This window comes from Aquarana catesbeiana, linkage group LG02, assembly GCF_042186555.1.
Source record: "Aquarana catesbeiana isolate 2022-GZ linkage group LG02, ASM4218655v1, whole genome shotgun sequence".
NCBI classification, from domain to species: domain Eukaryota; kingdom Metazoa; phylum Chordata; class Amphibia; order Anura; family Ranidae; genus Aquarana; species Aquarana catesbeiana.
The window spans coordinates 770,170,317-770,240,639 of NC_133325.1; the positions used below are offsets into that span (position 1 = coordinate 770,170,317).

A 70,323-nucleotide genomic window follows, 5' to 3' on the forward strand; every position below is an offset into this window, starting at 1 on the left:
AGGAACATTCTTCTCACTGACATCCAATGTATAGAAACATTCTTCTCACTGACCACCAATGTAAGGAACATTCTTCCCACTGACCACCAATGTAAGGAACATTCTTCCCACTGACCACCAATGTAAGGAACATTCTTCCCACTGACCACCAATGTATAGAAACATTCTTCTCACTGACCACCAATGTAAGGAACATTCTTCTCACTGACCACCAATGTAAGGAACATTCTTCTCACTGACCTCCAATGTATAGAAACATTCTTCTCACTGACCACCAATGTAAGGAACATTCTTCCCACTGACCACCAATGTAAGGAACATTCTTCCCACTGACCACCAATGTAAGGAACGTTCTTCCCACTGACCACCAATGTAAGGAACATTCTTCCCACTGACCACCAATGTAAGGAACGTTCTTCCCACTGACCACCAATGTATAGAAACATTCTTCTCACTGACCACCAATGTAAGGAACATTCTTCCCACTGACCACCAATGTAAGGAACATTCTTCCCACTGACCACCAATGTAAGGAACATTCTTCCCACTGACCACCAATGTATAGAAACATTCTTCTCACTGACATCCAATGTAAGGAACATTCTTCCCACTGATCACCAATGGAAGGAACGTTCTTCCCAATATTTATTTAATCCATATTGAGCACTATATTTGATTGGCTGCTTCTGCTTGGCACACACGCACAATCACAATCACGCACATGATGATGAAGTCATCATCATGTGCGATTGTGCGTGTTTGCCAGGCCCAAGCAGAAGCAAACAGCCAATCAAATATAGTGCTCAATATGGATTCAATAAATATGCATAGCCATAGATATCATAAATGACTACAGGAGATAACCAGAGACTGCGAATGCGACAACAGGAGATAACCAGAGACTGCAAATGCGACAACAAGAGATAACCGGAGACTGCGAATGCAACTACAGGAAATAACCAGACTGCGAATGCGACTACAGGAGATAACTAGAGACTAGGGATGCGACTACAGGAGATAACCAGACTGCGAATGCAACTACAGAAAATAACCAGACTGCGAATGCGACTACAGGAAATAACCAGAGGCTGCAAATGCGACTACAGGAAATAACCAGAGGCTGCGAATGCGACTACAGGAAATAACCAGACCGGGGATGCGACTACAGGAAATAACCAGAGACTGCGAATGCGACTACAGGAAATAACCAGAGACTGGGGATGCAACTACAGGAAATAACCAGAGACTGCGAATGCAACTACAGGAAATAACCAGACTGCGAATGCGACTACAGGAAATAACCAGACTGCGAATGCGACTACAGGAGATAACCAGAGACTGGGGATGCGACTACAGGAGATGACCAGAGACTGGGGATGCGACTACAGGAGATAACCAGACTGCAAATGCGACTACAGGAAATAACCAGACTGCAAATGCGACTACAGGAGATAACCAGAGACTAGGGATGCGACTACAGGAGATAACCAGACTGGGGATGCGACTACAGGAGATAACCAGACTGGGGATGCGACTACAGGAGATAACCAGACTGCGAATGCAACTACAGAAAATAACCAGACTGCGAATGCAACTACAGAAAATAACCAGACTGCGAATGCGACTACAGGAAATAACCAGAGGCTGCGAATGCGACTACAGGAAATAACCAGACTGCGAATGCGACTACAGGAAATAACCAGAGACTGCGAATGCGACTACAGGAGATGACCAGACACTGGGGATGCGACTACAGGAAATAACCAGAGACTGCGAATGCGACTACAGGAGATGACCAGAGACTGCGAATGCAACTACAGGAAATAACCAGAGACTGCGAATGCAACTACAGGAAATAACCAGACTGCGAATGCGACTACAGGAGATAACCAGAGACTGGGGATGCGACTACAGGAGATGACCAGAGACTGCGAATGCAACTACAGGAAATAACCAGACTGCGAATGCGACTACAGGAGATAACCAGACTGGGGATGCGACTACAGGAAATAACCAGACTGCGAATGCGACTACAGGAGATAACCAGACTGCGAATGCGACTACAGGAAATAACCAGACTGCGAATGCGACTACAGGAAGTAACCAGACTGCGAATGCGACTACAAGAAATAACCAGAGACTGCGAATGCGACTACAGGAAATAACCAGACTGCGAATGCGAGTACAGGAAGTAACCAGACTGCGAATGCGACTACAGGAAATAACCAGAGACTGCGAATGCGACTACATTAAATAACCAGAGACTGCGAATGCAACTACAGGAAATAACCAGAGACTGCGAATGTGACTACAGGAGATAACCATAGACTGCGAATGCGACTACAGGAAATGACCAGACTGCGAATGCGACTACAGGAAATGACCAGACTGCGAATGCGACTACAGGAGATAACCAGAGACTGTGAATGCGACTACAGGAGATAACCAGAGACTGCGAATGCGACAACAGGAGATAACCAGACTGCGAATGCGACTACAGGAAGTAACCAGACTGCGAATGCGACTATAGGAGATAACCAGACTGAGGATGCGACTACAGGAGATGACCAAGTAGCCAGTTTTAAAATTCAAACTTTCAGCAATGCACAGCTATACAGGGGGATAAACAACAGAGACTGCGAATGCGACTACAAGAAATAACCAGAGACTGCGAATGCGACTACAGGAAATAACCAGACTGCGAATGCGACTACAGGAAATAACCAGACTGCGACTACAGGAAATAACCAGACTGCGAATGCGACTACAGGAAGTAACCAGACTGCGAATGCGACTACAAGAAATAACCAGAGACTGCGAATGCGACAACAGGAGATAACCAGACTGCGAATGCGACTACAGGAAGTAACCAGACTGAGAATGCGACTATAGGAGATAACCAGACTGAGGATGCGACTACAGGAGATGACCAAGTAGCCAGTTTTAAAATTCAAACTTTCAGCAATGCACAGCTATACAGGGGGATAAACAACATTTCCAGGGATGCTTTAGCAAAAAAAAAGGGGTCTACAGGCCGGGTATCTACGGTAGGCAGAAGGACCTACCTGACCAGTCGGGCTCACCTCCCGCTCTCAGAGGTCCGGGGGCGGGGCTTTCGTCGGTAGGGGGCGGGGCTTTCGTCGGTAGGGGGCGGGGCTTTCGTCGGTAGGGGCGGGGATTTTTGTGGTCCAGAGCGGAGCTCTCAAAAGTGCAGGAGAGACGCTCTATACAGACTCAGACTACATGAGGAGGGGCGGGGCAGGGCAGGGTCAGAGCGTCAGTGGAGCTCCCTGCCCCGCCCCTCCCTGCTGACAGAGCCTCTCTCATCCTAAGCCGAGGTCTGCTCTGGCAGCGGGCTGGCCGCGGCGACCGGGAGGACGGGGTTTTCGTGCGGTGCGGCGGGCGGCTTTTTTCCGCTGCTGATTGAGCAGCTCATGGGGCCCCTCCTGACGTCGGGCCCTCGGTCGGCGACCGAGTGACCGAATGGTCAGTCCGCCCCTGCGCAGCGTTCAACGTCTGGTAAACATGTGTAAGTTTGGTCAAAGGTAAGTAAAACCAAATTTTCTTCTGTTTTATGCAACCATGGTAAACTGAAATGAAACTGGCACAAAACTATTTCGTTTAGGTTGTAAACTCTTTCAAAAAAAAAAAAAACCTGCAAGACAAAGGCATAATGAGCTAGTATGCATCGCATACTAGTTCATTATGAAATACTTACCTTAGAACAAAGCTCTCTCAGTGGCGCCCGCACACCGCTGAGACGGCTGACATTTTCCCCGGAGTTTCTGCTGGGTTTGAGGGCTCCAGTGCTGTGATTGGTCAGATCTGCAATGACGTCACAGTTCACAGCACAGGGCTCGGAAGGCACTGCACCCATGGCCTTTCCTTCAGAGCACATTCGCCAGTGATGCCACTGGCTGCATGTAATGTAAATATCTCCTAAATGGTACATGTTTAGGAAATATTTACACTACCGATAGGTAAGCCTTATTATAGGCTTACCTATAGGTAAATGTCTGGGGAAGAATTTTACTTCCTCTTTACACGTGTATATCAGAGCAAGAAAAAAAAAACATTCAGTATATCCCTCCATATACTCCACGTTCTATCTCTTTAAAAATGCTGTACAGATAAATACCTGTTAACCGCTTGCCGACCAGCCACCGTCATTATACGGCGGCAGGTTGGCACAACCCCGCGAACAGTTGTAGCTGTACGTCTGCTCATTTAAGCGGGATAGCAGGCACGCGCACGCGCGCGCTGCACTGCGGGGGTGCCGATGCTCTTGGCTGACGGTCGCGATGACCGCTGGCCACGATTATTATTATAGCAAAAAGTAAAAGATAATGGGGGTTATTTACGAAAGGCAAATCCACCTTGCACTATAAGTGCACTGCAAGTGCACTTGAAAGTGCACTGAAAGTGCACTTGGAAGTGCAGTCACTGTAGGTCTGAGGGGGACATGCAAGGAAAATAAAAAACAGCATTTTAGCTTGCACTTGATTGGAAGATAAAATCAGCAGATCTTCCCATTAGATTCACAGCGACTGCACTTCCAAGTACACTTTCAGTTCACGTTCAAGTGCTCTTGCCTTTCGTAAATAACCCCCATTGCATTTTTTTTCCAAAATTGTCGCTATTCTTACCACCAAAAGGAAGCTCTATTTGCGGGAAAAAAGGCACGTCACTTTTGTTTGGGTACAGCGTCGCACGACCGCGCAATTGTCAGTTAAAGCAACGCAGTGGCGTATCGCAAAAAATGGCCTGGTCATTGAGCAGCCAAATCTTCCGGGGCTGAAGTGGTTAATACATTCATTCTTTTCCCTTAGGATTTTACATGCAACATTCCTGCACCTGGGCTTCTCCTTTATGATAAAACGCATACAAGGAAATCCATAAAGAGATGATAGGCAGATCTGGGAGCTCAAGGAGAAAGCTCTTTCTTTTCTAATAGAAAAATAATAGCTGAAGAAAAAGCCCCTAAATGTGGTCACTGAATACAAGAAACATTTTTTCTCACAAAAGCAGGAAGTAACAAGTCCTACTCAGATGATATTTTTGTGCTGTATTGTATTTAAGTGTCTTGACCACCAACAGTCACTAATCAAACCCCAGAGCCCCTAACCGGACCTCATCGGCCTTCTGCCAGGAGACCATTCCCTCATGACTTCTTATATTGGCATATGGAAGGCTTGTGTGGTTCTTTTTGTAATATCTGATCATGTCGGTAAGTTAAATTCTTTAGCTATGCTCTAACATATTTTAGATTTAATCAATCAACAGTTATTCTTAAGTGTTGTAAACCATAGAAGCTAAGTAGAATCCATCTTCTACGAGTCTGTTAGGAGACCATCTCTCACCTAACTTCTTATATCGGCATATGGAAGGCTTGTGTGGTCCTCTTGGTAATATCTGATCATGTTGTTGGTAAGTTGAATGCTTTACCAATGCTCTAACATCTTTTAGATTTAGTCAATCAATAGTTATTCTTAAATGCTGTAGACCACAGCCAATAATGAGAATCCATCTTCTACGTCGAGTTGCACCTCAGCAGAGTCACTCTTTGGGGATTGATTTACTAAAACTGGAGAGTGCAAAATCTGGTCCAGCTCTGCGTAGAAACCAATCAGCTTCCAGGTTTTCGCACTTGTTCACACTGAACACGGCTTTGAAATCGCGCAAGTTCATCTGAACTCGCACGATTTCAAAGCCGCATTTCAGTCCGACTTTGGGGGCCACTTGAAAGACATCAGTGCGGGTTCATGCACAAATATGTCTATTGAAATTGCCTCTGAAGTCACCAAAAGTAGTACAGAAACTACTTTTGAAAATCGGCTTCGGCGCCACACTGATTGGGATCCTGTTTCCGGCTATAGGTTCTGATTGGACATGCGATTTGACTTGACAAATCGCATGTCAAATTGCACCAATGTGAATGGGAGCTTCTTGTCAAAGTTTAATTGAACAAACTGACGTTAGAAGCTGATTGGCTACCATTATTGGAATCCAGAGTTTGCATTCTCCATTTTTAACCACTTCCGGACCGACGCACGTCGATATACGTCCTATCTTTGAAGAGGGATATCTTTGTTATGGCAGCAGCTAGCTGCCATAACCCCGGTATCGTCTTCTTCAGCGGGCGGTCTGGTTTCTGATAATAGTGGTCTCTGCAGAGGATTCGGCGCTCTCCAGTGCCCTCTGCCGCTTACCGGAGCCATCGGTAGTGGCAGAGGCGATTCGATCCTTCTCCTTCCTGGGTATGGAGACGAGTGAGAGGAAGATGGCCCCCACCTGTCTCAATACCATTGCAGGGCGGAAGTGACGTCAAAATGTCACTTCCACCCATAGTTCTTAAAGGGCCATTGTATTTTAGTGTAAATATGAGATCTGAGATCTTTTTGACCCCTGATCTCATATTTAAGAGGTCCTGTCATGCTTTTTTTCTATTACAAGGGATGTTTACATTCCTTGTAATAGGAATAAAAGTGACACAATATTTTTTTAAAAATAACAGTGTAAAAATATAAAACAAAAGGTAAAATAAATAAGAAAAAAATATAAATAAAATTTTAAATGCGCCCCGTCCTGCCGAGCTTGTGTTTAGAAGCGAACGCATATGTGAGTAGCACTCGTATATGAAAACGGTGTTCAAACCACACATGTGAGGTATCGCCGCGATCAGTAGAGCGAGAGCAATAATTCTAGCCCTAGACCTTCTCTGTGATTCAAAACATGCAACCTGTAGAATTTTTTAAACGTCGCCTATGGAGATTTTTAAGGGTAAAAATTTGTCGCCATTCCACGAGCGGGCGCAATTTTGACACGTGACGTGTTGGGTATCAATTTATTCAGCTTAACATTATCTTTCACAATATGAAAAAAATTTGGGCTAACTTTACTGCTGTCTTATTTTTTAATGCAAAAAAGTGTATTATTTCCAAAAAAAGTGCGCTTGTAAGACCGCTGTGCAAATACGGTGTGACAGAAAGTATTGCAACGACCGCCATTTTATTCTGTGGAGTGTTAGAAAAAAAAAGTATGATGTTCGGGGGTTCTAAGTAATTTTCTAGCAAAAAAAAATGTTTTAAACTTGTAAACAGCAAATCTCAGAAAGAGGCTCGGTCCTTAAGTGGTTAATAAGTCAACCCTCTGTTGTCTTGTATATTGTATTGTATAACGGGTCGGGACTACCTTGGAGATTTGAGTGTTTTTGGTTGTTGCTACTACAGCTACTCCTGTTGCGTTCTCCATAATTTATGATGTCTACAAAATCCAGCGGTGATGGTGGGAGACACACAGCAAGTGTGCAGTTCCATGAACTCAGCACAGATATCTCATTTACAAAGTCCCAGAGAGATAGAAGAAATTTTTAGGTGGCAAAACTATACACATTCCACCAAAAACTAAAAATGCCAGATTGGTATTTTATATTTCAATATTTTTATTGAGAAAGAAACAAAGTCTGGTATAAACAGATGCATTAATGTAACAATTACATTTTCGGATTGTCAGCATAGCAATACAAAAACATTTTGAAGTATAATTAGAACAGTTATTTGTCATCTGTCATCACATCAGAAAGCAAAAGGTTTAGCATATATCTGAGTACTAATGGTACTGAACAGTTACTTCCCAGTTATGATCAGGGATGCCACCATGTATGGTGCAGAGTGGAGAGCCGGGGTAGAGGTATGATATAGGGAAAAAAAGGGGGGGGTGATGGTTGGGAAGTCATGGAGAAATCCTGGCCGCGATCCCTGAGGTTATCCCAGGGCTCGCTTCTGTGTAAGGTCCCAAAAGCTATTAACTGAATCATATATGTAAATACCAGGGAGAAAAAACAAAAAACAAAAAAACATAAGTAATAGGGAAAAGGAAGGAGAGAGAGGAAGAAGAAGAGAAGAAGAAAAAATGGAAGAAGAAGGAGGAGAGGCTCAACACGGAGTACCCCCCGGAATTGAGATATAGCTAATCCATGCGTCCCATATCTTGTCAAATTTTTTGGAGTTATTGCAAAGTATATGAGTGAGCTTATCATTAATCATGATCCAAATTAGCTTATTTTTAACATGATCAAGAGGAATTACCAGCTGTTTCCAATGCCTAGCAATTGTAATTCTCGCTGCCAGCAATATATAAAAGTGATCAATTTTACTGATTTTCTGGGTACTTCATCAGGCAGTTTGTGAAAAAGAGCGGTTTCTGGAGATCTACGGATATTTACGCCCATTACCGAATTTATTAAATTGAATATCCTAATCCAGAACCTAGTTACGAGGGGGCATTGCCACCAAATATGGTACATTGTCCCCAGCTGGCCGCATCGTTGGAAACAATTTGGCGAGGTAGAAGGATGCATTTTAGCTACCCTAGTCGGGACCAGGTACCAACGTAGGAGTGTTTTATAATTGGCCTCTATAAGGGTAGTATTGATGGAAATTTTAGATAGTAGACATGTGCACAGACAAAAAATTCGTTCATTTTCGTTTTCGTTTCATTAGTTTATTATTTTTTTCGTTTTTCGGGTCATTCGTTATGATCGCGATTCGTAAATTCGTTCATTCGTAAATTCGTAAATGCGTTCATTCGTACATTCGTAAATTCGAACATTCGTTCATTCGTACATTCGTTCATTCGTACATTCGTTCATTCGTACATTCGTACATTTTTGCATTTGTACATTTGTAAATTCGTACATTCGTAAATTCGTAAAATCGTACATTTGTAAATTAGAAAATTCGGAAATTTGTAAATTCGAAGTTTGAAAATCCAAAAACCCGAAAATTCAAAAATTTGAAATAGTAACTAACTATTAAATTATAGGTATTGTAATTTCCTTTCAAATTTGACTGTCAGTGAACGTAACAAATACGAATTTATCCGAAGTTACGAATTATCCAAAACGAATGCTGCATCTAAATAGATGGAACGGAACAAATTAATAATAAATAATAATAATAAAACGTTGTTATTATTATTATTGTTATTTATTATTATTAATTCATTACGTTCCATTCCGTTTTTTCGGATCATTCATAACTTCGGATAAATTTGTATGTTTTACATTCACTAACAGCCAAATTTGAAAGGAAATTACAATACCTATCATTTAAAAGTTACTAGTAATTACTAATAGTTAAGTTATTATTAGTTAACTATTATTTCAGATTTCCGAATTTTCGAATTTACAAATTTACGAATTCACTAATTTACTAATGTACGAATGTACGAATGTACATTCGTAAATTGCGAATGTACGAATGTACGAATGCCCGAATTTACGAATGTCCAATTTTATCGAATTTACGAATATTCGGAAAAAATTCGTTAAACGGGTTTTCGTTAATTCGGATATTCCCGAATTAACGAATTTGTCGAAATTCGTTAAAAAACGAATTCGGAATGGAACGAATTGCACATGCCTATTAGATAGGTTATAAGCTATGTCCTGCCAATCAGTCAGATCAAAGGTAAGATTCAGGTCCCTTTCCCACTGGTCCATATATGCAAGTTTTGAATCTGGCTCAGTGATAGAAGCATATACTATTGATACTTGTCCCCTCTGAAAGCCCCTGGCTTGGCATGATAGTTCAAATGTTGTGAGCGTAAGGGGTCAGGCAGGTGCAGGCAGGGCAGATGAAAAACAGAATGCGAGGTCAGATAGACATAGATGGCAGGCAAGGAATCGTCAGGGTACATGAAGGAGGTGGCAAAACGAGATTAGGCAGATAAGCAGAAGGCAGAGCAAAGTCCAGAGGCAAGCCAAGGTCAAGGTCAAGCGAAGTCAGGAACAAGCCACATCAAACATAGAAGTCAGAAGAATCAGATACAGGAACATGGGTACAGCTGCAGATCAGACAGCAATGGACTAGTGCAGCTGCTGCACTTATATAGGCCACTTGGTGGCAATGGCTAATGCGCGCACGCATGTGCATAAGTGTGGGCGTTCACATGCGCATATGTGTTCACATAAGCACAGTAAAATGGGCACCAACAGGCCCGCGCCTGTGCATATGCATGCGCCTCAGAGCTTGAGCTGCGCTATGGCCAGCACGTTCCTGACAGTGAGAGCATATCTGGTGTTGAGCACAAAGGTGATGGAAAGTGGATTTGAGCACTACAATGAAATTGGATGCACTAAAAATAGTGTGAAATAATAAAGTTTTAGAAGGAACAAATTTTGGGGTGTTGGAGGTTATTAATAGGTATGAGGTTGCATTGCACTATTTATAGATGCACACATTTTAAAAGTGACACTTTTGCATTGATGTATAAGAAGTAGCACTGCACTGTTTTTTTTATTTTAACCACTTGCTGCCCTCTCACAGCACATTTACTGTGAGCAGGCGGCAGCTGCAAGCTCGGCAATGTACTTTGGTCTGCCTCACCTGACTGCACGTCCCTGCTGATCACCGCAAGTATAGCGCCGATAGCCACGTAAATCCCAGTATAGAAGTAAACCATAGCTTGTAGACACTATAACTTTAACACAAACCAATCAATATAAACTTTTTGAGATTTTTTTTTTTCAACCAAAGACATGTAGCATAATACAGTATTTTTGACAAAAGTGAGCACACCCCTCAGTCACATTTTTGTAAATATTTTATTATATCTTTTCATGTGACAACACTGAATAAATGACACTTTGCTGCAATGTAAAGTAGTGAGTGTACAGCTTGTATAACAGTGTAAATTTACTGTCCCCTCAAAATAACTCAACACACAGCCATTAATGTCTAAACCGCTGGCAACAAAAGTGAGTACACCCCTAAGTGAAAATGTCCAGATTGAGCCCAATTAGCCATTTTCCCTTCCCGGTGTCATGTGACTCGTTACAAGGTCTCAGGTGTGAATGGGGAGCAGGTGTGTTAAATTTTGTGTTATCGCTCTCACTCTCTCATACTGGTCACTTGAAGTTCAACATGGCACCTCATGGCAAGTAACTCTCTGAGGATCTGAAAAAAAGAACTGTTGCTCTACATAAAGATGGCCTAGGCTATAAGAAGATTGGCAAGACCTGAAACTGAGCTTCAGCATGGTGGACAAGACCATACAGCGGTTTAACAGGACAGGTTCCACTCAGAACAGGCCTCACTCTGGTCGACCAAAGAAGTTGAGTGCACGTGCTCAGCTTCATATCCAGAGGTTGTCTTTGGGAAATAGACGTATGAGTGCTGCCAGCATTGCTGCAGAGGTTGTAGGGGTGGGGGGTCAGCCTGTCAGTGCTCAGACCATACGCCGCACACTGCATAAAATTGGTCTGCATGGCTGTCCTCCCAGAAGGAAGCCTCTTCTAAAGATGATGCACAAGAAAGCACGCAGTTTGCTGAAGACAAGCAGACTAAGGACATGGATTACTGAAACCATGTCCTGTGGTCTGATGAGACCAAGATAAACCTTTTTGGTTCAGATGGTGTCAAGCGCGTGTGGTGGCAACCAGGTGAGGAGTACAAAGACAAGTGTGTCTTGCCTATAGTCAGGGCTGGACTGGGACAAAAATGTGGCCCTGGACTTCATCCAGACCGGCCCAGGGCACAACACATCAGGGCACGGTACATCAGGCCACATCAGGGTACAGAGCCCAGCACATCAGGGCACAAGGCACATGAGGGCACAAGGCACATGAGGGCACAGCACATCAGGGTACAGCACATCAGGGTACAGGGCACAGCACATCAGGGTACAGAGCCCAGTACATCAGCGTACAGTGCACAACATATCAGGGTACAGTGCCCAGTACATCAGCGTACAGGGCACAACATATCAGGGTACAGTGCCCAGCACATCAGCGTACAGGGCACAACATATCAGGGTACAGTGCCCAGTACATCAGCGTACAGGGCACAACATATCAGGGTACAGTGCACAGCACATCAGGGTACAGAGCCCAGCACATCAGCTAATAGGGCACAACACATCAGGGCACAGTACATCAGGGTATAGCACATCAGGACACAGCACATCAGGGCACAGAACATCAGAGCACACGACATTGAGGCACAGCACACCGGGGCACAGGACATCAGGGCACAGGACATCAGGGCAAAGCACATCGGGGCACAAGGCACATCAGGGCATAGGACATCGGGACACAGCACATCAGGGCACATAGCACATCAGGGCGCATCAGGGCACATAGCACATCAGGGCACGTGGCACATCAGGGCACGGGGAACATAGCACATCAGGGCACATGGCACATCAGGGCACGGGGCACATCAGGGCACGGGGCACATCAGGGCACATGGCACATCAGGGCATGGGGCACATCAGGCCACATGGCACATCAGGGCACATTATGGCACATCGGGGCACATCAGGGCACATTATGGCACATCGGGGGACATGATGGGGCACATGGCACATTATGGTGCACATCGCACATCAGGGCATGGGGCACATCAGGCCACATGGTACAGCAGGGCACATAGCACATCAGGGCACATGATGGGGCACATTATGGGGCACATGGCACATCAAGCCACATGGCACATTAGGGCACGGGGCACATGGCACATCAGGGCACATGATGGGGCACATCAGGGCACATGATGGGGCACATCAGGCTACATGGCACATTAGGGCACGTGGCACATCGGGGCACATCAGGGCATGGGGCACATCAGGGCTCGGGGCACATGATGGGGCACATAGCACATCAGGGCACATGATGGGGCACATAGCACATCGGGGCACATAGCACATCGGGGCACATGATGGGGCACATAGCACATCGGGGCACATGATGGGGCACATGATGGGGCACATAGCACATCAGGGCACATGATGGGGAACATAGCACATTGGGGCACATGATGGGGCACATGATGGGGTGATGGGGCACATAGCACATCGGGGCACATGATGGGGCACATAGCGGGGCACATGATGGGGCACATAGCGGGGCACATAGCACATCATCAGGGCACATTGTGGGGTCTTACTAGCCAGCATGCAGAGTAGCGCAGGGAGCTTCTGTAGTAATAAGTTCTCTCTCGTGTCATCACGCTGTTCTCCGGCGGCCCCGCCCCCTCCTCTCTTCTTGTCTATACCAGATGATCCTACAAGCCAATTGGTATAGACGAGAAGAGAGGAGGGGGCGGGGCCGCCGGAGAACAGCGTGATGACACGAGAGAGAACTTATTACTACAGAAGCTCCCTGCGCTACTCTGCATGCTGGCTAATCTCGATCTACCCGTCAGGCGCCAGCTGTTGGCGGTTGACGGGTAGATCGCCGCGCACCGCAAATGCGCCTGAAAGTGAAAGTGGCCCAGACTGAGCCATCGGCCCACCGGGAATCTCCCGGTAGTCCCGATGGCCAGTCCATCCCTGCCTATAGTCAAGCATGGTGGTGGGAGTGCCATGGTCTGGGGCTGCATGAGTGCTGCTGGCACTGGGGAGCTACATTTTATTGAGAGAACCATGAATGCCAACATGTACTGTGACATACTGAAGCAGAGCATGATCCTCTCCCTTCGGAGACTGGGCCGCAGGGCAGTATTCCAACATGATAACGACCCCAAACACACCTCCAAGACGACCACTGCCTTGCTAAAGAAGCTGAGGGTAAAGGTGATGGACTGGCCAAGCATGTCTCCAGACCTAAACCCTATTGAGCATCTGTGGGGCATCCTCAAATGGAAGGTGGAGGAGCGCAAGGTTTCTAACATCCACCAGCTCTGTGATGTCATCATGGAGGAGTGGAAGAGGACTCCAGTGGCAACCTGTGAAGATCTGGTGAACTCCATGCCCAGGAGGGTTAAAGCAGTGCTGGAAAATAATGGTGGCCACACAAAATATTGAAACTTTGGACCCAATTTGGACATTTTCAATTAGAGGTGTACTCACTTTTGTTGCCAACGGTTTAGACATTAATGGCTGTGTGTTGAGTTATTTTGAGGGGACAGCAAATTTACACTGTTATACAAGCTGTACACTCACTACTTTACATTGTAGCAAAGTGTCATTTATTCAGTGTTGTCACATGAAAAGATAATAAAATATTTACAAAAATGTGAGAGGTGTACTCACTTTTGTGAGATACTGTACATGTTGGCCTACATATATGAAGAAATTAGATATTTTTTATTGGATATGATTTATAACAGAAAGTAAAAAATACTTTTTTGTTTTTCAGAAGTATTTAGTAAGAGGCGTGGTGAGTTTTTTGAAGTTGTAATTTTTTCCTACACTTCTTTGCAAAATTATTAAATTTTTTCACAAAATTGTCATATTAACAGATTATTTCTTTCATATGGTATATGTATAATTGCAACTACACCCTAAAATCCATTCTGCTCCTCCTTCTGAGTATTGCGACACCACAGGTGTGAGACTTTTTCACAGCCTGGCCACATAGAGAGACCCAACATGCAGGGAGCACCATCGGGTGTTCTAACTTCTTGTCTACCTATTACACTTATGAAGGATAATGGAAAGTCCCACAAAATGACCCCATTTTGGTAAGCAAACGTATATATTCTATGAGGCATAATGAGTCTTTTGAACATGTCATTTTTTTCCACAAATTTGTGGAAAATGTGGAAAGAAACTGAAAGCACATTTTTTTACACAATGTTGTCCATTTATAAGATAATTCCAACACATAGCATGTACATAGCAAAAATTACAACCCAAATTAAATTCTGCTACTCATCCTGAGTACGGCGATACCACATGTGTGAGACTTTTTCACAGCCTGGCCACATACAAAGCCCAACATGCAGGGAGCACCGTCAGGCTCTCTAGGAACATAAATTACACATCTAATTTCCTGACTACCTATTACACTTTTGAAGGCCCTGGAGCACCAGGACAATGGAAACACCCACAAAATGACTCAATTTTGGAAAGCAAACACCCCAACGTATAATTTATGAGGCATCAGGAGACTTTTGAACATGTCATTTTTTTCCAGAAGTTTTTGGAAAATGTGGAAAGAAAATGAAAATGCATTTTTTACACCTTTTTTTAACGGTACTGATGGGTGCTGATGAGCAGAGGCGGCTCTAGGCTTTGTGAGGCCTTAGGCAAAACTTAGACATAAGGGCCCCACTCACACCCATAAGGAGAAAAATAATTCAAGCAATAAAAATGGCTGCAGAAAGATGCACAGATCTAGCACACAGTTCATCAGCACCACTTTCAGGGCACCCTCCTCACCCATCAGACATATGCAGCCAATAAAGCATCTGGGACCCAGCAAGGTGACAACCCCTCTAGAAATTTTCCCTGTGCCTTGGGAGTATGAGGAGGGGTGTCACTGAGTCATTCTACATCCACAGGGGAAGGAGAGTAGTGGGAGGATCCCAGCACAGCGCAGGGAGCGAGAGGGTTTGTAGAGAGAGAGAAAAGGGGGGGGGGGGGGGAGAGGGGGAGAGAGAGGGAGGGGAGAGAGAGGGAGAGAGAGGGGGAGAGAAAGAGGAGGGAGAGAGATGGAGGGAGAGGGGGAGAGAGAGGGGAGAGAAAGAGGAGGGGTGAGGGAGAGAGGGATCCCTAGCTCTGTCCCTGTCTGCAGCCCCTCTTATGCCCCATGTCCCAGTCTGCAGTCCCTGTCTGTGGGAAGGTGTATGTGTGATGCTCAGTATGGTACCTTCCAGGCCAACACCAGCAGCAGGCAGGGTCTGTTATGGTTCTGGATGGGGACAGTATTTTTCTCCTCCCAGAGGATATATTTGGTGTGAGATGGAGTGGTCCCTGGCCACCTGCACCTTCTGCCTGCCCTCATTTTCCGGCCCCAGTCAGCCTGTCCTGGGAGGTCTTCAGCGCTCTTCTCCCTCCAAGGCTATCGGTGCTTGTTGCCCTTGCTGTTCATCTTCCTTGCCAGGCCCGCACTGGGACAAAAAAATAGGCCCAGCATTTTAGACTGAGCAGCCCATGATACCGGTCCCTTCCCTGCTCTCCATCCTGACAGATCCCCTGCAGCAGCCGACGGGAGAAAGGAGGGGGGAACCTAGCAGAGCTGCAGGGAGTGAGGGGAGCCAGGAAAGAACACAGGGGTGGTGGAGAGAACTGGGGGAATCGAGAGAATTGGGGGGAGTGGAGAGCACTGGGCGGGAGCTAGAGAGCAGGGGGGAGAGGAGAGCACTGGCGGGGTTGGAGAGCACATGGGTGGAGCAAAGAGCAGGGAGGAGTGGAGAGCACTGGGGGAGTGGAGAGCACAGGGGTGGGGAGCGGAGAGCACTGGGAGGAGTTTGAGAGCACTGGGGGGCCAAAAAGAACATGGGTGGAGATTACGGGGCGGAGAGCACTAGGGGCAGATAGCACTGGGGGGCAAAGAGCACTGGGGGGAGCTTGAGAGCACTAGGGGGGGGGCGGAGAGCACAGGGGTGGGGGCTGGAGAGCGATGGGGGAGCTTGAGAGCATCAGGAGGCAGAAAGAACAGGGGTGGAGAGCACAGGGGCTGGAGAACTCTGTGGGGGGCGAAGAGCACTGGGGTGGGGGCTGGAGAGCACAGGGATGGAGGCTGGGGAGTGATGGGGAAAGCTGGAGAGCACTGGAAGGCCAGAAAGAACAGGAGTGGAGAGCACGGAGGGGCTGGAGAGCACTGGGGGGACAAAGAGCAGGGAGAAGCAGAGAGCACTGGGGGGGGGGCATAGAGCATGGGGGGTGGAGAGCACAGGGGTGGAGGCTGGAGAACACAGAGGTGGAGGCTAGGGAGTGATGGGGAGAGCACTGGGAGGCCAGAAAGAACAGGGGTGTAAAGCATGGAGGGGCTGGAGAGCAGGGGGGGGGCTGGAGAGCACTGGGGGAGTGGAGAGCACTGGGGGGCGGGGAGCACAGGGGTGGGGGCTTGAGAGCGATGGGGGGAGCTTGAGAGCACCGGGGGGGCCAGAAAGAACAGGGGGAGAGCACAGGGGCTGGAGAGCACTGTGGGGGGACCGAGAGCACTGGGGGGAGTGGAGAGCACTGGGGTGGGGGCTGGAGAGCACAGAGGTGGAGGCTGGGGAGTGATGGGGAGAGCTAGAGAGCACTGAGAGGCCAGAAAGAACAGGGGTGGAGAGCACAGAGGGGCTGGAGAGAACTGGGGGGGACAAAGAGCAGGGAGGAGCAGAGAGCACTGGGGGGGGCAGAGAGCACTGGGGGGGCAGAGAGCACTGGGGGGGCAGAGAGCAAGGGGGTGGAGGCTGGAGAACACAGGGGTGGAGGCTGGGGAGTGATGGGGAGGGCACTGGGAGGCCAGAAAGAACAGAGGTGGAGAGCACAGAGGGGCTGGAGAGCACTCTGGGGGAGCTGGAGAGCACTGGGGGAGTGGAGAGCACTGGGGGGTGGAGAGCATAGGGGTGGGGGCTGGAGAGTGATGGGGGAGCTTGAGAGCACCGGGGGGCCAGAAAGAGCAGGGGTGGAGAGCACTGTAGGGGGCAGAGAGCACTGGGGGTTGTGGAGAGCACTGGGGTGGGGGCTGGAGAGCACAGGGGTGGAGGCTGGGAGTGATGGGGAGAGCTGGAGAGCACTGGGATGCCAGAAATAACAGGGGTGGAGAGCACAGAGGGGCTGGAGAGCACTGGGGGAACAAAGAGCAGGGGGGAGCAGAGAGCACTGGGGGGGGCAGAGACCACGGGGGGGTGGAGAGCACAGGGGTGGAGGCTAGAGAACACAGGGGTGGAGGCTGGGGAGTGATGGGGAAAGCACTGGGAGGCCAGAAAGAACAGGGGTGGAGAGCACGGAGGGGCTGGAGAGCCCTGGGGGGACAAAGAGCAGGGGGAAGCAGAGAGCACTGGGGAGGGCAGAGAGCACTGGGGGGGGTGGGGAGCACAGGGGTGGAGGCTGGAGAACACAGGAGTGGAGGCCGGGTAGTGATGGGGAGAACACTGGGGGGGCCATAAAGAACAGGGATGGAGAGCACGGGGTTTGAAAAGCACTGGGAGGACAAAATAGCAGGGGGGGCAGAGTGCACTGGGGGGACAGAGAGCACTGGGGGGCTGGAGAGTGATGGGAAGAGCTGGAGAGCACTGGGGGGGGCAGAAAGAACAGGGGTTGAGAGCATGGGGGGCTGGAGAGCACTGTGGGGGGCGAAGAGTACTGGAGGAGGAGTGGAGAGCACTGGGGGGTGGAGAGCACAGGGGGGGCTGGAGAGTGATGGAGAGAGCTGGAGAGCAGGGGGCAGAAAGAACAGGGGTGGAGAGCACAGGGGGGAGTAGGGAGCACTGGGGGGACTGGAGAGCACTGTGGAGGGGAGAGCATGGGGGCGGAGAGCACTGGGGGAGGAGCCAGGATGCACAAGGAGGGGCTGGAGAGCACAGGGGGGTTAGCAAAAGAAGTTGGATAGAAGAGAAAGCAGGGCGGCTGCATATAGCGGAATTGAGCTTTCCATATTCCTCCATGCAGCCTCTGAATGCTTGATTCTCTTCCTCTTCCTCCTGCAAGCATTCAGCGGCTGCATGGAGGAATATGGAAAGCTCAATGGCTGAAGGAGCAGCCCCAGCTGCCTTAGGAACCCGGATGGACATGCTGCCCACACGTCTTGCAGAGGTGGCACCTGGAGCCGGGTGTCATCATCCGGACACTGCCACCACCTAGAGTCCTTTGCTGTCCAGTACCTGCTGCCACCGGACCGGACGCTCCATGACGAGGCTGCTATTGGCTTGTAAACGATTGATCACAGGCAAATTAGAGGTCCGCATGGCCCATGTGGTTGCGAGGCCTTAGGCGACCGCCTAATTTGCCTAATTAGAGAGCCGCCTCTGCTGATGAGGATCCACTTATAGGGTGGCACTGATGAACACTCACTGATGGGCACTGATGAGCAGGAATAGGGCACTGTAGTGACACTGATGTGCATTGTAGTGGAACTGATGAGCATTAATAGGGCACTGTAGTGGCACTGATAGTCACTTTAGTGGCACTGATGAGCACTCACTGATGTGCACTGTAGGGCACTGATAGCACTGTACTGTAGGTCACTGATGAGCGCTGATAAGCACTCACTGATGTGCATTGTAGGGCACTGATGATGAACACTGTTGGCACTGATGTGGCACTGATGAACACTGTTGGCACTGTAGGGCACTGATGTGGATCCAATGAGCACTGTTGGCACTGATGTGGCAATGATGAGCACAGTTGGCACTTTAGGGGCACTGATGTGGCACTGATGAGTACTGTTGGCACTCAGGGTCCTGCCAGCTGGCGCTGCTGTGGTGTTTCTCTCTCCTCTCCTCACAACAATATGTCGGCCTGCCAGAACTAGCCGGCCGCGCTGTATTTGTCATTCAGCTATAGCACGGTCGGTAAGTGGTTAAAGTTATATTAAAGTCTTGTCTTTTTTTAATAAACATGTTATACTTACCTACTCTGTGCAGTTGTTTTGCTCAAAGCAGCCCCGATCCGCCACTTCTCGGGTCCCTCGGCGGCACTTCTGGCCCTTCCCTGCTGAGTGCCCCCACAGCAAGCAACTTGTTATGGGCGCACCCGAGCAGAGCCGCTGCTCTGTGTGTCCATGCAGAGACAGCGTTGTGGCTCAGCCCTGCCCCCTTCCTCTCCTCATTGGCTCACTAACTTTGATTGACAGCAGCGGGAGCCAATGGCGCCCCACTGCTGTCTCAGCCAATGAGGAGGTAGAGTCCCGGACAGCCCAGTCTCTTGTGGAACATCGCTGGATCGAGAGGGGGCCCAGGTAAGTATTAGGGGGGCTGAGGGGGCTGCTGCATACAGAAGGTTTTTATATCTTTGTAGCAAATTCCTGGGTCCCCAGACCTCCAGAGTTAGGGATAGCTGACACCTTTCTGTATAGAGTGGGTTGCAAGGCATTGCGGGTGTAGTGTAAGATAGATTCATGGGCGCCAGACACTTCTTGGATGCAAAGAGATTTATTTTCTCTTGAACAAAACTGAGGGAGAGAGGGTTTAGGGCCAGGACACCCTTAAGTGGTTACAATGTTAATTGGCAGACTCCAAGACTACTGGTAGACAGCCATGCAGGGAAAGGCATCCAGCGGTAGTCTTTTAACAGTTTCTAACACAAGTTGTAACAAACTTCTTTACTTCCTCTACAATGACCTCTTGTAGATCTTCACTCAACCTGAGCTCCCAGTCTCTCTCACTAGACTTGCTGATCCACTGTCACTGGACCCCTGAGCTCTTCCGATCTTCACACTGTTTTATCTTCCACAAGTGTCACCCCCGCTTCCCTGCTGGGTCCCTAGCTTGGCACTCACAGATACTCCTCAAGCGTCACCCCATTGGCCTGCTTGGTCCCTGGCTTGGCATACAAAGCTGCTCTGCAAGCATCACCTACGCTGGCTGGGTCCCTGGCTTGGCACCTGCTGCAGTTTCCCGACTCTTCACCGTCCTTGGTTTGTGAGAACACTGCTCCAGTACTTGCTTCAGCTACTCACTGTGGTCCCTGGTAATAAGGTGGTTAGTCCCTTATTGGCGACAGCTTCCCTTCTACCTCCGACCATGACAGGTTCTCCGGCCGGCAGAACTGTCACTTCTTGTTGGACTGCAAGCCGCAATCCCAACCTTATGTTGCTCTCTTGCTTCTGGATAGGCCTTCAGACAGCCTAGCAGCCAGATGTCCCCGGGATCAGGCCCAAACTCCGACCTAGCAGCCCAGGGCAACACAACACACGTCCACCCAGACAGCCGTCCAGGTGGCACAGAACATAGATCACCTGACTCCACCCAAATATATAGGTTCTTCCAGCAGGCCAAGGGATTTAAGAAAACCCCTGCCCATTGGCTGAGATACCCCATATACTCTTAATATGTCATTGCTTTGCCCTTGTCTTATCGAATGTCGCCAGGTACCCAGCCACCTAGCAGTAGAAGAGAGAAGTACAGCAATTCTGGACTTAGGGTGAAATCAATTGATCCCTAACAATTAGCCAAGGCAACTACATCTGGCAGGTAGATTTAGGAGCAATCCTGCCTAGACATCAGGGTGCTACATCTTAATGCATAGAATTAATTAACCACTTACAGACCGGAAGATTTCCCCCCTTAATGACCAGGACCAGGCATTACGTCACTTTAACTGACAATTGCGCGGTCGTGCGATGCTGTACCCAAACAAAATTAAATTCCATTTTTTCCCACAAATAGAGCTTGGTAGTATTTGATCATCTCTGCGGTTTTTATTTTTTGCTCTATAGACAAAAAAATTGCGACAATTTAAAAAAAAAAAAAACAATATTTTTTACCTTTTGCTATAATAAATACCCCCAAAAAAAAGTAAAAAAAGAAATTTCTTCATCAGTTTAGGCCGATATATATTCCTTTACATATTTTAGGTAAAAAAAATCACAATAAGCATATATTGATTGGTTTGCGCAAAAGTTATAGCGTCTTCAAAATAGGGGATATATTTGTGGCATTTTTATATATTTATTTATTTTTTTACTAGTAATGGCGGCGATCTTCTATTTTTTAACAGGACTGCGACATTGCGGTGGACAGATCGGATGCTTTTGACACTATTTTGGGACCATTGACATTTATACAGCGATCAGTGCTATAAAAATGCACTGATTACTGTGTAAATGTCACTGGTAGGGAAGGGGTTAACACTAGGGGGCGCTCAAGGCGTTAAATGTGTTCCCTGGGACTGGGAGGTGTTTCTAACTGTGGGGGGATGGGACTGACTGGCGGAGGAGAGAGATTACTAGGAACAGCAGATCTGTCTCTCCTCTCCTGTCAGAACGGGGATCTGTGTGTTTACATACACACATCCCCGCTCTGCCCAGGAGCATCGGGTTCCCCGCCGTGCAGTGGGCGCACGTGCTTGCTATCGCTCTTAAAGGTGCTGACGTAAACCTATGGCGATTTGCGGGATCGTGCCGGCCTGCCGCAGTAAAATGAGGCCGGCTGGTCGGCAAGTGGTTAAGATAAAAAACCTTCAGAGTTTACAACCCCTTTAAGTCTAAAACTGTTGGTGTAAATCAGAGACTATTAAAAACGATGTTAGGCTAAGTAGGCCAAAAGGAACTCTTGTGTGAATGAGGATAACCAAAAATAGCAGCATTACCTTTATATAAATGTATCTCATAACAGTAAAAGCTGAGAACCTCTAGTAAGATACTTGATATATTTGTGATAAAGACCACAAGCCACAACCTTCCTGTGAACAACTGCATGTGAGAATAGCTGCTCCTTCTGCAAACCTGTGAGCAGTGATAGATCATGTGCTAAACACCTTGCAAATTACAAGCAAAGAACCCTCGAGGGATAACTATAACACACTGGCTAACAATAGGCCATTTCTTGTGCTACTGTAATATGGAGGGTCTTTACTGGTCTCCACTGTTGGCAAACGTGTCAAGTTTGTCAGTTTGTCAAGAGGTCCTCCACACTGATCCCCAATCCCCAAGAGTACCGAAGTCATCATCCAGAGTTTGACAAAGTCTGCTAGGTCCAGGCCAGGAGAGGGCAACACTCTTTCCTTGTCTCCCAATTGCTCTCTTACATTGTCACCCTGTAGGCAGGTGAAGTCTATTTTCTCCACTGTAGGTGCATAGTTGCCAACATTGTAAAAAAATTTATAGGGAAACTTTTTTGGCTGTAGGCGGAGTCTTATTACAATTAGGGGGTGGGACATGCATTTGTAGGCGTGACATAACAAAAAAAAGAAAAATCAGGTGCCCCCAGCAGAGTCTGTGCTTACATCAGGTGCCCCCAGCAGAGTCCGTCCTTACATCAGGCAATCCCAGCGCAGTCCCTCCTTACACCAGGCAATCCCAGCGGAGTCTCTCCTTACACCAGGCATTCTCAGCAGAGTCCCTCCTTACACCAGGTAATCCCAGCGCAGTCCCTCCTTACACCAGGCAATCCCAGCAGAGTCCCTCCTTACACCAGGCAATCCCAGCGCAGTCCCTCCTTACACCAGGCAATCCCAGCGCAGTCCCTTCTTACACCAGGCATTCCCAGCGGAGTTCCTCCTTACACCAGGCAATCCCAGTGGAGTCCCTCCTTACACCAGGCAATCCCAGCGCAGTCCCTCCTTACACCAGGCAATCCCAGCGCAGTCCCTTCTTACACCAGGCATTCCCAGCGGAGTTCCTCCTTACACCAGGCAATCCCAGCGCAGTCCCTCCTTACACCAGGCAATCCCAGCAGAGTCCCTCCTTACACCAGGCAATCCCAGCGCAGTCCCTCCTTACACCAGGCAATCCCAGCGCAGTCCCTTCTTACACCAGGCATTCCCAGCGGAGTTCCTCCTTACACCAGGGATTCCCAGCGGAGTCCCTCCCTACACTAGGAATTCCCAGCGGAGTTCTTCCTTACACCAGGAAATCCCAGTGGAGTCCCTCCTTACACCAGGCATTCCCAGCGGAGTCTCTCCTTACACCAGGCATTCCCAGCGGAGTCCCTCCTTACACCAGGCAATCCCAGCGCAGTCCGTCCTTACACCAGGCAATCCCAGCGCAGTCCCTCCTTACACCAGGCAATTCCAGCACAGTCCCTCCTTACACCAGGCAATCCCAGCGGAGTCCCTCCTTACACCAGGCATTCCTAGCGGAGTCCCTCCTTACACCAGGCATTCCCAGCGGAGTCCCTCCTTACACCAGGCAATCCCAGCGCAGTCCCTCCTTACACCAGGCATTCCCAGCGGAGTTCCTCCTTACACCAGGCAATCTCAGTGGAGTCCCTCCTTACACCAGGCATTCCCAGCGGAGTCCCTCCTTACACCAGGAATTCCCAGCGGAGTTCTTCTTTACACCAGGAAATCCCAGTGGAGTCCCTCCTTACACCAGGCATTCCCAGCGGAGTCCCTCCTTACACCAGGCAATCCCAGCGCAGTCCCTTCTTACACCAGGCATTCCCAGCGGAGTTCCTCCTTACACCAGGCATTCCCAGCGGAGTCCCTCCCTACACTAGGAATTCCCAGCGGAGTTCTTCCTTACACCAGGAAATCCCAGTGGAGTCCCTCCTTACACCAGGCATTCCCAGCGGAGTCTCTCCTTACACCAGGCATTCCCAGCGGAGTCCCTCCTTACACCAGGCAATCCCAGCGCAGTCCGTCCTTACACCAGGCAATCCCAGCGCAGTCCCTCCTTACACCAGGCAATTCCAGCACAGTCCCTCCTTACACCAGGCAATCCCAGCGGAGTCCCTCCTTACACCAGGCATTCCTAGCGGAGTCCCTCCTTACACCAGGCATTCCCAGCGGAGTCCCTCCTTACACCAGGCAATCCTAGCGCAGTCCCTCCTTACACCAGGCAATCCCAGCGCAGTCCCTCCTTACACCAGGCATTCCCAGCGGAGTTCCTCCTTACACCAGGCAATCTCAGTGGAGTCCCTCCTTACACCAGGCATTCCCAGCGGAGTCCCTCCTTACACCAGGAATTCCCAGCGGAGTTCTTCTTTACACCAGGAAATCCCAGTGGAGTCCCTCCTTACACCAGGCATTCCCAGCGGAGTCCCTCCTTACACCAGGCAATCCCAGAGCAGTCCCTCCTTACACCAGGCAATCCCAGCGGAGTCCCTCCTTACACCAGCCAATCCCAGCGCAGTCCCTCCTTACACCAGGCAATCCCAGCGCAGTCCCTCCTTACACCAGGCAATCCCAGCGGAGTCCCTCCTTACACCAGCCAATCCCAGCGCAGTCCCTCCTTACACCAGGCATTCCCAGTGGAGTTCCTCCTTACACCAGACAATCCCAGTGGAGTCCCTCCTTACACCAGGCATTCCCAGCGGAGTCCCTCCTTACACCAGGCATTCCCAGCGGAGTTCCTCCTTACACCAGACAATCCCAGTGGAGTCCCTCCTTACACCAGGCATTCCCAGCGGAGTCCCTCCTTACACCAGGAATTCCCAGCGGAGTCCCTCCATACATCAGGTGTCCCCCAGTGGAGACTCCCTCTCATCAGGTGTCCCCCAGTGAAGCCCCTCTCTCATCAGGTGTCCCCCAGTGAAGCCCCCCTCTCATTAGGTGTCCCCCAGCAGCGGAGACTCTCTCCGCCGCCATTACAGAAAAACAGATTGCACAGGCATTCAGAGGAACAAAATAGGCGCGGTGGCTGCCAATAGAAATTGAGCTGTGGCGCCGCCCACCCCCGCCCTTTCCCACATCAGGTGGTCACAGACAGACCGGCAGCGGAGCGGGAGGTGGGCGGTGCCGCAGCTCAATTTCTATTGGCAGCCATCCGGCCTCTTGTCCTAGTCTTCTAGTCTTGAAATTGGCGGCTCTCCGCCGGCCGCGGACCTATAGCGTTGGTGGTGGTGAAAATTTGGGAATACAAGAATTTCCCGGGACATTTCCCGGGATTCGCAAAAGGAAAAGGGTCTAAATCCCGGGAATGTCCCGGGAAATTTGGGACAGTTGGTAAGTATGCAGGTGGTGCTGTCCGCAGTAGCACTGCACTTGGAGAGAAAATCAGGAGGAACACCTGGTTCTGCTTTGGTTTCCTGGGTCTCTGTGGAAGTGATCTGATTGGATGCTCCCACCCCGTGTTACTCTGGCGACTATCTTGGGTCAGGCAAAGCCTCTTCAAGGCCCTGGCTCCCAGGTTTGGCACACATTTGGCGAGTTGGTAGAGTAGACAGGTACCCCACCTGTGAGGGACAGTTATAACCCTAGGGAAAGGTTCCTGATGAGGAGGGAAAGTGTAGGGTCGCATCTCTTCTGGACACATTCCCGATTGGGAGCGAGACAGCCAGGCGGCATTCTGCCTCCTCTCAACAGACGCTGTCAGTCCGACTGGAACCTGCTCATTCACGTTGTTGGAAACTGTGAATGTACCCGGCTGGGTAGCCTTCCCACCGGGTTTTTTGTGAACTGTTGCTGCATTATTTCAATACAAATTTTATATTGCACCTGACTGTGTGAATTATTGCCGCTCCATACACTACATCCTCCCACCTACAACTCACTCCTTTAATGGAGACTACAAGTGGCAGCGCCATCGCACATTGCTCAGGCATGGTTCACTGTTGTCACAAGGGATGTGATTCAGATTCAGATCAGACATGAACGGAAAGGGAACCAACTAAGCATCAACCTCCCTATACCCACCATTTTTATGTCTTTCACTTTAGGTAACACAATACGTCTCTTACATATATCACATTGTGCATTATACCCACCACCATAGAAACCTCTTTGAATGACTCCTGCGGTGCTGTACTTCCATTTTACCTAGATCTCTGTGCCATCTGTAAATGTAAAGAAGAAGCAGAGGAGTCCAAGTCAGTTTCAGTGTCTTCATGCTCATCTTCCCTAACGTTAGTTTTGCAAAAGCCAGATCTGCCTTGTCGATGTTTTTTTATAGACAGTTATGTCACGCATAAATTTCTTTTCCTTTTAAATTATTTTTCTTTATTAGTTTTCTCCAGAAAATCTTTCAGTCCTCTTTCTTGAGTTTGGAAACTTAAAGTGGTTGTAACCCTCACACTTGAAAAATGAACAAAGCGTATCCCTATATAGTGTGTACTTGTCTCAATCCAAAATACCAAGTGCCATTTCTGTCCACTGCCTCCTTCCTCTGCTCTCCGCATGAGTCACTTCTGACCAGTTTTCCTGACACCAAGAAAAAAATGGTGACAGGGGAGGGATCTCCAGCTGATTGACAGACTCAGCTCTGTTCCTGAAGAGGGGTGTGTCCCTACTTTCCAATCAGCTCTCAAAGCTCTCCTTATTGATACAGAATAATAGCTAAAAACCTTGCGAGCCACTTACGGACAAATGCCTATAGAGTAATAAGTGAACAGTGGAGTCCAGCTGCAAACACTCAATCACGTTCCATATTCGTGTATAGTATTAAAATTAAAAAATAATGTGTCTGCGCTAGAAAAAAATCACTACACTCAAAGTGCAGTATTAATAAACATAAGCAACCTGAGTGTTGAAATAAAATATAAAGTGCACAATACTATATAAACAGAGAATGTGAATGATCAAACAAAGTGACATATCAATTAAAATAATAAATAAATACTGGAGGGTATAGCAAATGGTGAATAAATAAAGTCCAAAAACGTGAATATCCAATGATGTAAAAGTGCCCGAATAAATTTATTCGGGCACTTTTACATCATTGGATATTCACGTTTTTGGACTTTATTTATTCACCATTTGCTATACCCTCCAGTATTTATTTATTATTTTAATTGATATGTCACTTTGTTTGATCATTCACATTCTCTGTTTATATAGTATTGTGCACTTTATATTTTATTTCAACACTCAGGTTGCTTATGTTTATTAATACTGCACTTTGAGTGTAGTGATTTTTTTCTCTCCTTATTGATGTAACTTCAACTCTCCACCCCCTGCCTTTCAGAGCTGAGAGATCCTGTGTAAATTATGCACTTTGAATGGATTTAGGGGAAAGGTGGCTGTAGATATAAAGGTGCAATGTAAGTAGGAGGATTTGTTTAATCTGTGTAACACCTGAGGCTAGACACCTTACTGGGTATATGTAAGGGTTAACAACCACTTTAAGAGATAACATAAATTAGCGGTATTGAATATTGTATACAGTTGTCTGATTTCCATATTGATTGCCTCAAATTCATTCTTATAATGTGTCATCAATGACTCCACCTTTGCTTGGGAACAACTTGCCAAAATAGCTTCACAAGCTCGTATGAATGCGGGAGTAACATTCTTTGTGTTGGGTAGCACTTATATTTCAAGTCCATATGGACTAAGACCTTCTTTTATATATTTAGCCAAGAATACCCATATAGTTTGGATATTTTTTTTATTAACAATCTCATATGAAACTATTTATCTCTACCTCCTCTTGTGGTTTCTTTGTCAGTATTAGTCAGAAGCCCCATACAAATTGGTGCTTGCCACCAGACATAGGGGTTGATTTACTAAAGGCAAATAAACTGTGCACTTTACAAGTGCAGTTGCTCCAGAGCTTAGTAAATGAGGTAAAGCTTCATTTTGCAAAGAATAGCCAATCACATGCAAGGGAAATAAAAAAAACAGCATTTTTGCTTGTGTAGCGAGGTCCCGGACTTCTAGAGGCCTAATGGTGACCTCCAGAGTCAGGGAGAACTGGCATCTTGGGAGAGTAGGTTACAAGGCATGGTGGGTGTAATATAATCTGAAGTACTGAACGCCTGACACTTTTTGAATGCAAAGAGATTTATTGTCTCTTGAACAAGAACTGTGGGAGAGAGGGTTAGGACCAGGAAACACTTAAGTAGATGCCATGACAATTGGCAGACTCAGAGACTCCTATAGGTAGACAGCTATACAGCCAGACACCACTTCTGTATCGGTAGGACCGCTGTCTCCTATGGCAAAAATCTTATAACAGTCAATAATGGTATTTGTATTTAACTATTGGTAACACAAATAGTTCTCATCGCACGCTACAGTCTCTCACTGTAGGTCTGCACTCACTGAGCTCCCAGTCTCTCATTAGACTCTCAGAGCCAATTGCCACTGGATCCCCTGAGCTATTCCACTTCCATAACTCAGTATCTTCCTCAAGCATCACTCCCGCTTCTCTGCTGGGTCCCTAGCTTAACACTCAAAGATACTCTCCAAGCGTAACCCCTGCTCACCCACCAGGTCCCTGGCTTGGCACTGACTGATGCTCCTCAAGCGTCACCTCTGCTGTCCCGCTGGGTCCCTGGCTTGCTGAAGTTTTCCCACTTCTTCACCATCCCCGGCTGGTGAGAAGACTGCTCTGGTACTGGCTCCAGCTTACTCACAATAGTCTCTGGTAACAAGGTGAATGGTTCTTAGTGGCGACAGCTTCCCCTCTACCTTTGACCACAACTGGTTACAAGTCCGGCTGAACCGTTACTCTCAGTTGGACTCAAATCCTGCAGTCCCAACCCTGCGCTGCTTCTCCTGCTTCTGAATAGGCCCTCAGACAACCTAGCAGCCAGATGTCCCCGGGATAGGCCATAGGCTTACGGACTAGCAGCCCAGGGCAGCATAACACTCGTCCACCCAGACAGCCATCCAGGTGGCACAGAACCCCGATCACCTGACTCCACCCAAATAAATAGGCTCTCCCAGCAGGCCAAGGGACTAAAGAAACCCCCGCCAATTGGCTGAGACACCCCATCCATACATAACCTGACCTTGCTAAGCCCTTGTCTATCTAGTCTATCTAAGGTCACCAACATAATGCCACCTAGCGACCGAAGAGAGAAGGTGCAGCAAGTCCAGAACTAGAGTGGAATCAGTGTATCTACTAACAATTAACCAGGGTAACTACTGCCTGGCAAGCTAAATTTAGTTAGCAACCCTGCCTAAACACCAGAGTGCTAAACTTGCACATGATTGGATGATGGAATTCGGCAGATCTCTTCCTCATTTACTAAGCTCTGGAGCAATTGCACTTTCAGAGTGCAACTGCCCTTTGCAAAGTGCACGGTCTGTTTGCTTTTAGTAAATCAACCCCATAATCAACTAACCAGTAAAGAAAAGAATGGGCTAAATAAGAATACCACATCCAAATGTGAACAAATGCAAACATATGCAGTATATATCTATCAGACATTTACGATACCCACAATACAACATATAATTTATAAAATACACATATTTTATTAAGATCAGTTTTCTCAAAACCTAAAAGTATAACAGTAGCTTAACAATGTTATTAAACAACAATGCACAAATTATTTTTATTATACTGTAATGATATAATAAGCCTCCAAATGTGTATCCTCCCCCTCTGCCAGTTATTAGTATAAGACTATGGGGTTGATTTACTAAAACTGGAGAGTGCAAAATCTGGTGCAGCTCTGCACAGAAACCAATCAGTTTCCAGGTTTTTTCTTTTTTTTTTGTCAAAGCTTAATTGAACAAGCATGAAGTTAGAAGCTGATTGGCTACCATGCACAGCTGCATTGGATTTTGCATGCTCCAGTTTTAGTAAATCAGCCCCTATCATCTTATACAGTTACTTAATAAACTTCATCCTTGATATATCCCATGTTAATGTATGGTGAAGACCCAGAGATTACTCTACACCAGGAGTATTGAGGGGCTTTTATAGCACCCTCTGGTCCTTTGATGTCCTGGCTTTCTCATGCCGCTAACCAACCTAAGTATAATTGCTTTCTCCCATGAGTTTTAGCCCATTATACATTCAAAATAGGTTAGTTTTGTCATTTTGGCATCCAGGTAAACATCTAGTTTAATGCACACCGGTATTTGCTTCTTTGTTATGTTTACTGTCCATGGAATGTGTTGTGGAGCCTTCTCCGGGAACCATAGCTCATAACTCCTCCTCTCAACTTACACAACTTTAGGTGGCTATAAGTAACACAATAGCACAGACTAATCTGCATTTGGTTGTCTAACTAACATCCTTGCTTTTCATAATATATATATATAGGATATGGGACGGGAGAGCCGCAGATAGTGGTAGGGGGACGTCCCCTCCCGCTGCTTGTAATAGCAATCGAGTATCTAGTAAGCCGCTCCGATTGCTATTACAAGAGAGCCGGGCCACCAGCTCTAAAATACGACACTGGGGTGATGCCTGCAGACATCGTCCCTGTACAGACGCCACCCCCCCTAAAAGATTTCACCCCAGGCAAACGCCTTGTTTGCCTAGCGGTAAATACACCTCTGCCCCCAGTACTGATGGAGAGAAGCAGGGGAGGAACAAACAAGAATGCTGTGCAAGCGCCCAATGTCCACTTTATCAACCGATAAAGTCATTGGTTGTTAGGATTCTAGCGTCTTGAAGATTGTGATGGTGCACAATGAAAACCAGTGGCTTTGTGTAACTCAAAGACAAGCTTCATCCCCCTGCTGGCTTGTATACTATTTTTTGGCAATTTTTATGCATTTTGCCAAGGACCCAGCTAGACACCTGAAGGTACCCCAGCGTGCCTGGGCACCCTGGTTTAAAAAGGCTGCCCTAGATCTGTCACCTTGCTCAGCTCTTCTATAGCAAAAAAAGGTTCTTCAAAAATGTGACAAACCACATGGTTTTAAATAAAGCAAAAATTGTATACTCAGCTCAAGAGAACATGCATAAAAATACACATGCAGAAAAAAGGATTAGTTTTAACCACTTCAGCCCCGGAAGGATTTACTCCCTTCCTGACCAAACCATTTTTTGCGATACGGCACTGCGTCGCTTTAACTGACAATTGCGCGGTCGTGCGACGTTGTACCCAAAAAAAAATGTATGTCCTTTTTTTCCCACAAATAGAGCTTTCTTTTAGTGGTATTTGATCACCTCTGCGGTTTTTACTTGTTGTGCTATAAACAAAAGAAGAGCGACAGTGTGTCTTGGATACTTCAACTGTGAGATCTCCCTGGCTTAAGCTGGCTATAGATGGATCGAAATTTGGCTAGTTCAGCAGGGACCGGTCAAATATCGATCCATTAATGCCAATTACTGCTCAACAGAAGTCTATATAAATTGGCTGCAGCACTCATCAGTGTCTTATGACAAGGGAGGAGTCCCTGCTGTCAGAATACAATAATACAGTAGGAAGGATTTCTCCATCCACCTCCCTTGGATGGATGGGAGAATCCATTTTTATTTTTTATTTTTTGATGAGCTTACCGGTTGAACAAAAAGCCAGCCTTTGTTCTGACTCTGCTCCTGTTCACATGGGAGTTTTACATTATCCATGATTTAAAATAACTAGGAATCCAGCATCCATTGTGGAAACCCTTGAAAAACCCTTGAAAAGGACACATCAGACGTGTAGACCCTGGTTCTGGGTGGACATTGGGCCCCAGCTTGGAAATGTCAAAGTTCTAACTACTAGACTATCACATGTACAACAGTTAAATCTGTGTGCTCTTCTCTTTGCAGGACTCACATTACCTTGTATCCCATCAATAACTATCCTCAGAAGTTCAAGGATCGTTCAGACCCAAGGAATGTCAATTTCCCTGAGATGTCCAGTCTACTTGTGCTACCCGGATCATCTGCCCAATGTGACCTGGTGCAGAATAGCTGGGGAACAATGTGAGCATGTAGAACCTGATGATCGGATGACTTCTTGGTGGGAAGACACGATAGAAAATGAAGCAATTCACGTTGTGAGGATTTACCCTGTACAGACGAATGACAGTGGATTGTATAAATGCACAGCAACCTTTATGGCGGAGCAGATAGTGGGAAGAGTGCTGGAAGTTGCCATAGGTAAGTTTAAAATAAGGTCAATTTATTTACCTTATTCAATTATATATTCTAATCACTAAAGTATTTATTGGTGGGATAAGATTAACCCACTGCAAGTTATTTTTAGGGCATTCTGTAATTCAGTTCAGAAAATATCATGGAAGTTTTCACTCATAAAAAATACTTGTAGTCTCGTCATAAAACATTCAAATTCATGAGAACTAAGGCTTTTAGTAATTAGATATTTAATGCGTAAACATTGCTTCCATGCCTACAGAATATGACTACAAATGTATTGCCTTATGGAATAATGAGATGTAAAAGTTCAAAGTGTATCCTCAAACAAAAATGTGATGTGTTGCAGCTTACCAGTCTTGAGATGTAGTGGCTGCATTTGTTTTTTTTTCTTTATTTCCATCTGGTGATCCTGCCAGTTACATACTTCTTGTCCAAGAGCAGGGGTCTCCAAACTTTCTAAACAAGGGACCAGTTTACTGTCCCTCAGGCTTTAGGAGGGCCGGATGATGGCCATTGGGAGTAGAAAAGGTCCAGACGTCAGTAAGAAAAAATAATGTCCAATTGTTCGTTTCAGTAAGGTAATTGTGCCCCATTATTGTTGTAAGTGGGAGGAATTGTGACCCATTGTTGATGTCTAGGTAATTGAGAGCAAGGTTTGGGACTTTATATGAATCATGCAGCCGGGGAGGTAGCACAGCACAATGACGTCTGGTGGATAAACCATGATTGTGATCATTTATATTGCATTGTGACAAAATACATACAATATAATACAGTAAAAATAAGGAAACTTTAATTCCTTAACATAATACATGATAGCATATTGACATAGCAACATATTGGTATCACAGTAGTAACATCATAAAATCGCCAGACTCATTGATACGTGTCTCCACAGTAATAGGTATATTGTGTATTCAAGTTGGTAGAATCCAAAAGAACATATAATAATAGGTAATATATGACGGTAACATAGAAAGCATCAAACAGCTTGACGTGTTTCGTGGCTACATTGCCACTCTTCAGGAGCAGATGTGGTAAAGATGTCTATAAAAGTATTAAGGGTAAGTATTTGGTAGGATAATGATTAGAAAGAAAAATAGTACAAAGGTAGATCCCCCACTCATACTTACAGACCAGTCATGAGTCTGGGCACGTGCAATGGTGGACAAGGGCCGGTCGGGCGGATCATTAGCCCCGGGAGCTGAGGTGGTGATCCCCATGACACAGATGGAAAAACCAACAAGGAAGGCATATACCCCGGGGTAGGAAGGAGGGACACATTATAGCACAAGATAACAGAAGCCACACCCCCACTTTTGAAGAGTTAATATGTAGAAAACACTTAGTTAAACCCACAGATGCTTTTTTTTCCAATACTAATTTAACTTTATACCTGCTTTTTTCAAAATGACAAATGCAATAATTTCAATTTACCTGCTGCCTTCAGGAGACTGGACATTGGCAAACAAGACCTGTAAGGACAGGGGTCCAACTAAGTGGTTGGGCAACACAGCAAATGAAAAGCTAACAGGCCCACAGGAGCCACCAGATTACCTGAGGGGGCTCAACAGAGTCCACAGAGCCACCTGCAAAACCTTACAATGAAGCCAGCATCATCTAAGGCACAAACATCCACCTGGTAAAACTTAAGTTGTGAACAGAAGACCAAGTGGAAGCCTTGCAAAGCTGAAATAACTATATCTGGTGAAGAAAAGCTCAACAGGCACTAATTGACCTAAGATCATAGGTTTTAATATCAAATGGCCGAATCCACATAGCAATGGTGGAACGTTAAGCAGATTGTCTCTTATGGGAATCTTCAGGGATGACAAATAGAGAGTCAGATTGTTGCAAAGAAACTGTAGCAGAAATAGACGCAAACAGCATCGACCACATCCAGACAATGAAGTGAAATCTCTTTAGGAGGTTTGGAAGCAGGATATAGGGATGGTAAAACAATGTCCTGATTAAGGTGGAAGGGAAAAACCACCTTGTGAAGTAAAGAGGCTTTGGAACTCACAACAACCTCATCCTTATGTAGCACAAGAAGAACCCACCAGAATCAGGTTGAAATTCCACAGAGTTACTGGGGAACATACAGGGAGAACAATGTGTTCAGCATCCTGCACAGAGGCCTTCACTAAGGAGTGAGAGGCAAGTGGCTCTAAAAAAGAACTGCTAAAGGTGAGACTTGATCCTTGAGGGTATTTCAGGCCAAATAAAGAGCCACACAAGACTGGAGAAAAGACTGTATTCATCCCACTGAGTACTTTCAAGTACTTTCATAGATACCATTTCCAGAAGCAGTGATAGAAGTGCAGGAAGTCAATTTCCTATAAGACTATAAGAGTGTAGGAATATCAAAATTTGACAGACCCCTGTCCCTCAGGACCTGAGCTTTAACAGCTAGGCCATTAAAGCCAGAAACCAACAAGCAGGGTGGCCAGTCTGTCCCTGAAACAGAAGATCCAGATAATCTGGGATGACCCATGTTGAGTCTACCAGAAGTCTGATGAGGTCTGAGTACTACATCCTCCTGGGCCAGTTTGGTGTGATGAGAATCACCAGAACGCCCTCCATCTCGATCCTGATGAGTAAACAAGAAAGTAGTTTTTATCACAACCTGCAACCTACCTGTACCAACCGCAGGGCTCCTCGCACTCGCAGCATGTCAGTCTTTGGCACTCTTGTTGGTGGCCTGTGTCCTGTGGCACCCCTGTGTAAGTATAGTGAGGCCTCTAGCACATGTCTGATGGCATCCTCATATCAAGATGGCAACACCGAAGTGCTTCCTGTTATAGACTGCAATTGCATCACTTCCAATACACTCTCCATTCTCAGTTGTTTTGGAGCTACCCACAGTGTGTACTGTACCTGTTCCTTGCCGTGTGATATTGCTACCTGACCTTTGCTACGTTTATTGACTGCCTGCCCTGATCTTCTGCTTTGTTTGATTTTTATTACTGGACTATCCCTTTTGTACCACGTTTTTGAAAACTGCACTGAGTATCCTTATCCAAGGTGTGTACCCCTGCTATTGAGCTCCCCATACCCAAACACTGACAAAACAACTGAGCCAGTATGGAGTCTGCGAGGTTGGCTGAAGATTTAGCGACATTGACTCAACAGATAAGCATGCTGGCAGTGTCTGTGCAAGACCTACAAACTAATTAATCAAACTTACAAGCCAATCAAGCAAGATTGGACCAACTGGTTAATACACCTACACCTGCTCCTGTGCCTGAAGCACCTGTGATGTATCCAGAAAGAGTTTCTGCTGCTTCTGAACCCAAAGTCGCATTACCTGATGAATTCAATGGAGATCGTTCATCTTATGGAACATTTATTACCTCGTGCCAGATTCTATTTTCTCTACAAACCTGTACCCATGCAACAGATTTTGTCAGGATACGGACTGTAATCTCTTTATTGACTGGTGAACCTTAGACCTGCTCACATCATTTATTACATATACATAGCCCTATATTGAATTCTTGGGGTTCCTTCATAAAAGCTATGGATGCACTGTATGAAGATACCCATAAAGTAGCCTCTGCCGCAGCCTCACATTTGAGCCCTCAATCAAGGAAAAATAAATGTTGAGGAATATATTACTGAAGTTCGTCATCTGGCAGTAGCATCTAACTGGAATGAACCAGCTCTACTAGATCAGTTTCACTTAGGACTTTCTGAAACCCTGAAGGATGAGTTGGCCAGAGTTGGTGTTCCATCCACACTTGCAAGCACTGTCTCCTTGTGTATACAGATTGATCTCAGATTACGGGAAAGAAGAAAAAAATGGGTCAATGCTTTCACTATTCCTCAGAGGTGCAATTTCTTCTCTGCCCCTTGCAATCCTGACATATCCTCTGAAGCTCCCACAAATGAACCAATGCAGATTGGAATAGTCTGAGGACCTCTCTCTGATATAGAGAGATCTCGTTGTAGAACTGAAGTACTACGCTTATATTGTGGAAAGCCTAGACATCAAGTGAAGGAATGTAAAGCTAAGCCAAGTTCTAGGGGAGGTAAGCAATCTAATATATGCTCCACCTCACAACAATTGCTACATACCACGTCCTCTCATTTGATTATCTCCCTCTCTTTATAGTGGAATAAAAAAACCTGTGAACCTTAATGTAATGATCGATTCCGGAGCTAGTGGCTGCTTTATGGACACTACATTAGCTAAAGCTTTGTCAGTACGTACTACCAATAAAGAGGTACCCACCCAAATACAGCTAATAGATGGAACTCCTTTAAAATCTGGTCCTATTACCCCAGAAACCAATCCTCTAGAAATGACCGTGGGATCATCCCATAGAGAGACATTCTCTTTTAACCTTGTCTGTTCTCCCATTTTTCCATTGATATTAGGAATAAATTGGTTACAGGGACACAACCCTACAGTAGACTGGCAAACTGTAATAAAGTTTTCTTCTACGCACTGTCTATCTAGTTGTCTAATACCTCAAGCTGTGAATCTGACCTTGGAGCCTACTACTAATGACAACAATATGTCAAAGATTCCTGTACACTATTTGGCCTTTCCTGATGTTTTGGAGACAAACTTGGTAAGTTTGTTGCTGAACCTGGAAGCCAGGAGGTTCATGTCTGGTGTCCCCTACCTGAGACAGAGTAAAGAAACCTAAGGTGAAGGGATCACTCTCTAGAATCCACATGACCACTGACGAAGCCCACCTGCCAATTGTCTATACCTGGAAAGTGCAAGGCAGACAGGGCTGGAACATAAATCCCCACCGACAACAGAATTAGGTTGACTTCTTTTTAAGCTGCAAGACTTTTGGTTCTTCCTTGGTTGATGTGTGCCACTAATGTAACATTGTCTTACTGAATCCGGGTCAGATGACCTAGCAGTTTAGAGGTCCAGTCTTGCAGGGATAATAAAACTGCTCGGTGCTTCAAATTATTTATTAGGAGAGCTTCCTCCACTACCAAGAGGGTTTCCAGGACTCTGCCCCAGCCCAACGAGCTGGCATCCACTGTGAGAACCTTCCAGACCAATGGAAGGAAGGATTTACCTAACTCCAGCTCCTAGCTCATAAATCACCATGCCAGGGCAAGACTTGTTTTGTGGCTCAGGCATATCTGATGATCTAGTGATGGAGCAAGGTAACTTAATAATAATGGTTGGCTACTTAAAGAGGACCTGAAGTTTGGAGAAAAAAACACAGAAAAAGGCTAGTGGTTGACCAATGTTAACACGGTAGCAGTTTGCCAGCACTCTGGGAAGCAGATCTGTAACATCAGCTGCCACCTTGGATCAGAGGCAAAGATTCCTCCTGATGGCTCATTGTTGTAATGTGACCCTCGCAAGACTAGCAGTCAGAGGCACCTGTGGGCAAGAAGTGCCTACAGATAAGAGAGTGCCTAGGCACTCTCAGACACTGGAAAGTGCACTGCTACTTCTTTGTACACCTTTAATAGAAATTATAGATTTTACCGGCTGCTGCTTACTCTAAAGCAGGGATCTTCAAACTACGGCCCTCCAGCTGTTGTGAAACTACACGTTCCATAAGGCATTGTAAAACTCTGACATTCACAGACATGACTAGGCATGATGGGAATTGTAGTTCCTGAACAACTGGAGGGCCGTAGTTTGAAGACCCCTGCTCTAAAGCTTCCTAAATGTTGCTTATAAGAAAGGGCATTTTCACCTTTTCAGTTCAGTTCCTATTTAAAATCGAAAGAGGAGGGATTACAGGCAAAAAAATTACAAAAGGGAGATCAGCTTTAGAGTGTTTGTAAACCTCCAAAATGAAAAAATGAACAAAGCATATCCTTCTATAGTGTGTATTAACTCAATCCAAAGCACTGAGTGTGATTGCTAACTTTTCTCTCCTCCCTCTGCTACCTACACGAGTCACTTCTCATCATTAATTCTTATACCAAGTGTAGAACCCTGATGTTTAGGCAGGTTTGCTATTAAATTTAATTGCCAGGCGCTAGTTGCCTTGGCCAAATTTTAGAAGATCAATTGGTTTTGCCCTAACTTTGGAATTTCTGCACTTCTCTCTTCTGTCGCTAGGTGGCTGGGTATCTGGTGACATTAGATAAGACAAGGGCATGCAAGGACAGCTTAGGAATGATCGGGGTGTCTCAGCCAATGAGCAGGGATTTTCTTTGATCCCTTTGCCTGCTGTGAGGGCCTATTTATTTGGGTGGAGTCAGGTGATTGTGGTTCTGTGCCATCTGGACGGCTGTCTGGGAGGTGTGTGTCGTATAGCCCCGGGGTGCTAGGCCAGAAACCTAAGGCCTATCCTGAGGACATCTGGCTGCTGGGCTGTCTGAGGGCCTATCCAGAAGCAGGAAAAGCAGCGTAGGGTTGGGACTGCGGTCTTGTAGTCCAACCAGAAGTCACGATTTCGCTGGCCAAGGAACCAGTTGTGGTTGGAGGTAGAGGGGAAGCTGTCGCAACTAAGGGACTATCCACCTTGTTACCAGTGACCACTGTGAGTAGCTGAAGCAAGTACCAGAGCAGTATTATCACCAGCTGGGGACGGTGAAGAAGTGGGAAAACTTCAGAAAGTGCTAAGCCAGGGACCCAGCCAGTGGAGGTGATGCTTGCAGAGCATAATTGTGTGCCAAGCCAGGGACCAAGCAGGCCAGCAGGGTGACGCATGAGGAGTATCTGTGCAGCAGGGATGCGGGGGTGACGCTCGAGGAAGATACTGAGTGAGAAGATTGGAAGAGCTCAGGGGATCCAGTGGCAAGTGGATCAAGAAGTCTAGTGAAAGACTGGGAGCTCAGTTGAGTGAAGTTCTACAATAGGAGATTATAGAAGAAGTGAAGGTGTTCATTGCAACCTTTGTTAGAAACTGTTACAAGATTGTTGCCATAAGAGACAGCTCATGCAGCTCATGTCATACGAGGTCCTACCCATGCAGATGTGGTGTCTAGCTGGATGCCTTTCCCTGCATGGCTGTCTGCCTATAGAAGTCTCAGAGTCTGCCAATTAATATTGCATCTACTTGTCAGGGCTGGGCTCAGCCCTTTCTTCTCAGAGCTGGCCACTCAGCTGTCGGCTAATTGCCAGCTCCTATCTCTCCACAGTTCCTCTGCTGTTGATGATATCCTGCTCATCAGTCCTGCCTACTTAAGCCGTTCAGCCCAGTGGATCTCTGCCTTCGTCTTGGTCAACATCACAGAAACTATCTCCTGCTATCCTGTTCAAGACTTGCTTTGCTGACATCACTTCTGGCTCCAGATCCTGCTTGCTGTTCCACTACATTGATCCCTAACTTCTGGTTTGGCTGACTATCCATTCCGGTTACTGAACCTTGGCTATGTTTTGACTACGTTTGTTCTTTTTACTTTTATTATTAAACAAGTGTGATTTAACTGTACTTCTGTCTTGGCCTGATTTCATGGCTTCTGACACTACTTAAGGGTGTCCTCGCCCCAACCCTCTCTCCCACAGTTCTGTTTAAGAGACAATAAATCTCTTTGCATTCAAGAAGTATCTTGCGCCCATCAATCGACCTTGCATTGCACCCACCATACCTTGTAACCCACTCTACACAACAGGTGACTGTCAGCCTCAGCGGTGCACCTCTATCCAGAAGGTCTCCAGGGCCGGGCAAGCCCATAACACATGCAAGAGCATTCCCCTCTCCCCCCGGCATCTCCAGACCAATCAGAGGCCTCAGGAAAGCAGCAGTTTAAATCAGATGGAGTGTAGTACCATCTGTTGAGCACCCTATTGTTGCATTCTTGGACACGCGTACAGACTTACGCGGAGGACTTAAAGGTGAACCACACGATTTTGCTATCCTGCTCGGGCGTAAAAGATCGTCCCAGATCTGCTTCCCATTTGATAAGGCCGGGATGTCTGAATTCTGCAGGCGGGGAGATCAAAATAGAGTACAATGTGGAGAGGGTGCATGGTAGAGTGCCTTCCCCCATGCAATGGGATTGAAATGTGGTTGGTGGCCTTCTGCATTTTGTCGGAGACCCTAGCCTTTGGAGGAAGTGATGGAATTGGAGTGCCCTCCAGAAATCCAAGGCAAATCTCCCATCAGGTTTCATCAGAGTCGGGATAGATGGCAATCTGTCAAAATAGAGAAAATGTCACACCTGGAAACAGCCAGTATCTAGCAAGTGCTGAAACGGGCCTCCCCGAAGACCCAGGGGAAAATTGGGATTACCCAATACCAGATACAAAGGAGGTAATAGCTGGGTTTTTACACAGAGCGTTGCAAACTCGTAGGGTTGGGCCTAGGACAGGGTGAGCTTTGAGTATCAAGGGCAAAACCCGAAAGCTCCAGGGAGCGCTATGGAGAGGGATAGTGCAGAATTGTTGTTCTAGTTGGGTCCATAATTTTTGAGCGCCGTGCCTGCACCCGTGTGAGGTGAACAGCTTGGTGATATTTTTTGGACATCCGAGACCGCGATCCCTCCAAATATTTTAGGGAGAGTCAATAAATGTCCTCTTATCCTGGACTTTTTGTTAGCCCAGATGAAGTTAGTGAAGAGGGCGTTCGCTTGTTTAAAGTAGGCCGATGGAATATGAATAGGGAGGGCCTGAAAGATGTACAAGACTTTGGGTAAAATTCTCATCTTTATAATGTTACATCGACCGAACCATGAGTGTAGCCCATGACGCCATTTATCCAGAAGCTTCCGCACCAGGCCCAAGAGAGGTGGGAAGTTCAATTTAAAGACATTGGACACAGCTGGGGGGATATGCGTCCCTAAATATTTTAATGCCATTGAGGTCCACTTAAATTTAAAATAGTTTTGTAAGTGGTGTAGTTGTGTGGGAGTCATCCCCATGCCCATAGCCTCAGATTTTGAAAAGTTAATTTTAAAGTTCGATAGATCGCCATATCGCTCGAGTTCCTGTATTAGATTAGGCAGAGATATAATCGGGTTACATAATGTGAATAGGAGGTCGTCTGCATAAGCCGAGATTTTATAATGGGAATTGCCAATCTGCAGGCCTTTGATGTCATTGTTTAATCTGACCCTACACAGGAACGGTTCCAGGGTAGGCGCAAATAGTAGTGGTGACAGAGGACAACCTTGCCGAGTCCCGTTCGATATTGCAATCTAGTTTGAGAACACACCATTAACCTTGACTGAGGCCCTCGGGGTAGTATATACCGTGGAGATCCACCGAATCATCCTGTCCCCCACGCCGAATTTTTGAAGGGTCGCAAACATGAAACTCCAATTCACCCGATCGAACGCCTTCTCTGCGTCCGTGCTCAGGAAGACAAATGGTGTTTTGGTATGATTGGCTAAGTGTAACAAATTCAAGACTTTCGTGGTGTTATCATGTGCTTCACGGGTGGAGATAAAGCCTACTTGGTCTAAATGGACCAGTTGAGGAAGAAAAAGCTGGAGGCGTGTGGCTTGGATTGTAGTGAAGAGTTTCAAGTCTACGTTAAGTAGTGATATAGCTGCCTCACATGGAGGGATCTTCACCTTCTCCTTGTGTATGACTAAGATATGGACTAGCAATGTTGCATGCGGGAAGGAGGAAGATTGTCCTAACGCATTAAATGTTTTTACCATTTGGGGTCCTAAGACAGGTAATAGGGTCTTGTAGTATTGGATGGTGTAACCGTCAGGGCCGGGAGCTTTGCCGGGTTTGGTTGAGCCCACAGAGGTCTGTAACTCCTCCAATGATATAGGAGCCTCCAAGTCACGCTGTTGTGGAGACGACAGCCTAGGGAGACGGGCTGAGGAGAGAAAATCTTCTAGTTGCATCTGTGCTGGTGGGCTGGTCAGGAGGTTATATAAAAAGCAGTAGTATTCTCTAAAGGACTGTGCTATGTGTTTCGGTAACGTCATCTTCTGACCCGTCGGGCCCACTATGTGGGGAATGTAGGAAGCTATTCTTTGGTCCCGTAGGGACTTTGCCAGTTGTTTTCCGCATTTGTCTCCAGATTTGTAGTGAAGTCTCCTGCAGGTCTGACGTAAAGTATTTGTTTCATGTCTGTGTATCACCTGAGCTGTCCTGAACCTTCTCTTCTCGGGTCCTCCTCTGTCTCTCCTGGACCTTATCTTCTTGGTGTGCCCCCATAGAAAGCTGCTTGCCATTGGGGGCACACCTGTGGGCTCACTCCCAAGCTATGCTGCCTGTGTCCATAGACACAGATAGCGCGTCGTAGCCCTGCCTCCAGCTGCCTCATCACAGGATTTGACCGACAGCAGCGCGAGTCAATCTCCTGTTGTTCTCCGCCAAGCCTGTGGGAGAAAAGAGAGAGATGCTCCAGACAGGCACAGCACTGGATGGGGGGATGAGGGGGCAATACTGCTGCCTAAACATTTTTTACCTTGATGCAAGGAATGCATACAAGTAAAACATGTTTAAGCTTTAGAACCACTTTAAGCAACCATTTGCATTTCTGTCTTGACTGTCAGAGGCTAATGCCGCGTACACACGGTTGGACTTTACGGCAGACTTTGCCTGGCGGACTTTTCGACGGACTTTATGACGGACTTTCTGAATGAACGGACTTGCCTACACGCAATCCACCAAAGTCCGTCGAATTTGTACGTGATGATGTACGACCGGACTAAAACAAGGAAGTTCATAGCCAGTAGCCAATAGCTGCCCTAGCGTGGCTTTTTGTCCGTCGAACTAGCATACAGACGAGCGGACTTTTCGACCGGACTCGAGTCCATCGGATAGATTTGAAACATGTTTCAAATCTAAGTCCGTCCACCTTTTGAGAAAACAAAGTCCGCTGGAGCCCACACACGATTGAATTGTCCGACGAAATCCCGTCTGCCGGGCAAAGTCTGCCGTAAAGTCCGCTTGTGTGTACGCAGCATAAGGCACACTACAGTAAACTGAAAGGAACCGTCAACACCTTCCCCGCACTCCTGCAGGACTCCAGAAGGCCCCAAGAACATGAAGGTGAGCTTTATTTCTCCAGCATCTAACAATAAATCAATCATCAGTTTAAGGATACAGTTCCTTTACTAACAATATTGAAACAGCAGCTTTTTTAATCACACAGTCGTTTTTTTGTAAATTCCAGGATTGTCATGTGGTCATATTTTTTTTTTCAGAACGTATCAGTAAACCCTTTGTGTCTTTGGAGTTAAATGGTGATGGATTTCCGGAGTGTAGAGCCAGTGGTCGTGGTTCGTTAGCAAATATCTCTTGGATTCCACTTTCTGATGATACAAACGTCACAACCACTGAAAATCCAGATAACAGCTGGACGGTGATCAGCACATATGGGATCAATGATATTAATGCTACCTCTGTCATCTGTCTGGTTTCCCACTCTACATTTAAAGAGCCCTGGATCTGGTCCATTTCACTGACAAAATACAATACCTGTGAGTATTTGGTAACCTTAAAAGAGAAGTATGGGATTTGTTTTTTTTTTTTCAGATTCATACTAGGTGGATGCAACATCGGTCCGATGCTGCATCTGTCCCCCACGCCGGCTCTAACACTGAGAACCGAGCGATCAAACCCCACAGATCAACATATCAACATAACACATTTTGGTTGGATTTTGAGGTATTGACATAAAAAGGCAAATCCACTGAAAACAAATTGTTTCGGATTTGAGTGGGCAAACAGCGTCACTCCTTCCATAAAATCATAAAGGTGCCCATCACTTTGTGTTAGATTACGCAACTGCACTTAATTTCATCCAAGAGTGATATTTTAGTTATAAATTGAGCCTAGTGAATTGACTCAGCCCATGGTTTCTTGCGTGCCTTGGATACACCCACAGTGAGATCTTCCTACCATAATTCCCAACTCTGTTCCTGTCCATCTTGGAGTTTTGGATGTTCCCGCAATTGCTCCCCATAGGCTCATGACTGTACCCCTAGTGTCTCTTGTATTTGAGTACCATCCCAATAGAAAGGTTCATTGTTAGGGTTAGACCGCAATACATATATATGTTGCGGCTTTGAAGTAGTTTACCGGGTTATGACTGAAGATATCAGCTATAATCCCGGTATAGTTTTTTACAGCCGCCGGCTGATTTTCTCATGAAAGCGCTCCGAGCGGTTTATGAAATGCTGGAATGGTTTCAGCAGCGGCGGTGTTTCTCAGATTTATAATTTCCACCGGTTCACCAGAGAAACCATCTGATGGCGCAGCCAGCTGGTCCCAGAGGCAATCAAAGAGTAAATCCTCTTTGATTGCCTCTATGGCCTTGGAGGACCGGAGTAACATGATGACGTCACTTTCAGTCCAGGGTAGTAAGTAAAAAAGTAAATCATTTTTCATTTTTTTTAAGGCAAAAGATCAAAAACATTTTTTTTGATCTTTTGCATTTAAAGATAAAGGAGAGATTTGGAGTCTTTTTGACCCCAGATCTCTTCATAAAGAGAACCTGTCATCCTTATCTCTATTACAAGGGATGCTTACATTCCTTGTAATAGGAACAGAAGTGATAAAAAAAAAAATGTAAATAAATAAAGATAAAAACTTGAAAACGTCCTCATCCCTTTGTCCTCGTGTGCAGAAAAGAATGCATACGTACGCACACGCATATGCAAACGGTATTTGCACCACACATGTGACATATCACCATGAACGTTAGAACGAGAGCAATAATTCTAGTGCTAGACCTCCTCTGTAACTCTAAACTGGTAACCTGTAAAAGATTTTAAAGCATCACCTATGGAGATTTTCAATTACCGTAGTTTGTCTCCATTTCACGAACATGTGCAATTTTAAAGCGTGACATGTCAGGTATCTATTTACTCAGCGTAACATCTTCTTTCACATTGTACAAAAAAAAAAAATCGGATATATATTCTGGTTTTTTTTTTTTTTTTTTTTTTTTTTTACTCATTAAAGTGTAATTTTTCCCCTAAAAAATTGCATTTGCAAAACCGCTGAGCAAAAACGGTGTGACATTATTATTATTATCATACAGGATTTACATAGTGCCAACAGTTTGCGCAGCGCTTTAGAACGTTAGGGCAAACAATACAGTTCAATACAAGGAGGAATCAGAGGGCCTTGCTCATTAGAGCTTACAATCTAAATGGGAGGGTCAAGTAATGCAAAAGGTAATAACTGTGGGGGGTGAGATAATGAAGAAAATAAAAGTACAGTTGTTAGGTGTGGGCAGAATAGGCTTCTCTGAAGAGAAACATTTTCAGGGATCGCATAAAAGTGGAGAGCGTTGGAGGTAGTTTGGACAGATTGGGGTAGGGAATTCCAAAGGATGGGAGAGGCTCTGGAGAAGTCCTGTAGGCGAGTATGGGAGGAGGTGACAAGGAAGCTAGAGAGCAGGAGGTCTTGGGATGAATGAAGAGAACGATTTGGTTGGTATTGTGAGACTAGGCTAGTGATGTAGCTGGGGGCCGAGTTGTGGATGGCTTTGCAAGTTTTTGACATTAAATATTGCTTCAATCGCCATTTTATTCATAGGGTCTCTGCTAAAAAAAATGTATAATATTTGGGGGTTATATGTAAATTTCTAGCAAAAAATACTGATTTAAACTTGTAAACAAAAAGTGCCAGAAAAGCCTTGTCTTCAAGTGGTTAAAGCCTCATTAGAAGGGGATGCATGCAGGAAAGCTTTTTTTGTGTGTGTATGGTAAACTCTACAGTACCTGCCAGTAGATGCAAAAATATTATGATCTAATATACTGTAGTAAATGTCTTTTAAAAATATGCCTAAGATGTAATGTGAAAAAAGCATGCCTCTGAGTAAAATGTATTAGCCTATGTGAGGAAGATTTAATTTCCCTTCCTTTAGGTGAGAAATGCAAGAAATCGGTGGGCTGTTTTTGGATCCTGGCTGCATTTGTTGTCTTTGTTGGGAGCGTTATAGGATTGTGTGTCCACACAACACTCAAAATTAAGGTATTTTCTGTTCTAGCAAACCTGAATTTTTTTTCATGGTCTAATATACGCTTGCATTCAGGGGCTGGTAAACATAGTGTAGCACCCTCCTAGATAGGTGCTAGGTTAGGCCAATTTAATTCTCTAGCTCTCCTGTAATCAGTCAGGCTGCTTGTGATTGCTTTGGTCTGCTCTGAGTTTCACTGGCTGTGGGATTGGCTGCTTCCCCCTGCCTTCTAGACAGTTCTGGAAAATAGCTGGCTTGATGAAGCAAATCAGCACCTGGATATTTATGTTGTCTCAGCCAATCCCTAGGGGAAGGTGCCCAGATGGTGGCTGGGTGTGAGCATAAATAGTATAAAGCCTGGAGCAGCCTTGTTCTTGCCCTGTAGAAGTTCCTAGCCTAGAGGGCTGCTGCCCTCTCAGGTAGCCTTGTTGGCATTTACCAAGAGCTTATTGAGGTCCCAACTGTGCAAAGCTGGGGGGGGGGGGGGCTATACTACTGCAACTTCTTTTTGGAGGTTTCACTGAGGAGACTGATTACCTGAGTCTGGAGGGAGTCATCCAAGTCCCAGGGACACAGTACAGACCAGAGAGAGGGTTCCTAGTGACTGTTTCTTTTGTTAACCCCCGGTGCACTAATATTAAGGCATGCCTGGCCGGGCACATTGCTGATTGTGTCCCAGTGCTGTACACTTTATGTCCTACTGCTGAAAGAACTGTTTGAAGGCCACTGTTGTAGAGTATCCCACAGCTTCCTTATGCCCCATTCAAGTTAATCTGCAACAAACTTTAAAAAGGCAATCTCTAGACTGTTTGCTGAGCCAGAGGAGTGAATGTTGCTGTACTAGTGGGAAAAAGAACTTGAGACAAAATCAGTGGCCCTTGTGGGGGTGGTTGAGACCAGCGGTGCATCTGCACAGCCATGGTGGATTTCCACATGTGCGCACAAATGATGCTCACTTTTGGTGAATGGGCACTGCAGTGCCCCGTGGTATTTGTACACACGTGTGGACTTGCACATATGCACTGCACATTTGTGGCTAAGTAACACACTACATCCTGGGATAGCTGTGACATAGCAATTCCAAGAGGCAGCGGGACCCTGCCTAGGCTGGAAACCCAGAAGTGCTGTCTTGCAACACGATTACATAGTAAATAATAGAAGTGTAACGGGCAGCTGACCCCCCCCCCCCCTGGTGGCCTATCAGATAGGAGAGAGAAAACGGGCTGCTGTTGTTAATGCCGCCTCTCCTCTCAATTGACAGAGGAGCTGTAGTGCCGGCTTGGACTTCCTCGCTCTACTCTCCCATTGTAAACATTGTCAGCTGTGTATGTGTATGCTCTTCTTCCTCGCCCTTTCCATCAGGGGGAACCACATGTGTGTGCTGAATTACAGAGGTGCTGCTGGCTGCAGGCCCTATGTGAACTTCCCCTCCCTGCTCACTCTGCTCTCCCCCTCCATTCTGGCTGCAGGTTTGGATCCAATGAGGAGAAAGGAGATTCTGAGCCAATTAGGGTTGCCACCTTTTCATTAAGTCAAACCCGAATACTTAGGCGGCACACAGCAATTTTTTTTTATAGTATAAACTATACACATATTTTGCTATTAAATAACATTTCTAATCATATGAAGTTAATAACAAGAGTCCCCCTTTACATCAGAGTCCACAGAGCTCCCCTTTTACATCTGAACTCGCAGAGTTCCCTTTCACTGTAAGGTGGGACTCTGCAGACTCTGATGTAAGGGAGAACTCTGGGGACTCTAACATAAGGGATACTCTGGGAACTCTGATTTAAGGGGGAACACTGTGGCCTCTGGTGTAAAGGGGAACTCTGATGTAAGGGGTGCTCTGAGAACCCTGATTTACCTTAGTGTACTCACTCAGAGGCAGGAGAGAGAAGGGAACAAACTTCAGTCACAGACAGGGATGGATGGTGAGCTCACTCACCCCTTGGCAGTCAGCACCTCTTATCCAGATGTATCTGAGGCTGCTGGACTTCAAATTTCCAGCCCCCACTTTCCTTTTCTGAGGCACAGCGCCGGGGATTGGAGTGTGGGCAGACACAGAGGGGTAGGGGTGGGAGAAAGAGGTGCAGATCGAGCCCTCTCTCCTCCCCCGTCTGTGTGTGTGTGTGTGGGGATTGTTAGTGCTGGCTTTGGATAGCATGAAAGAGAGTGTAACAGACACTCTCAGCTTAGACAACTGAAGCCAGCAACCCTGCTGGGAAGCCATAGTCCAGTCTGAATAATGTGTCCGGTTTCAGGCAAAACCCGGACGCATGATTCCAAACCCAAACTGTCCAGGTGAATCCCGGACAGGTGGCAACCCCAGAGCCAATAGGATTATTCGGAAGAGAACCTGCACTATCCTTGTGTATGGAGACTGCAAGACCTTTAGTGCCGCAATCCCCTGCACCAGAGGATGAGATTTTTACTGCTTTTCCCAGGCAAAGATTAGGATACTGTTTCTTCCGGGGAGAGGATGGGGTGCTGAGAGGATCTACTGTGAGTTGTGCTGCAATCACCTCAGAGAAAAGAGCTCAACACAGAAAGGGCCTACTGCTGGTGCCTGACTCCCCACTTCAATGGGAGAATACTTCTGCTGCCACAGCTTACCAGAGCCAAGGGACCAAGTCTCCTGGATCTGATGTCTGGAACTGCCAAGTGGGTGGACTGTACGGTTGCCACCTCATCCCTTTAAACCCGAACACATATTATTTAAACAGGTTCTAAGGCCAATTTAATTCAGATACGACACCAAGTGAGTTTAATTACCGTATAAAATCAGCCACAGAACCTGTGTAATTATTATGTGTTCAGGTTAAAGGAATGAGGTTGCCACTAGTGGACTGGGAACTGATGCTAGGAGTGGTGGGAGGAGAACACACATTTGACCCCCCCACACTATACTCTGCTTAGACTGCCCCCCTTACCTAGTAGCCTACAGCTACACATCCACTCACTCGTAAAGGAACATACTCTCAAGTACTTTTGTAAGAAAGGGCCCCAACGCAAGCCGGCCAACCTTATGCCCCTTTTACATGGAGCCGCCTGCTAGCGGGGGCTCTGTTCTCTGATCCCCGCTGAGCAGGCCAATGACAGGTCTGTGTCTGCTCCGCAGTGGGTTGTCTAGTTAAACTTTGATTTAATACTGTCTAATACAGTTAGATCTTCCGGTTATAGGTCGGTGTGCAAGTTATTCAATTCAGAAACCTTGAAGTGTTTAGTTGCTACATGTCACGTATTGTCTTGTCACCTGCTTTGAGAGAATACATTTACTTACCCTGCTATCTGGTTGTCTGGGTCTATTCTGTATATTAACATTGTTGTGAATCTCTAACGCTTAAGTTACCCAGGTACAAATGGTCCCCTACCGCTAACCCGATGTGTCAGTGGGGATTGAGCAGATTTAGGAGTTGTGGCAGAACAGAGGACCCATCATCATCAATGGCTCCTTCGGGGGTAAGTGTCACAGAAGTACCATGTGAAATAACAGAACAACATTCTTTAGCAGTTGTGAAAAAGGGAGGGGGGGGATGGAAAAAAGTTAGACGTTGTTTAGGTGAGTTAATGTGTCACTAAACCCACATCATAAAACTATCAATAAATGTTGTAATACATGCTGTTCATACTCAGTCACTATGAGATTCTTTGTCGGTATTCTGAAAAAAACCTGGTTAATCCTCCTGCTCTCTGTCTCCCCCTTCTGCCCATGTCCTCAATGCAGCTAGGGATTTTGTAGTTGTGGTGGCAACTCTGCACATGCTCAGTTTTCAGCTGAGCATTTCTTCCGTGACTTGCAGTTGTTGCATAGTATCCTCATTCAAAAACCCCATTCAGCTGTCAAAAAAAAATAAAAAATTAAAAAAAACAAAAAAACAACAAAAAAAAAAAAACCACAGACACTCAAGAGGCAGCAGTATCACCTCCTGATTGGCTGTAAGCTACTATTGTGCCGTTCTGTGCAAAATGATTCACTACTAATCACTTTTCAAAGACCAATGCAGGTGTAAACGAGCCCCAATTTAGGAGTGGCCACTTAATAATAAAAAAATAGACATTATGCTGCAAATATAACCCTCCCAAACATGGCGGTTTTGCAGGCCATAAACTCAAAGGTTGAAGACTTGAGTACTAATTGCTTCTGATTGATCTTCAAAGTTTTATTGTCAACATACTGTAGATAGGTGAACAATTTTCAGTCAAATTTGATCAAATATTTATAAAACTCATATAATTTTGTCAAGTGGATGATTTTTTCGCTTTAGGACAGGTGGCTCTTCAATTAAAGCGGTAGTAAAGCCTGTTTTGTTATTTTTACCAACAGATAAGGCTATAAGAAGGATTACCTGGAGGTCAATCGAATATCTCCTAAACGTACACTGTTTAGGAGATATTCACCCTGCATGCAGCCGCTGACATGAGCGGCGTATGCGTTCTGAAGATCCGGCATACCGTGATTATTATTATTATACGAGATTTATATAGCACCAACAGTTTACGCAGCGCTTTACAATGTATAAGGGGGACAACACAATTACAGTACAGTTCAATACAAAAGGTACAGGAGGGCCCTGCTCGTAGAGCTTACATTCTAAAGGTCATCATGGTGATGTCATCATGGCTCCGGTCATTCACAGCGCTGATCCCGGAAGAGAGGACGGGGGAGTGGAAGTTGTCTGCCCTCTCAGCGGTGACAGGGCTCCGCTGGAAGGGCTTTGTTCTAAGGCGATCATTTCATAATGTGCTAGTATGCAATGCATACTAGCATATTATGCCATTGTCTTGCAGGGTTTTTTTTTGGGGGGGGGGGGGGTTCAGCGGTTTACTACCACTTTAAATAACCTTTGAAGCTAAATAATAAAATATAACACCATGCCTGGCTGCCTAAACCTAAAAAAGCATGTTGGCAGGTGCAGTTAGCTTGCCTACCTTTAGATGGCTCTGTTGCTATTGTGGCAAAGTCCTTTCTTGTATTAGGAGAGGTATGGACTCAAGAGAGAGATATATCATTTTGCCCCCCTGTACAAATCATTAGTAAGACCTCATCTGGAATATGCAGTTCAGTTTTGGGAACCAGTTCTCAAAAAGGATATCAGGGAACTGGAGAAAGTGCAGAGAAGGGCAACCAAACTGATAAGAGGCATGGAGGAGTTTAGCTATGAGGAAAGATTAGAGAAACTGAATCTATTCTCTCTTGAGAAGAGGAAATTAAGGGGGGATATGATCAACATGTACAAATACATAAGTGGATCTCATTGTGAACTTGTGTTGAGTTATTCACTTTAAGGTCATCAGAGAGGACAAGGGGGCTCTCTTTATGTCTAGAGGAAAAGAGATTTCATCTCCAAATACTGAAAGGTTTCTTCACAGTAAGAGCTGTGAAAATTTGGAATAGACTCCCTCCAGAGGTGGTTCTGGCAAGTTCAGTAGATTGCTTTAAAAAAAGCCTGGATACTTTCCTAAATGTACAGAATGTAACTGGGTACTAACATATATGGGTAAAGTTGATCCAGGGAAAATCGGATTGCCTCTTGGGGGATCAGGAAGGAATTTTTTCCCCTGCTGTAGCAAATTGGAGAATGCTTTGTTGTTTTTTTTTTTTTTTTGCCTTCCTCTGGATCAACTGTGGGTGAAGGATTGTGTATGTAGCACTAACTCTCGGTGGAGCTGCTGGTTTAACCGGGCTGTTACCTTCACTCTCCTTCCCTCTGTTTCACCGGCACCGGGTCTAGGGTTCCGTTGAGTTTACCTCTGGACGATATAAGCACCAACACTTGAGTACGTTTTCAATGCTTTATTGAACCAAGTAACGAAGGAAGTAGCAGGAAAGAGGCAGGAGGAAAACTGCAGGGAAGCTCAAATACCTTTCCTTAGGTTTCTTTAGAACGTCCTTTAAAGTTGAATACTGTAATTGAATGCGATCCCCTTTGTGGGACACGATCTTTGCTCGCCTGGATAGGCCTCTCTCACTTGCCTAGCAACCAGTACGTAGCACGAACAAAAGTCTCTGCCACAGACTTGCTTGAAATAAACCCGTACTATCCTCTGCCACAGGATGTATTGGTTCACGGTGAATGTCAGACACAGTACTTGGACCTCTAAGCCAACCCGGCAGTACTATGTAATAAGACTACTTCAGGATACGTCCTCTAACTGAGTCACCAGGCCCCTCTCCAGACCAGAGCTCCGCATGATCCTTCCATGACGGGTCCTTCCTTGGGATCTCCTCGGTTGTCCAGCTTCTTCACTCTGGATAGACAGCTCAGGACCATTCCTCGGCTGCTGTGGTAGGCCCCAGACAGGCTTCTGGGCCCACCCACGTGCCGCAGCGAATGGAGGACCGCGAGGTGGTACTCTAACGCATACCTGTCGGCCAGGATTGCCAGCAGGTGGCTAAAAACAAACCCCTAAACATGGTGTCTGTTCCATAAATACCCTCTCCCAGAATGCAACTCGGAGGACCACCTCCACCGAGTTGTCCCCGGGACAGAGGAGCACCCATACGCACACCAGCTAAGGGTAACAACGACACCCACCGGCTCAGTGTGGAACCACACGCAACGTCAGCCAAGCTGGAACAGAGGCAAATCTAACTTCCTCTAACGAGCAATTCACTAAATTTACCTATCAGATGGTAGATCATAAATCTACCAGCGCTACACGTATATGGGATTGTATTATTATTTTTTATTTTTTATTTTTTTGGTTGAACAAGATGGACTTGTGTCTTTTTTCAAGCTGACTAACTATGTAACTATACTCTCAGATGTACAGCAGAGAAATTTCCAAACTCAGGCCATAACCATGATAACTCTAGGTGGTCTTATAATTGTAATAACCTATCCATTGCTAATTGTGGTGGGGCGAGACTTGGGTTATCAAGCCAACTTTGCCAAATGTGGTTACATTTTTTAACCGCTTTTCGATGACGATAAGCCAACTGCTCTCTAAGTAGAAGGGAATTAACGTAGGCGATCCACTGTGCCCTAGAAGGCACAGTGGGAGGCAGCCAAAATTGGCCAACCAGCTCTCTAGCTAGGTTCAATAACTTAGACACCATAATATAAATACCTTTTGGATACATTTCAGCATCAATTGCGCCCAGCAAGCACACAAGCGGATCAAGAGGTATAGGTATTTGGGATTAGATCAGAAATAACCTGCACTATCTCTGCTCAATATTGGGCAAGTTTCGGACAGCGCCATATCATGTGTATAAAGTCCCCCCTGACCATCGAACGAATTGTGAGAGTTTATGTGCAGTGCACATATGCTATTTAACAAGGGTTTAAAGCTGAAGTTTACCAAAAAAAAAAAAATCCCAACAACTTTAGTCAAATCATTTACCTGTAATGAAGCATGTCCCACATTGTGCAGGCAGCTGGGTTCTGTAGAAATCTTCTGTGCAGGGATGCCCAGTCCTCTTCCTGTCTCTGAACTTCCTGTGCTGCAGCTTTGGATCTTCTTCAGGATAAACAGCGGTACAAATAGTCCAATGGGGACACGCCCTACCATCCACGCCCTCTATTGATAAAAGTCCTTTCATTGATTACATTGCCTGTAACACCATCTGTGAATGGTGGAGCGTCTGATTAGTCACAGGATTTTCACCCTCATTCGCAGATCGTGTTATAGGCAGTGTAATCAGTGAAAGAACTTTTCCCAATGGGGAAGGAGGAAGGAGGGGGTATGTTCCCGTCAGATGATCTGTACTGTTGTTCTGCTTGATGACCCAAAACTGTTAAGCTTTGCAGAGACGGAAGTTCAGAGACAGGAAGAGGACGGGGCATCCCTGTAGTGAAGTTTTCTCCAGGATCCAACTGCTTGCACAACATGGAACATATTTCATGACAGTAGGTGACGTGACTAAAGCTATAGGAATTTTTTTACCTTAAATAACAATGGTATCTGCCTTCCATTTCTCTTCTGTGAACCAGAAAAACGCCTTCTATGCTATAGTGAAGAGAGGAGGGGGGTCCTAAACGCCCTAATCCTAAAAAGCTTACTGTCCTAGGGTGACAATACTCCATAGATCCAGTACAGTAAGTGAGTGTTGTCACCCTAGGACAGGAAGTGTGATACTGGCAGGATCATCAGGTGGATATAAAAATAAAATAAGAAATGCAGAAATCACATAATGTCGGAGCAATATACTACATTTTTGTTTTGCTGTTTACCTATGCTCAAAGTGAGTGGAATCAAAACTTATAACCCACATACTTGTTCTCCTTCTAGAAATGCCTCATGCCTGGTTGTCATGCACTTTTGTATTTTTTCTTATAGGAAGAAGATAATAAAGTCTGCACATCTGATTCCAGAGAACCTGAATAGCTCTGCTTCGTAGAAGGGCCACACCAGTCCTTTAGACTACAAACTCTTCAATTAGTGAAAAAGTTGATAGTGGTTTCAGAATGTTGTACGTACCTATCAATATCAGTATTGTGGCCTAATTACTTACCAAACAATTTGGCCGGACCTTCAACCACATCTGGACCATTGGAGCATTTTTTGCTGCAGGAAACTGGAACAATCCCAACTCATTCTCATATTAATGGCTGTTCTGCAATATTCATGATACAGTAAATCTAATTTGAGCAAACCAATCAAACCAGAGATTGCCCTGGACCAAGCCAATTTGGAGATTTAAAAATTTAATATACCGTGTTAGTTAGAACATACCTTTTTTAAGGAGCATACCCTAGGATAGCATTTCTCAACCTTTTGGCATCCCTTTAAAAGTATGCAATATCTTGTGGCACCCCAGTCCAAAATTTAAATTTAAATCGTAAATGTTGCCTATCAATGGGAAAATTGAGTCTGGGATGATGTACACAACCGCCTTGATGAAATTAATTTAACAGAGGTCCTCCCTTTACATCAGAGGCCCCCATCACATCAGAGATCCCCCATCATAACAGAGGGCCCCACAAAACATCAGTGGTCCTGCATCGTGTCAGAGGTCCCCCCATCACATCAGTGGTCCCCCATCATATTAGAGGTCCCTCCATCACATTAGAGGTCCCCCATCACATCACAGGTCCCCCATCATGTCAGAGGTCCTCCATTATGTCAGAGGTCCCCCCATCATATCAGAGGTCCCCCATCATATCAGAGGTCCCCCCATAACATCAGAGGTCCTGGTTGGCTCCCCCATCAAATTCTCACAACAAGATAGTATTTTGACACCACCGTGTGAAAGGGTTATGAACAGCCTCGACTGTATACACTGGTAATGCTCAACTCGGACTGGATTATAAGATCAACGCTGCCCTCTTAAGATCAGGGAATCTTGAAACTCTTATGCCTCATACACACGATCAGATTGTTGGCCAACAAAACCGTGGAATTTTGTCCGAAGGGCGTTTGCCCAAACTTGTCTTGCATACACATGGCCACACAATTGTTGGCCAACAATTACGAATGTAGTGACGTACTACGTGGTTTACTGGCTCTTTGGGGCCACCCTTTGGGCTCCTTCTGCTAATTTTGTGTTAGTAGAAGTTTGGTGAGTGTTGATTCGCGCTTTTCTTTTCACGTTTTTCATTTAGAGCCTTTCAGTTCGTGCTTTTCATTTCGCTCTTTTCATTTCGTGCTTTTCAGTTTGTTTCTGACCAGACATGTTGTGGAATCGGAGGAGATAACGTGTTATTTATTATTGGCCTTGGAGTTATTGCTTTGACATTATTTTTTTGCTTGAATGATGATTTGATTTGGTATATTTTCTATATTTTTAGATGCATAGAATGCACTTTTTGGTTAAGTTCTATTGGCAGATATCATGTCTAATTTTATTTGTTTTTAAATGCACAATATAAAAATTGTGTAGAATAATACTTGGCTATGTGTTTTACTTCAAACGACAGTTTGGGAGTAGCACTTACATTTAAAAAAATACAATGTAAAATCGACAAGGGACACCAACATAGTTGTATCTTTGATCTTAAAAACTACAGGATAATGGTGTTGTGGTAACTTGCCCAAATAAAAAAAAAACAAGCATAATAATATTATTCTTGATATCACTAGAAAAAAAAACCCTTTGAAAATTTGTTTGCAATAATTACATCAGTATCACCAGCAAAGCAGCTTCATTATTATCCCATTAAAGAAGAAGAGAATTGTGCGCTGCATTTCGAGATTTCATAATTTGCCACGTCACGAATGTTAATTCTCCATTACGAGCGCTAGTTTACAAGACCGACCGCTTCTGGCTCGTCCTTGCTTCCGAGCATGCGTGTTTGTACTTTGGACTTTTGTCCGACGGACTTGTGTATACAAGATCAGAAAGTCCGACAACACACATTTGTCCGTGGAAAATTTGAAAACTTGCCATCCAACATCTCTTGGCGGAAAGTCCGTCAACAATTGTCCGATGAAGCATACACACGGTCGGATTTACCGCCAACAGTCTGACATGGAACATTTCCCGTTGGAAAGTCCGATCGTGTGCACTGGGCTTAAGTGCATTATCCACAGCACTTTATTAACGGATAAAGAGAGTACATACTCACAAGAGCACATGTAGTTTCAGCATTGTACAGAAACCACAAAACCAATGGTCTGACACATGATACGACTCTTCTGGTTTATAGTATGTCAAAATAATATGTTTTATTTAATATTATTCTATTATTATTAACCACTTGCCGCTCACTCACAGTACTTTTACTGCTAGCGGGCGGCAGCTATAGGCTCAGCAAAGTGCTGGTACATTGCTGAGCACATGCGCACTGGCATGCCCCCTGGAGCACACAGTGGCATGGCCCCGTTCACTCTGTGTTCAGTGGACTCAGGGGATCACGCTGCTCAGGTATGAGCCCCCAGGGTATCATCTGATTACTGTGACCAATCATAGCAATCACATGATTACAATGTAAACAAAACAGTCACGCATGGCTTCACTTCATGACTGTTCTGCTTACTATAGTAATGCTGTGATTAGCCAACAGCTATCACATGGTACCTGGGCCAATTACAGCACCTTGTACCATGTGATTAACTGTAGCCAATCACAGATCACAATACTAAGCAAGCTGTCATGAATGAAAGACATTGCAGCTAAAACTATTGCTTATAACTGTGATCATCACGGTGTGTAAAAAAAAAAAATCCCTGATCACCCCCCCCCCACGAGTAGTACAGTGTCACTATGGGGAACCCCAATCATACAGATACCCATCACAGAGACCTCCAATCACACAGACCCCCATCACAGTGATCCCCCGATGACACAGTCATCCCATCACAAAAATTCCCAGCCATACAAACCCCCATCACAGAGCCCCCGATCACACAGTCCTCCTTCACATCAGAGACTTTTTGGCTCCAGCAGCATGCCAGAGGGTTGGGAGGTGGAGGAGGTCTGGAGGAGATGCACTATTGCAACTCATGGCGTTAATCTAGGGCAAACTGGGTCCTGTGCTCGCGGCACCCCAGGCTACTGTGGCACAATAGTTAAGAAATATTAAACTAGGACAGGGGTCTTCAAACTTTTAAACAAAGGGACAGTTTACTGTTCTTAAGGTTTTAGGGGGCCTGGACCGTGGCCAGTGAAAGTAGAAAATGTCCTGTCATCAGTGGGAGTAAACAGTGCTTCATCATTGGTTTTAACAGGAATAGTGCCCCAATGTTAAGTTTAGCAGGAGGAATAGTGCCCCATGGTTGGTATTGGTGGGAGGAATAGTGCCTCATCATAGGTCTTAGCAAGAGGAATAATTTCCCCATCACTAGTCTTAGCAGGAGGAATAGTGCCCCATCACTGGTCTTAGCAGGAGGAATAGTGCCCCATCCATGTTGTCAGTGGGAGGAATGTAGCCTCATTATTAATGTCAGTTGGAGGAATAGTGTCTCAAGGGCTGGATAGAGGAAAGCAAAGGGCCGCATCTGGCTCCCGGGCCGCAGTTTGGAGAGCACTGGCCTAGGATCTTGAAGTCATAGTTCAGTAGTCAGTGTTTATGAAATTGTTAAAGTGCTGTAAATGAAAAAAAATACACATAAATAGATACTATATAAATGAAAAGGTCCTTGATTTTTGACACCCCGATCGATCGATGGTCTCATTTATTGAAGTCAAGCACACCTTGACATAAGTGTGAACATCGACTACTCCTTGCTCGCTCCTCCTTGTGCATTACCTGGATAAGATATGTCCCCAGCACACCAACAAGCTTAGTTCAAAGAGAAAAGCTCCTTTTTTTGGCATGATCACATAAATGAATTGCTGTGATAAAGGGCGATCCCAATACAATCATTAAAAATGCAAAAAGTGATTTATAAAAATAGTATGTATACATTCAAAACTGTGTATAAACGTGCATTAGTGAATGGCTTCACTTTATACATGTGCACAAATATTTCAGAAAAAATTAATTAATATATTTATGATTGGTCAAACAAATATATCATGAAAAGTTCAAAACAGCTCCAAAATTCTTTCTAGATGATTTCACTCCAACACCATGTGAGAAATAAAATCCGTGTTCCAAATAAAATTCGTGACTTTCACCCAAAGTGACAACAAATTCACTCACCAGATGGCCCTGACCACTTCCTGATGACACGTGCTGGAATAAACGGTTTTGAATGTTCTGGAATACACGGTTTTGAATGTTCTGGAATACACGGTTTTGAATGTATACATACTATTTGCATAAATCACTTTTTGCATTTCTAATGATTGTATTGGGAGCGCCCTTTATCACAGCATTCATTCTTCATTAGTCTTCACTAATTTCAGGTGCAGCAACCCTTCTTTCCTTTTTGTTTCATTATTGGCGCCAGTTCCATTTATTTATTATTCATGATCACATAAATAAGCAATATTTCTGGACTTCACAGAGACCCTTCATCAGACATGCGATGATGCATGCCTGATGAAATCCAGAACAAGTACAGAGGGAGATCTTCCACTGGGTACACCAGTTCCAGTGACAAATGTCGAAAGGCATTTCCCCCAGAAGAGATTTCCCATCACTTCCTGTTGTAAAACCAGGTCAAAAAGTGAAAAGAAATCTCTCCAATGGGACACAGACCGAAAAAAAAAATCATATTTTGTTTATTCAGAATATCAGAACAGTTTTGTGTGTATGTATATATATATATATATATATATATATATATATATATATATATATATATATATATATATATATATATATAGTATCTCACAGAAGTGAGTACACCCCTCACATTTCTGTAAATATTTTATTCTATCTTTTCATGTGACAACACTGAAGAAATGACACTTTGCTACAATGTAAAGTAGTGAGTGTACAGCTTGTATAACAGTGTAAATTTGCTGTCCCCTCAAAATAACTCAACACACAGCCATTAATGTCTAAACTGCTGGCAACAAAAGTGAGTACACCCCTAAGTGAAAATGTCCAAATTGGACCCAATTAGCCATTTTCCCTCCCCGGTGTCATGTGACTCATTAGTGTTACAAGGTCTCAGGTGTGAATGGGGAGCAGGTGTGTTAAATTTGGTGTTATCGCTCTCACACTCTCATACTGGTCACTGGAAGTTCAACATGGCACCTCATGGCAAAGAACTCTCTGAGGATCTGAAAAAAAGAATTGTTGCTCTACATAAAGATGCCCTAGGCTATAAGGAGGTTGCCAAGACTCTGAAACTGTGCTGCAGCACGGTGATATCCAGAGGTTGTCTTTGGGAAATAGATGTATGAATGCTGCCAGCATTGCTGCAGAGGTTGAAGGGGTGGGGGGTCAGCCTGTCAGTGCTCAGACCATACACGGCACACTGCATCAAATTAGTCTGCATGGCTGTTGTCCCAGAAGGAAGCCTCTTCTAAAGATGATGCACAAGAAAGTCCGCAAACAGTTTGCTGAAGACAAGCAGACTATGGACATGGATTACTGGAACCATGTCCTGTGGTCTGATGAGACCAAGATAAACTTATTTGGTTCAGATGGTGTCAGGCGTGTGTGGGGGCAACCAGGTGAGGAGTACAAAGACAAGTGTGTCTTGTCTACAGTCAAGCATGGTGGTGGGAGTGTCATGGTCTGGGGCTGCATGAGTGCTGCCGGCACTGGGGAGTTACAGTTCATTGAGGGAACCCTGAATGCCAACATGTACTGTGACATACTGAAGCAGAGCATGATCCCCTCCCTTCAGAGACTGGGCAGCAGGGCAGTATTCCAACATGATAACAACCCCAAACACACCTCCAAGACGACCACTGCCTTGCTAAAGAAGGTGAGGGTAAAGATGATGGACTGGCCAAGCATGGTGGCCACACAAAATATTGACACTTTGCGCCCAATTTGGACATTTTCACTTAGGGGTGTACTCACTTTTGTTGCCAGCGGTTTAGACATTAATGGCTGTGTGTTGAGTTATTTTGAGGGGACAGCAAATTTACACTGTTATGCCCCGTACACACGGTCGGATTTTCCGACGGAAAATGTGTGATAGGACCTTGTTGTCGGAAATTCCGACTGTGTGTAGGCTCCATCACACATTTTCCATCGGATTTTCCGACACACAAAGTTTGAGAGCAGGCTATAAAATTTTCCGACAACAAAATCCGTTGTCGGAAATTCCAATCATGTGTACACAAATCCGATGGACAAAGTGCCACGCATGCTCAGAATAAATAAAGAGATGAAAGCTATTGGCCACTGCCCCGTTTATAGTCCCGACGTACGTGTTTTACGTCACCGCGTTTAGAACGATTGGATTTTCCAACAACTTTGTGTGACTGTGTGTATGCAAGACAAGTTTGAGCCAACATCCGTCGGAAAAAATCCTAGGATTTTGTTGTCGGAATGTCCGATCAATGTCCGATCGTGTGTATGGGGCATTATACAAGCTGTACACTCACTACTTTACATTGTAGCAAAGTGTCATTTCTTCAGCGTTGTCACATGAAAAGATAGAATACATTTTTAATTTTTTTTTTTTATTTACATAAATGTGAGGGGTGTACTCACTTTTGTTAGACACTGTAAATATAAATATAAATATATATATATATATATATATATATATATATATATATATATATATACGATTTATTTACATAAATGTGAGGGGTGTACTCACTTTTGTTAGACACTGTAAATATAAATATAAATAAATAAATAAATATATATATATACCATTTGAATACAGTAGATGCATTTGCAAGTGTTTCCAAAAAAATTGTGCATGGTTTTTGTTAAGTTTTTTATTAAAATAAAATAATAAAAGCAAAAGTCACCATAATGAGAAATGTCAGGGGTTCTATATAAATACAGTACATTATATTCTGAGCACCATGAAGTACTGCAAAAAAATTATATATATTTATTTGATAAAAAGGTAAGTCTTTTTTTTTACTCTTCTTTCTTTAATATAACTGTAATCATATGTAGCGCCACCCCCGTAAGGGCCGCTGGAAGATGTCCCCAAAGGTTGCTCTGACCTTGTAATCCTCCTGACACCTCTGACACCCTGGGTTCGGACATAAGTCAAAGAAAGAATGCAAATGCAAACGACACAACACTGTATCAAAGTAAATTAGTATTTTACTAAACCCCTTTCACACTGAGGTGGTTTTCAGGCGGTTTTGAAAAGCGCCTGAAAACTGCCTTCCATTCAATGGATGCTTTCACATTGGGGCGGTGCGCGAATGGGCGGTGAAAAATGTCCTGCAAGCAGCATCTTTGAGGCATGTTTGGAGCGCTTTAAGACATGCCCCTGTCTATTGAAGTGAATGGAAAGCTCTTCCAAAGCACCTTAAAAGCGTCACCAAAAGCACCGCAAAAATGACCAGCATTCTATCGGCAGTTTTTGCAGCGCTTCAGTGTGAAAGGGGTCTAAGGATTCTTAAGTCAGCAAAGAGAAAGGAATGTTAATACAGATATCTTTCTATCTCAAATGTTAGTCTTAGCAAGTATATAAAGGATGTACAATACAAGGAAAAAATCACATTACATCCAACGGTAATAATCAGTAGGCTCTGGAAGGACCTATGACCCCAGGTATAAAAGGAAGAAGAAAGACCTTTCTCTGTCAAACTGCTCCCTTAAAATCCTGATGCCATGGTCCCAGATAGCAAACAGCACAGAGGACAGAAGTCCTTGTAGTGTAAGTGTTCAGAATCTTCAGCTAGCTCAACAAGGGCCCAGGGAGATCGCTGTGCAATGGCGTCCAGCAATATTGCATAGCATATGCACAGTGTTTGCTGTTAGAAGCTGTTTGTCAGAAACCATGAAATCAGGCTGAGACAGAAGTACAGTTAAATCACACTTGTTTAATTATAAAAGTAAAAAGAACAAACGTAGTCAAAACATAGCCAAAGTTCAGTAACCGGAACGGATAGTCAGCCAAGCCAGAAGTCAGGGATCAATGTAGTGGAACAGCAAGGAGGATCTGGAGCCAGAAGGGATGTCAGCAAAGCAAGTCTTTAACAGGATCGCAGGAGATAGTTTCTGTGATGTTGACCAAGGAGAAAGCAGAGATGCTCTGGACTGGGCAGCTTAAGTAGGCAGGACTGATGAGCAGGATATCATCAACAGCTGAGTAACTGTGGAGAGATAGGAGCTGGCAATTAGCCAACAGCTGAGCGGCCAGCTCAGAGAAGAAAGGGCTGAGCCCAGCCCTGACACTTTTGTGTAATGAGATGGGGTAAAGGTGTCTGCATGCAGTTTCCTTAGTAGGATGTACACAATGTGGGCTTCTGCCCGCTCACCAGTCCTGATAATACCAAGGCTCAAAGAAATAGGATGTCCAAGAACAGACTCTTGAAGAATCTGCAACAAGTGAAAGGTGCCTGGCCGTGCACCTGCCAATGCTGGGATTCAGCTGGTTCTGTACCATTGAGAGTGACCCCCAACAGTCACTTGGCTGACAGGGAGCTGGCAATGGTGGATCTGCCTCGTTTAGGACTCTCCACGCCGTCTGATCCACGGCGCCTGCTCGCATCCACCAGAGCGGCCGAACCCCTGCTCTCAGCTGAATGCATAGAATGCATTAAGGTGAAAAACGGCGAGGGTTGACAACCCCTTTAAATTGGACTTTAACCACTTCCCATCCCAGCCATCCTTAAATGACGTCTGCAGGAGGGATCTCCTATCCTGGGCGGGCATCATATGACGTCCTCGGCTTCCCGGCCTTCTCGAGGGTGACCGTGCGCCACGTCACTCGGGAGCTGATGCGCGTGTTCGCTGGGCACCCACAATTTCCCGATAACAGAGCAGGACCTGTCAGAGGAGAGGAGACCGATGGTGTGTTCCCAGTACAGAGGAACACCGATCAGTCTCCTCCCCTTGTGAGTCCCCTCCCCCTACAGTTAGAATCACTCCCTAGGTAACTCATTTAACCCCTTGATCGCCCCCTAGTGTTAACCCCTTCCCTGCCAGTGACATTTAAACAGTAATCAGTGCATTTTTAAAGCTGCTAGTAGTCACCAGCTCTCTGCTCAAGGAGCTGTGAGAACCGAGCGATCATGGTGTTTGATCGCTCAGTTCTCAGTGTTAGAGCTGGCGAGGGACAGATGCAGCATTGGACTGATACTGCATCCACTAAGTATGATTCTGAAAAAAAAACAAAAACTCCATACTTCTCTTTTAATACGGTTGCATTGCTACTAGTGACCAGCAGATGTCAGTAGTAAACCACCCCTGATTTTTAATACTACTGTTTGCAAATATTTTCTGGCATCATTGGTAAATATTGCATCCCTGCCAAAATTAACTCACAGTCTAAGACAGCTTTTGTTATTCTTTGTACCACAGAGGAACCTTTGAAATAATTTTCAGATCTCAGCGATCCCCCAATAATATTATTCGACCTACAGCTTATGGTACGCTACATTAGTGGTCCCAGTAGGTTGTAGAGAGTTTTGAATACATTAATGAATAATGGTCATTTGTAGAAGCGACTCCTTGTAAGAAGTGCAGAAGTGACCCCTTACATTGGTGGTCACTGTATAAGTAACTCCATACATTAGTGGCCACCATAGAGTGACCCTTTATAATGGTGTCAATGTAGACGTGACCCCTTACATTGGTGGTCATGGTCACTGTAGATGTGACCCCTTACATTGGTGGTCACTGTAGATGTGGCCCCTTACATTGGTGGTCACTGTAGATGTGACCCCTTACATTGGTGGTCACTGTAGATGTGGCCCCTTACATTGATGGTCACTGTAGATGCGGCCCCTTACATTGGTGGTCACTGTAGATGCGGCCCCTTACATTGGTGGTCGCTGTAGATGTGGCCCCTTACATTGGTACAGAGGAACACCGATCGGTCTCCTCCCCTTGTGAGTCCCTTCCCCCTACAGTTAGAATCACTCCCTAGGTAACACATTTAACCCCTTGATCGCCCCCTAGTGTTAACCCTTTGCCTGCCAGTGACATTTACACAGTAATCAGTGCATTTTTATAGCACTGATCGCTGTATAAATGACAATGGTCCCAAATTAGTGTCAAAAGTGTCCGATGTGTCCGCCACAATGTCACAGTCACGATAAAAATCGCAGATCGCCGCCATTACTAGTGAAAAAAAAATAATAAAAATGCCATAAATCCATCCCCTATTTTGTAGACGCTATAACATTTGCGCAAACCAATCAATATACGCTTATTGCGATTTTTTTTTTACCAAAAATATGTAGAAGAATACATATCGGCCTAAACTGAGGAAAAAATTTGTTTTGTTTTTTTTTTAAATTGGGATATTTATTATAGCAAAAAGTTAAAAAGATTGTGTTTTTTTCAAACTTGTCACTCTTCTTTTGTTTATAGCGCAAGAAATAAAAACCACAGAGGTGATCAAATACCACCAAAAGAAAGCTCTATTTATGGGAAAAAAATTATAAAAATTTCAGTTGGGTACAGTGTTGCATGACCGCGCAATTGTCATTCAAAGTGAGACAGCGCTGAAAACTGAAAATTGGCCTGGGCAGAAAGGGGGTGAAAATGCCCTGAATTGAAGTAGTTAAATAGAGGAGAGCACAACGTCCGCGGCCGTGGGACTACAATGGCCAGCGGACCAACAAGATTGCATAATTGAACACAATAATAAAAATACCTACCAATTTTACAATAAGCATGATGGATGAATAAAAACATGTAACCGGAGGACATGCTAAGAGGGAAAACTGTTATTTATAAGAGCCATAAAAGCAAGGTTATAGTTAATGTAAAGGACTAATATAACTTTAGTTTAATTAACAACAATGGATCAAAAAAATGGCAAAGACTTTCTCACTCCTTGACACTTTGGGACTCCCTCAGACTCAACTCACACTTGATCTCTCATTGGTGCCCCCTATCCCACATCTTCAGAAATCCCCTTTTCCCGCCTGGTCAAGACATTAATGCCTTTAAATGGTGGTTAGATAAGGGGCTTTATAGGATTGGCCACTTTGTTCACCCGACAGACCCCCTCACCTTTTCTTACTGCACCAGTAAACCTGACATGCCAGGTTCGGAACGGTTCAGACTCCAACAGATATCCCACTTTATCAGATCTCTTGGACGCTCCGTTCACAAACCTTTGAACATTACGGATTATGAACTGTGGTGTGGTCAGGCCATGGAGCAGAAGGGGGGAATAACGGTGATTTATCGAGCGCTTGCTAGGGCTGATTCTAAAACACTATTCATGAGGGAATGGGAGACTGATCTACAACAACAATGGACCCTGTCTGAGTGGCACAGAGCTTCCATCACTGCTTCTAAAGGCATTCTTAATATTGCGCTGGTTGAGGCGAACTTAAAAGTTCTAATGAGGTGGTATATGGTCCCTTTGCGGATAGCTAGGATCTTCCCAAACGCATCCCCCTTATGCTTCCGTAACTGCGGGCATATTGGCTCCATGCTTCATATCTGGTGGGAATGCCCCAAAATAAGGGATCTATGGAACAAAATTTTCTGGATTATCAGGAAAATAACTAATTTATCCATCCCAAAAACACCACACTACGCTCTATTGAACTTTCCCATCCCGGGGGTACCGAAATTGGCCCACAATCTTATCAGGTTCATCCTTATTGGAACTAAATTGACAATAGCCCGAACGTGGAAACAGCCCACAGTCTCACTTCTGTTAGTTAAACGAAAAATATCCTGGATTATGGCTCAGGAGAAAACAGTAAGCATCCTCCTGGACACGGTAGACAGAACCGAGGCAGTATGGGAACCTTGGGCGAAATACGTATCCAGGCCACTAATCTGTTCATCTATACCTGCTTGAGTGTGGACGAGCGAATACCACACCGTCGCTTCTCGCTCTATCTACACATCATTTTCCTATCCTCTTTTTCCTCTCTATACTCTTTTCTGTTTTCGCTATCCCTTTATTATCTTGGTTTGTTTATTAGGTACAGCTTGGTTCAATATGAGGTTACTAATTTCCAGTTCAGCATTGCCATATGCAAAGATCTCGGGAGGTACCCATAGGTACTTCTACAGGCTCTCATTACAGATCCTCTGACAGCATGGAGCGGTATAAGGAATACGTTTAGGGCTAGCAGGGTGGGGTGACACTCCTTAGACTCCAACACAGTTAGTACCCATTAGGGGTGTTGGATCTGAGGAATAATCCCTAAACACGGCTGTTGATGTACACTGCTCCTTGTTTCTTTCTCTCCACGTAGTTCCTTGTGAGCTTTGGCTTTGTCACGCCTCTACACCATACAACTTATGTCTTCTACGATTGTTGCTTCTCTTGGCTGTAACATGTTATTTTGCAAATGCTGAAACCTCAATAAAAATCTATTGAAAGAAAAAAATGGCAAAGAGGGAAGGGAAGGGGGAGGGGGAAGAGAAGAGGGGAAGGGGAAAAAAGGAGGACAGAGGGGGAAAAAAAGAGAAAGGAAAATCAGGTAAATTGTATCCAGGGAATTTGTTGTGGGGTAGGTGTGAAAGCATCATCAAAACATACTATCTATATATTATTTACTATACAAGTAAAAAAAATACCCCCAAATGACGTTCAATCTAAATTCAACGAGAATCGAAGACCATAAGGGTCCGCCGAAAAATGAAAAACAATCGTATTAAGATCAGAGGTATATGATATAAATGATGTTTAAGCTAACTACCGTATTTATCGGCGTATAACACGCACTTTTTTCCCCTTAAAATCAGGGGAAATTCGTGGGTGCGTGTTATACGCCGATCCCCGCTAATTGTGATCTATCGGCGGCGATCGCCGCCGACATTCACATAGTGTGTAGTTTTCAATATGGTGCCGCAAAGTTCAGAGGGACTGGGCGGAGCCGAGATACACATAGTCGAGTGTTCTCGGCTCTTTCCGGCACCGCTCACAGTTACGCCCAGTCCCGCCATTGGACCTGTGTTATGTCCATCATAGGGCGGGGCTGGGCTGGACTGTGAGCGGCGCTGGAAAGAGCCGAGTACACTCGACTATGTGTATCTCGGCGGCGTTCGTTCGGGTCTGCCGAGTCCCTCCGAACTCGGCGGCGCCATATTTAAAACTACCGTACATGCTATGTGTATGTTGGCGGCGATCTGTCCAAGCATGGACACTGGGGGAAAGGCTGCACTGACCACTGGGGCAAGGCTGCACTGACCACTGGGGCAAAGCTGCACTGACAAGGCTGCACTGACAAGGCTGCACTGGGGCAAAGCTGCACTGACAAGGCTGAAATGGACACTGGGGCAAGGCTGCACTGACACTGAAAAGGCTGCAATGACACTAACAAGGCTGCAGATGGACACGATAAGGCTGCATTGATGGGCATTTTAATGTAAGTTTTTTTTCCTTAAACTTCCCTCCTAAAAGTTTTTTTCTTAAAATTCTCTCCTAAACTTGGGGTGCGTGTTATACGCCGGCGCGTGTTATACGCCGATAAATACGGTATTTATAAAAATGTATTTCTTGTGCACCCCCCGGCACAAGGGTATTAAGCAAGTATATCCAATATGTCTCTTGTTGGCACAATCGTTTGAAACGTTCGGCCAAGGGTAGACTGGCAGGGATGGCCTCTAGACCCAGACTGTTAGGCCGACTGTCGATTTATGATGTTTTAAGAAATGTCTAGGGACACTGTGGTCGTCCCGACCTTTTTCGATTAACCTTCTATGTTCGCGGAAACGTTTACACAGGGTGCAGGTCATTCTACCTACTTACAGTAGCCCACAAGGGCATGTGAGGCAGTACACCACAAATTCACTAGAGCAATTATAGAATTCCTTGAAGGTACATGTTTTCCCTTTTGCAGTGAAACTTTTTTGGCCATGCTCAATGAATGAGCAGGTAAGGCACCATCTTTTTTTTTTGTACTAAAACATGCCAATAAGTGGGATTAGAGGGTTTTGTTTAACATCGGTGTAAACAGTCTTTTTGATTTTACTGGGTGCAACTTTACTCTTAATATTCATGACTTTGCGGTAAGAAACTTTCGGCTTTTGGGTGAGTGATTGTTGCAGAAAAGGGTCTTCTTGTAATATAGACCAATGTCGGGACAGAATAGTCTCCATTTTTTCATATTGACTATGGAACCGGTTGGTGAACCGTGTTGGTTGAATAGCACTGGTTTCAACAGACTTATGAGAATGTCTGTTGTTACATTGCTGAAAGGCCTCGGAGACAAGGGATGGGGGATACCTTTTGTCCAAAAATTTTTTGTAGGAAGTTCACCCTGTGTTAGGTAGTCAGAGTCTCTGGTGCAGTTGTTACGGATCCTAAGGAATTGGCTTTTTGGAATATTCCTTATCCAACTAGGGTGATGGCAACTATAATAGTGGATAAAGGAGTTCCCAGCAGTCGGTTTGACAAAGTCTTTGGCATGTATATGTTGATCCTGGTGGCATAACTCTAGATCCAAAATTGCTAGGCTGTCTGGATCAGTGACATGTGTAAAGGCATAGGCGTGCGCAAGGGGTGTGCCAGGTGGGCCTGGGCACACCCTAATCCTGGGGTTGGCAACCTGTCAATGGTGGGCAGGTGACAGGTAAATCACAATAGTTCCTTGCTGACCCTCACAACCTGGACAGAAGAGGTGGCGGGCTGGAATTTATTGGATCCGATCTGTATTTTCTTCCTGCAGCAGCTGAAAGTAGGCTTCTCCTCCTCTCCCTTTTTGTCAACATTCAGCTGCCACAGGAGGTAAATATAGGGGATCGGTACTAATATATGCCATCCCCGCCACCCCTCCTTTCCCTGTTCCTCTTCCTTCTGTTGCCCGGGTCCCCCATGTGCTCCCTTGCTCTCTCTTCCTCCCATTGTTTGAGGATAGAGAGCGGGGAAGAGGTCGGTAAATATGTCAAATGCAAATATGTTGGAGCTTTGGGGTGCACACCCTAATGCAATAAGCTGCGCACACCTATGTGTAAAGGATAATCCTAGGGAATTGAGATTGCAATGTCTGACAAAGGATTTAAATGGTTTCAGTAGGGCTATCCGGCCCAGGGCTTTTTTTCAGCTGGAACTTGGTGGAACTCAGTTCCACTACCTCTGCTTCCTGCTCTCCTCTGGCTTCTGTGTTTACCAGTGTGTTTACCAGTGATAGCTTGTCTCCAACAGTTCTGCAGAGTGCAGGATGGAAACAAGAGAGATGCAAGTGCCCGGGGTTCATTGTGAATGCAGACACCTCCACTAGATGATCTGCAAGCGAGGGAGGAGGTGCCACCTACAGTGTGCAGGTCCTTGAAAAAGTCACGTGACTGTGATGCAACGCGTGGGAGGAGCCAAGGACGCTCTGTGCAGATCAGCAGTATCACACAGTGTACTGCAGTGAATCTGCTCCTGTCTAAGGCGGCTGACTGCTATAGTAAAACCTGCATATGCCTTATCATTATAAGGCACACGTGAGTGGATTGAAGTTTGCCTGTGTACCTTGGTATCCTAACTATTGCACAATGATTGTTTTTTTCTCTTATCTGCTTGTCAAATGAGATCTGTTTATGATTCTCACATTGGTTGTAAACAGAAGCAAAAGAAACATTGTTACTATAAATGTCAATGAGCACCTTAATTAAGCAAGTGTTTTTAAACAGCTTTGCTAGTGGGACCGGATCAAAGCTTTATACCAATCGCATTCTACACTTGTATAACTGAACCTTCTGAATACATCCCTATATATTTATTTTTATGTTGATTTTTTATGTGGATTTTTTTACACATTTGGTGGCACTAATTTTTTAATTTTACACTATTTTGATTGCTGGATTTTTTAGGAATTTTTATTCACCGCTGGATTTATTTGAGTATTTATATTTATTTATTTATATTTATTCATATATATTCATTTTTTATGCACATTGTGAAGCGCTTCAAATATCATTATTTAATCTTTTTAAGTGACTCTGAAAACACTCTCTTTTGATAGCAGCCTCACTTGGTTTTATGTGTAATTATCAGCTATTTAGCATCACAGCGCTTTGTGTTTTATATATTTAATTTACCATTATGGATTACCTGATAAATCAATTTATGAGAGCTGAGAGCTGAGCTGTGTCGTGTCGGCGCGCTGTCTGTCTCAAGCGGAGCCGAGCTGAG

General features: G+C 45.3%; 1 protein-coding gene across 2 annotated transcripts; it reads left to right on the forward strand.

Annotated features, from left to right (window-relative positions):
- Nucleotides 1–3,282: 3,282 nt before the first annotated feature.
- On the forward strand, nt 3,283–55,677 carry BTLA (B and T lymphocyte associated). Of its 2 annotated transcripts, none has more exons than XM_073617312.1 (6): nt 3,283–3,545; nt 31,703–32,035; nt 43,082–43,357; nt 45,754–45,860; nt 49,192–49,305; nt 54,130–55,677. In XM_073617312.1, exons 2-6 carry the CDS (start codon nt 31,771–31,773, stop codon nt 54,175–54,177), a joined length of 810 nt encoding a protein of 269 aa, XP_073473413.1. In that variant the 5' UTR covers nt 3,283–3,545; nt 31,703–31,770; the 3' UTR covers nt 54,178–55,677. The 2 variants fall into 2 exon arrangements, with proteins under 2 accessions (XP_073473413.1, XP_073473412.1); XM_073617311.1 differs by lacking the exon at nt 3,283–3,545 and adding an exon at nt 5,043–5,227.
- The last annotated feature ends 14,646 nt before the right edge of the window (nt 55,678–70,323 follow it).

Coding starts and splice junctions, on each gene's coding strand:
- BTLA (XM_073617311.1), top strand. CDS start 5,164: ATGACTTCTTATATTGGCATATGGAAGGCTTGTGTGGTTCTTTTTGTA. Junction 5,228..31,702: donor TGTAATATCTGATCATGTCG/GTAAGTTAAATT, acceptor TTCTCTTTGCAG/GACTCACATTACCTTGTATC. Junction 32,036..43,081: donor AGTGCTGGAAGTTGCCATAG/GTAAGTTTAAAA, acceptor TTTTTTTTTCAG/AACGTATCAGTAAACCCTTT.